Below are 71288 nucleotides of genomic sequence, written 5' to 3'. Positions count from 1 at the left end.
CCAGATAGACGACAGGGAGAAGTTCCGCTAGCGGTGTTATGCTTAGCGGAGACTGTCTTGGTTGCAAGATGAAAAGGGAGAAGTTCCGCTAGCGGTGTTGCGCGTAGCGGAGACTGTCGCTTGCAAGAGGAAAAGGGAGAAGTACCGCTAGCGGTGTTGTGCTTAGCGGAGGCTGTCTCGCTTGCAAGACGAAAATGGAGATGTTCCGCTAGCGGTGTTGCGCTTAGCGAAGACTGTCTCGCTTGCAAGACGAAAAGGGAGAAGTTCCGCTAGCGGTGTTGCTTTTAGCGGAGACTGTCTCACTTATAAGATGAAAAGGGAGAAGTTCCGCTAGTGGTTTTGCCCTTGGCGGAGACTAGGGCTGGGCGTCCGGACCCAAAAGACCGAGGACCCGACTCGAACAAAGGAAAAAAGCCCGATTCGGTTCGGTTTTAGAATAGAAATTTTCGGTTCGGTTCGGTCTCGGGTTCCATATTCATGTAATCGGTTCGGTCTCGGGTTCCATATTTTCAGGGCCCGAAAGCCCGAACCGACCCGAAAGTTTTCCTTACATAAGTTTTCCTTTCTATTTTCTTTGCAGGATGACTTGTAAAACGTTCCAATGTACAACCTAGAAAGGTTCCCTTGTAGTTTCCATTAGGATAGTTATATTCTTGTGATACTTTACAATTTATATATTACAACATAGTGACACACCTTATATTAGGTTGCCAGAAAGAGACCTATCTAGGGGCCCCGTGGCTGCTGGTGGCCTTTAATTTTGTAGCTAAATGAAATCTTTATCTTGATCACATGTAACATATACAATGATGTGGTGTTGGGCATTAGAAAAGGAAAAAAAAATGTTTCGTTTTTGTTTTTCGGTGGAAAACTGAAAATAAATGTTTGGGCCCAAAAAAGCCCGAAAACCGAACCGGCCCGAATGGGTTCGGTTTCTGTCGGTTTTTAGTTTACAAAAAGACCGAACCGGCCCGAACCGACATTTTTGGGTTCGGTCTCGGTCTCACTAATTTTCGGGCCCGGCTCGACCCGAGCCCAGCCCTAGCGGAGACTGTCGCTTTTCACGATTTGTTACCTGCCTTTTCGATTGTTGCTTTGGCTAAACGCTTAGTCTGACTGTGACTGGTTGGGAGTTGTTGGTCCTTCAAGAATTAAATCGCGTACTTGGTAAGTGTCTTCCTCTGATCTGTGCCCTAACTCAGCTTGTATGGGGCTAACTGTTTCTCTGTTTTTTTTTTTTAGATTCTCCTTCGGGCAACAAAGCGAGTCGCAACGCATTTGCCAAAGCTATGGACCGCGCAGAGTTGACCAATTTTTTGGAGGGCATGTACGCCGCTGGGCTGGCGGCCCAACACACTGTTGTCGACCCCCAAACACTGGCGATGAGCCAGTCGGAGGCTCCAGTGGTGCTGCCAATGCTGCACCACTCGCATCTTAGCCCTGCTGGTTCGCCTGTGGTTTAAGCGAAAGCTAGAGCCGATCGCGGGGTTGTCAGCGGGAACCAAGTCCCTGCTGCCCCTGCACAGCCGAAGAGAGAGCCCCCGCCACCCGACGTGGGGCCCAGAGGGAGCGCGGGATTTTGAGTCAGGAAACCGCTATTATCGCTAGGTTGGAGCCTCTAGTAGCCTCAAGGCCTGCCGCCGCTGGTACTACACGGTCAGTTTTGCAAAGGAAGCGGCGGCAGAACGACAATGAAGAAGAGGATGGGGTTGATGATGCGGAAACCATTGGGGCCCGTCAGAAGAAGAATATGAGGTAGGCCTCCCAGAGGGTGACCGTAGCGGTGTCTGGGGAAGCACCGCAAGGCGGGCTGGACTCATTCTCCGCCTACGTTGAGTTTCTGACCTATCTGGAGCAGGAATTCCTGTTCCACCTGTGTGAGCGGCTGGGCTTTGGCGGACTGGATGAGACGGTCCACCCACTGCTGTTCAACAATCGCCGTTCAGCTCGGCTTTAGGCCATTTGTCTGTCGGGCTACATGAGCTGTTCCTGGCAGTTTCAAAGCAGCCTTAGGCCGAGCGGCGACTGCGGGAGAAACTTGAAGGTCTTCAGGGGCAGTTGGCGGATGGCGAAGCCAGGCTGGTGGATTAGGAGCGGCGGCTGACCAAGGCGGAGTGTGATGCCTTGGATGCCCGTAGCAAGCTTAGCGTAGCCATAGAGCAAAATCTTGAGCGGAACGACAAGATTAACCGGCTCAAGCAGGATGTGGCTCTGCTGAAGGAGCAGGTGGTGGCTAACGGCAAGAAGGTCAACATCCTTTATAAGGATTTTGCCGCCAAGGCCACGGAGCTGAAAAGGTTGGAGGCTGAGGTGGCCCAGCTGAGTGCTGAGAAAGATCGCACTGAGGCTGCCACCGTAGAGGCGTTTAAGCATTCTGCAGAGTATCAGAGTACCATGATGGAGGCGGCGAAGCAGGGTACTGCTGCCAAGGTGGAGCTGCTGAAGTAAAAGGGCGCCATTGATTGGGTGAAGGCGTCTCAGCCTGCGAGCACACCAAGTCGGCTGCCCGTGCAGCCTGTATAAGCAGGAGGGCCTTCCGCTGATCCAGCTGGGGTGCGCTCTGGTAGCGGAAAGAGTGATCATGCCCTGGTAGATGACCTTCAGTGGACCCCGGTGCCCACTCAGTCTGAAGTGTCCCGGGCCAATGTTCTGGCGGCGCACACCCGCCCTGATGGGACCATCATGACACTGAGCCCCACTCCTCGTGGCTCGGACCAGACTAGTCGCCTGGCTACTGCGCAACTGCTGGTGGGCCAAGAGACCGCTGCTGACGATCCCAACAATCCTTGAAGACCGTCAGTCCCCTAGTTTTTTTTGTAATGTAATGCCGCTGAGGCCTTATTATTTTTATTGTAACTTGACAGTATTTTTGGGCAAGGAGTCCCGACCCTAGATATATTAAGTATTGCTATTTCTTCTGAAATTTTTCTGAGTGTGAGATTGTGTCTACTGATTGTGTTGTTTGAATGTTGGTGTACCACTAGAGTTTTGACTTGTACTTTTGCCAGTCAACAAAACATTAAAGGAATTAAAATTGTTCTAAGTGCACGATGTAGCGGACGTGGTCCGCTGAATGTTGTTTTCGTTGCCAGTGAATTCTTATGCTGGACTTGGTGACAATGGTTTGAATAATTCCTCGTTTCATTGATAGCTGATTGATCAACGTTTACAAAAGCGGGGTTGTACCAATTGGGTAGCTTCCCTTAGCTAAATATGGGACAAAAATTTAGCTAAATCAAGATGCCATTGGGTAGCGGCATAACTATTTGTAATAATACCGAAGGTGTTCGGTATTCCAAGGGTGGGTCATGGTGACGCCATCCTTGTCCATTAAGTAGAAGGTGCCAGGGTTGATGACCTCCACTATTTTGTATGGTCCTTCCCAAGTTGGGCGGAGTACCGTTGGAGGTGGAATGACTTCCTTCATGACCCAGTCTCCCAGTTGGAGGTTCCTGGCTTTGACTCTGGCGTTATAAAAATGAGATATTCGTTGCTTGTTTTGCAAGTTGTGTAGATGGGCTATGTGGCGTCTCTCTTTGAGCAGGTCTTTGGCGAGGTTGATGCCTTTGCCGTTGGTCTCGGGGCAATAGCCCTCGACTTTGGCGGTAGGTTGTGTGACCTCAATAGGTAGGACGGCCTCAGTGCCGAACATCATACAGAATGGTGTTTTGCCGGTGGCGGAAGTTGGGGTAGTTCTGATGGACCACAAAACTTCCGGGAGTTTTTCCACCCATAAGCCCTTGGCGTCGTCGAGCTTCTTTTTGAGCAGCCTCTTGATTAACTTGTTTACTACTTCGACTTGGCCGTTGGTTTGGGGGTGAGCGATGGATGCGAAGCTCATCTTAGTGCCCAGGTTGGTGGTGAAGGATATGAGTTCCTTGTTGTTGAACTATGTGCCATTGTCTGTGATGATTGTGTGAGGAACTCCGTAGCGGCAGTAGATGTTCTTCCAGAGGAAGTGGGTTACCTTGGCGGTAGTTATTGCCGTCACCGGTTCTGCCTCTATCCACTTGCTGTTGTAGTCAATGGCGACAATGATGTATTTGAATTGACCTTTGGCGGTTGGAAACTTGCCCAGTAGGTCGAGGCCCCAAGTGGATTGGATCCATGGATCGATAATGATATAGAGGGGCTCCGCTGGGGCATGGGGTAGGTCAGCGTATTGTTGACACTTGTGGCACGACCGTGAGACTTGTCTGGCGTCGTCACCTAGTGTGGGCCAAAAATATCCCTATCGCATTGTGCGATTTGCCAATGATCTGGCGCCCGAGTGGTTGATGCACTCTCCCGCGTGTATCATTGATAAAACAACCTTGCCTTCCTCAGGGGTTAGACGTCGAAGGTTGGGATGGGTGAACCCTTGGCGGTAAAGTTTGCCATTCTAGATGTTGTAGCGGGTTGCCCTCCGCTTAAGTTGCCTCGCTTCGACCTTGTCAGTTGGCAGCGTTCCATTAACCTTATACTCAATTATCTCGTCCATCCAGCTGGGATTGATCTCAATGTTGAAAATTTCTGCCAGAGTCCTGGTGATACTTGGCTCATTGAGGACCTCTACCCTTGTGTCCGCTGGACTCTGGTGTGGTTGAGCGGTTGGGAACCTTGCCAGGGAATTAGCCTTGGCGTTCTTCTCTCTGGGGATCTGTGTGATGGTGTGGAACTTGAACTTCCTGAAAAGCGTCTTGACGTATCCCAAGTATGCCGCCAACTGTTTGTCTTTGGCCTGGAAAGTATCGTTGACTTGGTTGACGACTAGCTGGGAGTCGCTGAATATGTTAACGCTGTCAGCCCCTGATTCTATGGCGAGGAGTAATCCTGCAATGAGCGCTTCATACTCCGCCATGCTGTTTGAGGCTGTGAAATTGAATTTTAATGTGTATTCCACGTCGAGTCCTCATGGCCCTATCAAGATAACTCCGGCACCGCAAGCTTTGGCACAAGCGGAGCCTTCTACGTGGAGGTTCCAGCCTGACTGATGCTGGGGGGCTGGTTCCTCAGCGATTATTATTTATGTGTTGGCCTCTGCGCTTGAGTTAGGTTCATCCTGCCGCTCGATGAGCTCAGCGATGAAATCTGCTACTGCCTGGCCTTTCATGTCAATCCTTAGCTTGTAGTTAATGTCGAACTCGCTGAGCTTAATGGCCCACTTGCTGAGGTGGCCAGAATGTTTAGGGTTTTGCATTACCTGCTTCAGCGGTTGATTGGTTAGGACATGAATTGTGTGGACCTGGAAGTACTGGCGGAGACAATGAGTGCGAGAGCGAGTTGCTCCAACGGGGATAGCTTGTCTCTTCCCCGTTCATGCCTCTGCTAGCATAGAAGACTGGGAGCTCCTCGTGGTTCTCTCGTCGTACAATGGCGCAGCTTACCGTCGTTGGTGATACCGCCAGATATATGTACAGTATTTCACCCTGAATAGGAATGGAGAGAAGTGGAACTGCCGCCAAGTATTCTTTCAGTCCCTGGAATGCCGCCTCACAATCTGGGGTCCAGTTGATTACTTTCTTGTGAGTCATTTTCAACAGCTTGAAAAATGGGAGGCATTTGTCGGTGAGTCTGGATATAAACCGAGAAAGGGCGGTCAGCTTTCCTTGTAGGCTCTGAACGTGCACCTTCCATTCAGGAGCCTTCAGGTTAAGGATGGCATGTACCTTGTCAGGGTTGGCCTCTATGCCCCGTTCACTGACTATGTAGCCCAGAAATTTGCTAGCGGTGACGCCAAAGAAACATTTTTCTGGGTTGAGACGCATACCATAAACCAGTAGAATGGCGAATATGACTCTGAGGTTTGCCACGTGTCCACTGGGCTTGATGCTTTTGACCAACATGTCGTCTACGTATACCTCTATGATTTTTCCGAGATGCTCAGCAAACATGGCATTCATCAACTACTGATAAGTTGCACCGGCGTTCTTCAAACCGAAGGGCATGACATTGTAACAGTATAAGCCCTTGTCGGTGGTGAAGGTAGTGCATTCCTGGTCGCCGGGGTGCATCTTGATCTGGTTATAGCAGAAGAAGGCTTCCATCATGCTGAGTAACTTGTGTCCAGTGGTTGCATCGACCAGTTGATCAATGCGGGGTAGCGGGAAGCTATCCTTGGGACATGCCTTGTTAAGAGCCTTGTAGTCTACGCACATTCGCCACTTTCCGCTAGGTTTCTTGACCATGACCAGGTTGGAGATCCACCAAGGATAATTGACCTGGTGGATAAATTCGATGCCCTGGAGCTTGGCGACCTCTTCCCCTATAGCACGATATCTTTCTTCATCGAAGACCCTCTGTCGCTGTTTCACAGGGTAGAAGGATGGTTTGATGCTCAAGTTGTGTGTGATGATCTCAGGGGAGATGCCGGCCATATCAGCGTAGGACCATGCAAAGACGGCGGCGTTGTCACGGAGAAATTGAGTGAGCTCCGCCGTTATCTCTGGGGCTAGCTGAGCGCCGATTTGGACTGTCTGCTCTAGATGTTCGGCGGAGATTCTGATAACCCTCAAAGATGTTTCTGGGTCTACAGGCTCTTTTCTTACGTATTTCTCCTCGTCCATCCCTGGGATCCTCAAAGATGTTGGCCGGTGGCATATGTTTTCCTACTGTTAGGATTTCATGGCAGCGTGTCGACCATGCTATAGTTGTTGAGTAACATTCTCATGCCAGCTGTTGGCTTTCTTTCACACATCCTATCCTGTTGGGTGTGGGAAACTTCATGAGAAGCATGTACCCGGCTATGATGCACTTGAGCTTGTTAAGAGCCGGTCGACCGATGATGGCGTTATATAAACTGAAGCAATCGACCACGATGAACTCCGTATGAATCTCCGCCGTACACGGACTAGCGCCGATAACTAGTCGCATGTAGTCAAAACCCAACGATAGTGTGACATCACCAGAGAAGCTGAGCAACGGCTCGTGGTCCTGGAGTAATTATCTGTTTCGCTGGAGCTGGTTGTAGCAGCCATTAAAGATGACATTTACAGCGAATCCGCTGTCAACAAGGACTCTCCCCACTAACGATTTTTCCAGTATGGCGTCGACCAAGAATGGATCGTCATGGGGCAGATGTACTCCGCGCTCTTTCTCTTCCGAGAAGGTGATAGGTTCCCAGCCAGATCTTGGGAGTTTAATGTATCTCTCATAGCGAATCTTGCAAACTTCTTTGGGGTGGTTAGCGTGTGCGTAGCGCTTTTGTGCCCTATGAGACATGTTGGTGATTGGAGCTCGGCCGTCGATGGTGTTGATTCGGCGCATGGGTTCGATGTTGGCAACCCCAAGTGGCGGTTGGCGCACTTTGAATTGTTCCAGCTTACCATCACGGTACAGAGTCTCAATAACTATTTTGAGAGCATTGCAATTGTTGGTGTTGTGACCGTTGTCCTCGTGGTATTTGCACTACTTGCCAGTGTTCATGGGCTTCCCCACCCTTGGGTATTTTCTTGGTGGTGGTGGCGGAATCTGGTCCTTGCACTGGTCGTATATCTCATCATATGAGGCTATGAGGACTATAAACACTGCATACCGCTGAGAAGACTCCGTTAGTTTGTTACGGTTATCCCCCTGGGATGAGCGGTTGCCTTTATTGTAATGTTGGTCCTTCTGCCGCTTGCTCTGGTAGTTGCCCTGTTGCCACTCTCTCTTCTTGTCAACTAGTGGCGTAGCAGAGGTTTTGTTAGCGGTTTCTTGTTGGCTGGAGGCAGATTGAACGGGTTTTGCTGGCGTTGGCGGAAGTGGCGGGGTCTCTCCATATGTAATGAACTTCGCCTGCGCGTGGAGGACGGCCTCGCTCATGACATGGTCATATGAGGCACTTGGATGATTATAGTTGAGATGATAGAGAAATGGTCCCCTTAGGAGCCCTTGCTTGAAGGCGGCCAAAGCCATTGTCTTGTCGAGGTCGCGGCACCTGGATGTCGCCGCTCTCCACTTGGTGACGAAGGCCTTTAGCATTTCGTCAGTGTTCTGCTTGATGTTGAATAGCTGACTTATGTTGTGATGTCCGGCAGCCAACATGATGAATCTTGACAAGAAAGAGTTTGATAATGCATGGAATGAGTCTATGGATCCTGGCGGACACTCGAAAAACCAGCTCATTGCCTCACTATCCAATGTTTCGCTGAACAAGTGGCAGAAGGTGGCGTCATCAAATCCCTTGTTGTTAGTGACCTTCTTGAAGGTGTCCATGTGAACGAAGGGGTCGGTCATGCCGTTGTAGTGTGGCATCTTTGGTGTCTTTACATATGCTGGTCTGACGGCTTGCAAGATCCTGGCGGTGAATGGTCCCGGTCTAGACTCAAAGAGCGGATTTGTTATTGGCGCTGGTGCTCCTGCCTCTGCCCGGATTAGCCTTTGCTCTAATCACTGCATTCTTTCTAGGATTAAGGCTGTTGTGTCACCAGCGGGCCTTGCCTAGAGATTCCGCTGAACCAGCTCCCCCCCTGGGGACAGGTGGATTGCCCTCGGTCCTGGCCCTAGCTGCAAAGCGGTTTGTGTGCGGCTGTGACTCCACTTCCTGTTCCATCATTAGGCGGGGCAGGGGAGGTGGGCCCGTTCCCAATAGCTCTGGTGGGTTCGACAGTACTTGCATTTGTATGTTTGGTACGGGTACCAATCCACCGGTATTGGGTCGACTACGTCTGGTGCTCCGCGATTGTTCCCTCTGCGCTGGGTTAGCATTTGCCTCCAGCGCCCTTTTCAGCTCGTCGAATTTTGACATCAGCGTGGCCACCTGCTTTTGGGCCTCAGCCTTCTCTCTGCGCTCTAGTTCGCGCTCTCTATTTACCTTGTGAAGGTCCGCCAATGCCAGCTCATATATAGCGGCGAGATCCCGGCCTGGTGGGTGACTGCTGCTCGGTCGTGCTTACGCTGCAGTCTGGGTCAGCGGAATCTAGGATGAGCCCTGGGGTTCCACGCTAGGGTTGACCGGAGTGTTGAATAGTGCTCGGTTAACGTTAGCCGCGGGATTGGCAGATTTATCCGCTTGCTCCTCAACGTTACCCCTGCTACCGTTAGTCATGGTGATTGTTGTGGTGGGATGGCTTTTTGTTGAAAGCTTCCCACAGACGGCGCCAATATTAATGTTTAAGATTTGGCGGTAGCCTAACCTTTATTAACGCTGGTCTAATGGGAGGACCGCTACTCAAATGATGTGATGAGTTCCGCTACCTGTCAAGTGAAATACAAAGGGGCGTCAGAGGGAGACCGCGTTGGGCGGTCTTCTCTTCTTCGATGCCTAAGTTAGTCAATGTTTTTATATTGACAGAGTAACAATGAGTGAGTAGTAAATGCGTAATTAATGAGGAGAGTGGAGAAAACCTTTTATAGATGGGGAAGAGGTTGATCTCTTCCATGTTTTCGATGTGGGACTGATATGCTTCAGTTCCCAGCTTTTGGAGTTTCTGATGCCATCCTAACGTGTCGCGTGGCAGCTCGTCGGCGGTTATCTGGGGGTGAGAGCCGGGGCTCAGGCGGTAGCCTGCTTGGCTGTGTTTCCGTGGGTCACCCTGCTGGCGGGAATTAGTACCACTGGCGGTAGCATGAGCGTGGCTCATTATAGCTAATTATACTTGACAAATGCTCATGTAAGTACGTGTAAGTACATAGAGCAAGAGCTTGAAGACGACAACAGTGGTTCAAATGGTAGAAAGTACCAAACCTCCTGGTTTCCCTCTCTTTTATGGCAACATCAATCAAATCCAAGCCGCCCGCTAAAAAACTACATCACACAACAGCCGTACACGTACCCCACGATCGCACTTATTCTCCGGATTAACCAATGTGACGCCTCGGTTATAAAATTGATAATTACTCACATTAATGGCGAAGATACAAGCGTGTTGAGGAGACGTTATCCCACACGCTAACCCAATGCATGATGGCCACGTGTCGGGCGCTGTCAAACGAAGCGTCTATCTGAAGTAACCGTAAAAAAAAGGCAACTGAGATAGTCTCCGCTAAGTGCAACACCGCTAGCGGAACTTCTCACTTTTCATCTTGCAAGCGAGACAGTCTCCGCTAAGCGCAACAGCGCTAGCGGAACTCCTCACTTTTCATCTTGCAAGCGAGACAGTCTCCTCTAAGCGCAACACCGCTAGCGGAACTTCCCGCTTTTCATCTTGCAAGCGAGACAGTCTCCTCTAAGCGCAACACCGCTAGCGGAACTTCTCACTTTTCATCTTGCAAGCGAGACAGTCTCCGCTAAGCCCAACAGCGCTAGCGGAACTCCTTACTTTTCATCTTGCAAGCGAGACAGTCTCCGCTAAGTGCAACACCGCTAGCGGAACTTCCTGCTTTTCATCTTGCAAGCGAGACAGTCTCCGCTAAGCGCAACACCGCTAGTAGAACTTCTCTGCATCTTACAAGTCTTCGCACGGCGCAACATTGCTAGCAGATTCCCATCTCGCAAGCATAAAGGTCCCCGCGACACTTCTCACCGCTTACTCTCAGCGGAGAAATTTCTACCAACGGCGGTTTCGAGGCAACGCCTCAAACAGACAACGACTGCCACGCAGCATTGCAGTCAAGCTATGCTCCTCCGGGACAAGGGGAATCATCAACAGTCTTCGACGGCCCTGATCAGGCACGTTGACCCCTTCTATTCGGGTCTCAAAGATTGGGCTCGCTACCCAAAACCCTCTGCTCAGCACAGATCCCCCTCATCAAACAATATGCCGCCCAAATGGAGGCCTATCTTAACGAGGGAGTGGGGGACTCCCTGGGGGGCCTAGCAGGGGCCCACCCGAAAGGGTATCAAGCGTTTGCTCAGAACAAATCCATGGTTGACAACACACTGACGCTAATTATGCTTTTGCAAGTCTAGCAGAAGCAACGCTTTAAACCGCTAGGCAACTCCCCAACCAAGATTGCCTTCCTTGACTGGGGACTTGGAGGACTTGTACTTACATGAGCATTTGCCAAGCATAATTAGCTATAATGAGCCACACTCATACTACCGCTAGCGGTACCAACAACTATCAACTGTGTGACCTACGGAAACACAGCCAACAAACTATCACCTGAGCCCCGTCTCACCCCCAGGTCACCGCTCACGCGCCGCGCCAGGATCACCTCGCTGAGGCATCAGAAGCTGAGAACTTAAGCAGATCAGTCCCACATCAAAAACAAGGAAGAGATTAGCCTCTTCCCCACCTATAAAAGGTTCATTCCTCTCTCCTCATTAATGACGCATTTGCTACTTACCTAATGTTATTCTATCAACATAAATACGTTGACTAACTTAGGCATCGGAGAAGAGAAGACCTCCCACCCCGGTCTCCCTCTGACGCCCATTGTATTTTACTTGACAGATAGCGGGAGCTCTAAAGACATCCCAAGTAGAGGTTCGCCCACCGCACTAGCGTTAACCGAGATTTGGGCTACCGCTCAATCTTAGACATTGACAGTGAACCTAGCTTAACCTGAAATTTACCCTCTCCAAAACCTCACCAGACCTAACGCAACCCAGAACCCGCCGGTAAATCTCACTCCCTGAATATGACCCCCTTCCCCCTCAACAAAACTCACACACACAAACGCCCCCAAAACAAACCCAGAAAGGCCAAGAGAGCTTACCTGTTCACTCCACTAATCGAAAACTGAGACAACGATGCCTACAATACGGAAATTCCGACCACCTCCCGAAAGTTCCAAGCTTTCTGCACACCAATGGCTCCAACTTCACCCAGTTCTTATCTCAATGTCCAACAAGAACACAAGAATAGTAACCATCTCCATATCTCCCCTGTGTCCTTATATAGGGGCCTCGAGAATGCAGGGACCGTTGGACGTGCAAGGACGACGACACCAGATCTCACCACGTGTCCGACATCCCTGAGCGTTACAGAAGTCATGCGCCGTCGCCTCAGCTCCTCACGAATACGCCATTATTACATGATCCGGACTTCAGTACATCGGGCTTCCTGTACACGAAAAACGAATGACATCACCACAAGTGTCACCAGGGCAAGACATATGCTCTAAATGACGCATGAAACCCTACCACCGATTAGCGATAGCGACATAACGCCAAATGCAAGCACAATCTACTCACCCCAGCCAAGACTCCTCTTAAGTGGGGACTTGGGGGACTGGGGGTAATGGTTGTATGGAAGCCACGTGGCGTAAACTCGTCTTACACTTCTGATACCTTCACCAAAGACAAACTCCCCACCCAAGAGAACTCTTGACCGAGGACTTGGGGGACTTGTTGGTATGCACATACCTCCCAGGCGTAAGTATCGGAAGCACAAGACTAGTATCGCCAATACATAGGCAAAGTAAGTTCCTAGCCGAGGGTCCGGATATCCCTCAGAGCGATATCGAGAACCCCGAGCATCCCACACTGAAAGAAACGGAACCAAGCTCCCACAAATCTATTACATTAGGGTCATCTCCAACAACCCAAAGAGATAACTGTTTACTATCACTTTCCATTATCATTATCTTATACAATACTGACTTTGGCATCTGAGCGTTAAAGGCCTACACACCCAGTCTTCCCTCTGACCTTCGTCTATTTTACAGATAAGCGAGACCGATAGCGATAGTAACGTACAAACCGATACATCCCGTGTTCAGCTGGATTGGTCCCCTCCCGAGACAACTGAAACAATCAATTTAAGATGTACCCTGGTAACCAGGAAGCCACAACATTCACCACAGACAAGGGTCTGTATTGCTACAATGTCATGCCCTTTAGTCTGAAGAATGCAGGAGCCACTTACCAACGCCTGATAAATGTAATTTTCACAGATCATTTGGGTAATATCATTAAAGCATACGTAGATGATATGCTCTTTAAAAGTATCAAGTCTAACAGACACGTAGCGAACCTATATAATATATTCGCTATTCTATTGGCATACGGGTTGCACCTCAACCCAGATAAATGCTTCTTTGGCGTCACCGCCAACAAGTTCTTAAGGTACATTGTCAGCGAGCGCGGCATTGAGGTTAACCCCTACAAGGTACAAGCAATCATGAATATGCAGTCCCCCTAAGAGAAGGTGGAGGTCCAATGCCTCCAAGGCAGACTGACGGCACTCTCTCACTTCATTTCAAAGCTCACCGGCCAATGCCTACCATTCTTCAAGGCCATGAAATGCTCACACAACAAGTATGTCGATTGGACACTAGATTACGATGAGGCATTCTAGGGCCTAAAGGAGTACTTGACGGCAATTCTTCTGTTATCCATACCAATCACAAAAGAGATATTGTACATATACATGGCTGTCTCTACATCAGCCATAAGCTGTTTCATTGTGCGTAGAGAAAAAGAAGAAGTGCTACTAGTATTTTACGCAGGTAGGGGGATGAATGGGGCAGAAACAAGATATACGCCACTTGAGCAATTGGCGATATCTCTAATTGTCGCCGCTAGACGATTACTCTAACACTTTCAAGCTCACACGATTCACGTCCTCATAAATCAGCCGTTAAAGTAGGTAATGCAAAACCCTAAACACTCAGTGTACCTAAGCAATGGGCGATAAAACTCAGAGAGTTCTGTATCGAATACAAGCCCAGAACAGTAATGAAGGGTCATGCGGTGGTTGAATTTATAGCGGAACTCACATAATGGCAAGATGAGGATACCCCCAACACAACAGCAGGCAACGGCCATCAGGAGCAAGGCCTATCAGAAGCCATCTAGATCAAACCACTGTTAAATTGGAATCTCCATGTTGATGGTTCAGCATGCACCAAGGCATGCGGAGCTAGAATTATCTTGACGGGGCCCGGAGCATTAAATGTCAAATATGCCTCCAAGTTCAATTTCAAAGTATCCAACAACATGGCGAAATATGCACTAATTGCCAGCCTACTATTGGCCATAGATTGTGGGGTAGACATCGTCAACGTATTTAGTGACTCACAATTGGTGGTCAACCAAGTTAATGTCACCTTCCAAGTCAAGGACAAGTTGTTACGTCTCGAACCTAAATTTAATGGTTTACTAGTCTTTTGGACGGTAAACGACAATTACTTTCACTTTTTACTCTGTTTCGATACTTTTAGTGGCCCTAAAAGTTGACTTTTTGTTCAGGTCAAAATTTGAGAAAGTTTCCTTCATGGAAGTTGTAGAGGACGTTAAATCGAGTCTGTGGACGTGTGGTACGTAAAAATTGGAGTTCGTATGTGAAAGCTATGAGTGAAATACGAAAGTTACTATTCATGATAAAAATTTAGTTAAATAAGGAAATTTACTGAGGTAGGTTTCCAAAACTAGAAACCCACCCCTTCCCTCTCTCTTCTCCCCCGACTTTTCTTCCTTCCCTTTCGAGTTCTTCCTCCTTCCTTGGATTCCACGTCTTCCGGCCACCAACCGGTGTGCAACCGGCCACCCACAGGAGCGCCTCCCTCCTCTCTGCACACTAGTGGCCTTATATTGTGGCGATTTGGCCGAGGAACCTTGGATCGAAGCAAAGTTCTTCATAGCTGCAGTTTGGGGTTTTCGTCGATTTCCGGCTATTCCGGCCATCTCCGGTCACCAAACCGGCGTCGAAGGTTCAGTTTTTGCCAAAGATCATTTCCCCTAAGGTCTTTCATTTCAATTTGCAATGTGGAGGTCGAATTAACGATTGCAATTTCTAGGGTTCTTGAGTTTTCTGGGTTTTTCTTCACCGGCAGGATTCGACTACTTCAAGGTAAAATTGGAATGTGTTGTAGTTGAGAAAATTGTTAGGTCTGTTGAGTTGGTGGTGCTGTCAAAATTTGGTGGCCATCGGAGGTAATGACCACCAGCGCGTAGAGGCGAGTAGGGTAGGTTTTTAATTCCTTTTTTAGCCCAATTAAATCCTATAAATGTTGTGGAGCTTGTATGTGAAGTTTGGTGGAAATTGAAGGAGGTTTGTATCGATTGTGTAATTCCGAGGTTTGGAATGTCGATCATTGAATTACGAGAATCCGACCGTCGGATTTCTCTCGGTTCTTCCCTAGAACCTTTAAACAAATGAGTTGGTATTAGGGGTGAAGTTGGATTAAATTGGAAAAGAAATTGGAAGTTTGATTAGGAGGATAAGTTATTAGAATCGTATTTAATTGCCGAACCGTTATTCATGAATTATAGTTATGTACAGGGCGACGTACCGAGCTATTGCTCGACAAAGAAACTCGTACGCGTGATCGCCTAAATAGTACTGTGAGTGGACTTTTGTTTTCAAAGAATGATGCATGCATTTATTTTTCTGAAATGATGATTGGTTTATTTAATTATTTATCGTTCTATTTATTAAGTATAATATTTGGCTTTGGACTATACTTTTGGGCATTGTTTTTCCATATGAGTTTCGGAATTTAATTTTATTATACTCGGATTTGGATTTAAGATTTATTTTTTCGGGAGTATGATTTGATTTTTCGGAAATTGATTAATCCATCTCGAGTATGAGTTGGGAAATGAATTTGTGAGTTATGTGATGATCGATGAAGATTTTTCCGAGGAGAATTCCAGAAATTTTTATTACATCTTATTTGGCGATTTTGAGATTTTTTTCTACCATATTATCGTACTTGAGGTTTTCAGAAGGATTCTCGCCTATTTGATTATGTTTTCGAGAATATTTTGGCGTGCGGGGTCACGTCACTCGAATATATGTATTTTCTCGTGAGCAATGTGGGGAAGCCTTATGGATTTGCTGGTTTTCGATTGTTTTTCCTCACCATACTCGGGTCATTTGATTAGGTCTGCTCCTTACTTACTTTGTGTTTGCGAGTGGCAGTTGAGGTAACTTATTCTCCTCCTCACGTGGGTAGCAGTCGAGGTTATTAGTTCTCCTCCTCACACAATCTATGTGTGAGTAGCAGTCGAGGGTAGGTAGAGCCTAAGGGGCTCCTTTACCCGTATGGTGACACCTCTTCCCCATATCCTTTTATTGGTTACTTGACTAGCGAGGCTAGTCCGATTCTTTTAGCCAGCGGGGACTGGTATGTTTTCACGAGACTCTGAGTTTTACACACATACATTTTATAAACGTTGCATGCATCGAAGTTTTACGAATTTAAATTCGTGGGAAAGTAATACAGCTTCTTTTCTTTAAAATTATTCATTTATTTGTTTATTTTTGTCCACTCACTTTAACATGTTTTTCAATTACTTTCCCCTGGGCCCTTCGGTTTCAAATGCCCAGTTTGCAGGCAAAATTAGTTGAGGTTGGGCGTACATTGGAGTTGAGGCATAGTCAATAGCATGGCTTCCGCGTTTTTCTTTGTTTTAGGTTTTCCTTGACTACCCTTGCTATTAGAATTGCTCTGATCACCTGAGAAAATTAATGTTATTTAAGTTGTGATTTGTGTTATGTGATTTTTGGGATGATGTTGATTTGGGGAGCAGGGTGGCTCCGGGAGCATAAGGATGAATTGATTTAGAAGTGTAAATGTTTTTCTACAGCTTTTGGGTAGCCTACTTTTAGGGGAAGTTCTGCCAAATTTTTGGTAGAATTTCTTCTAAGGTAGGCCCCGCAGGGCTACTTAGAATTTCGGGGTAAAATCCGGGGCAGGTCCTGTCACAAGTAGCTGGTGGAATACCTAGCATATGTCAAGCCCCTCCTAAATAAGTTCAGATTTCACAACATCACACAGATATCGAGTGAATAGAACACCAAGGCAGACTCTTTGGCAAGGCTAGCCATAGCCCAACCTCACCAAAGCCCAATAGACGTAAGAGTTGAGTGCCTCGACATGCCAAGCATCACAAAGACCTTGGCAGAGATATTCACAATTGACGTAAGCCCAAAGTGGATGGACGAAATCATTGAGTACAAGCGCAATGGTATGCTACCGGCTGACAAGGTCAAGGCCAGGCAACTTAAGTGACGAGCAACGCGTTACAACATCCAACACGATAAACTTTACTGCCAAGGATTCACGCACTCCAACTTAAGTTGCTTGAAGCCAGATGAGGGGAAAGAAGTGTTAAAAAGGATATATGCGGGTGAGTGCTGAAACCATTCAGGAGCCAGGTCATTAGCCAATCGCATTATGTGCCAGGGCTACTTCTGGCCCATATTGGGAGATGGGGCCAAAGTAATTTCAAAGTCATGCCACATGCACCAGCAGAATCCTGTCAATCATCATTGGCCCATGGGTCCACTCTACATGGGGCCTTGACTTAGTCGGTAAACTACCAACCACCAAGGGCCAGTTCAAATACATCATTGTAGCAATCGACTGTAACAACAAGTGGAACGAAGCTAAGCCCCTACCAACAATAACCATCACCAAGGTAACACATTTCCTATGGAAGAACATATACTGTGGTTACAGGGTACCAGACACCATCATCACCGATAACGGATCATAGTTCAATAACGATGCGTTATGCATCTACAACGCACCTACATAGCAATGGCCAAGTCGAGGCGGTAAACAAGACTATCAAGAAAATGCTAAAAAGGAAGCTTGACGACGCCAATGGCTTATGGGATGAGAAGCTCTAAGAAGTCTCATGGGCAATCCAGACGACGTCAACATCCACCAACGGCAAAACAATATTCTGCATGATGTTTGATACTGAAGCAGTCCTCCCAATCGAGGTCACTCAACCCGCAACTCGTGTCGAGGGATATGACGCCACAACCAATGATCCCGGTATCCTCCTCGACAAAGACCTGCTTGAAGAAAAACGCGACAAGGTGCACTTGCATAATAAGCAACGTGTCTCACGTTTCTATAACGCTTGCGTTAAGGCTCGAAACCTCTAATTAGGGGACTAGGGTAATAAAAGAAGTCATACCTCCTCCTACCGTCCTTCGCCTAACCTATGAGGGCCCTTTCCAAATTGTGGAGGTCGGCAACCCCAACACTTTCTACCTAAAATGCAAGGATGGCGTATCATCCACTCATCCTAGGAATACCGGGCACCTCTAATATTATTACTAGCAGCCCACGAGCATCTTCACTTAAGTAACTTTTTTTGCGAACTTAGCTAAGAGAAGCTACCCTACCCGTACCCACATTTTTGTAACGCTGGTTAACCAACCATCAATGAAACGAGGAATTATTCAAACCATTGTTCTCACCTGCACAACACTTCTTGGCCACGCCAAGCCATGACTAATGGGCAAGAACTTAACGTGCACACCTCAGAACAATTTTAATTCCCTTAATGTTTCACTTTCATTGACACTTAAAAATATTGTTTCTTAGCTTAAAACTATCCTAAGTGTAAAAGAGACACTTAGCGGACAAATAGCACAACTTAACTATAACATATAAGTTTTACTCAAGTTGGGACTACCCAACTAAAATTCAAGTTCAAAACAAGGAAGCTTGCCCGATGAAGCCAAAGCACAAATTAAAGAAGTTACAGAAAAAATAAGAAAGCACAACATCAAATTCCAATTTTGGCTACTGCTGCTACTGGGAATCATTTTGGCTTGGCTGATAGGAGAAGCTCCTCTAGACAGGAACCTTTTGTTGCTTGGGTGTCACAGTAGGAGTGTCGGGAGTTTTGTCAACCTTAGTGCTCGTGGAAACCATCTCATATGACGTTTGAAGTATCACGTCCTCCTCAAGTTAATAACCACCCTGCCCAGGTACCTATTCCTCATTTTTCTCCCCATCATCTGAAGAGTCAGAATCAGAGGACTCTTTTTCACTTGATAAGCCGCCACTTTCCACCACTGGACTTGGCGATGCCCTGTTAGCAACAATCTTCTCGATGTTTAGATAGCCTTGACTTTCAAGTTGAGCAAGTTTGGCTTGGGCTTTCTTACCATTCTCTCTCTTGATCGCCAAATCCCCCTACACTTGATGGCGCTCTTACTGCAGCCAGTCTTCCTTTGCCGAGCTGTAGCCAAGGAAAAGCTCTTGAGCCCCCTTGCAGAATGTGGCTCAATGAAATCTCCAACCTAGAAGGTGGCATTTGGCAAAGGGTCCGCTCAGCACCCCGACATTAAGATGCTCGCGCACCCAGAGAAGAAAGCTTTGCTGATAGATGAATCATTCTGAACAACGCTATGTAGCGCGTTGTTAGAAACAAAGTCTGTACCCGGAACTTGGCCAACAGAATCCACCGCTTGGAGCTCCCGAAACTTAGCTCTCTTTCAACGACTTTGAAATAAGTATATATGTGACAAAAATGAGTTGTATGCCAAGGTTAATTTGGGATTTCTCCCTGACAAGTGGGCCCCACTAGAACTGAGTCGGCATGCAATGATTTAACGACTCCATTTCATAGGGGCATAACAGAATGACTTATTAGATGAGAAATTATAGTGCGGAGATGTTTTTGATAAAATTGGAAGTTCAGAGACTGAATTGATTTTAAACCCAAATAATAGGGTAGTAATAAGTAGTTTTCTAATTACAGGTAAAAAAATGATCAAAGAATTTCACTCCTACTCTCATGGTGACTCGAACCTAGGACCTGGATCCTAGGTAGTTAGCCCATTAGATAAATATTAAATTAGAAACTTTTTTTTTTTTAAATAAAAAAGTTATATGAACATTTCTGTACTAACTACAAAGTTGTCGCCCAAGGAATATCGCTCCACTTTCAGAGGGATGCCCCTTCTATTGTCGCATTTGAGTATATGCTACTCTCAACTTCGAGTTAATCTGTTTCATGGCTTAACACCTGCTCCTTATGTTATAACAAGACCCAAACCGAATTTCACTCTGAAACCCTAAACAGGTCCTGCGGGGCCCACCTTAGAAGAAATTTCACTGAAAATTTGGCAGAACTTCCCATAAAAGTGGATTACCCAAAACCTGTAAAAACATTACAACACTCCTTAATAATCAAATCCATCCTCAACTCCTGGAGCCTACATACTCCCTGCAATTCATAAACAACTTCCTAACAAGTAATATAAGACAATTCTGAAACTCAAGTTTGAAAATCAAATTATTTTTCTCCGAACACAACTGAAAGACGGTCATCAAAGCAAATCTAGACAAATGAACAAGAATAAGGTACAAGTAGGTTAACATGTAACCTACTAAGAAGATGGAAGCAGTGATCACTATGCCTCGACTCCTACATAAGCTCGACCTCAACTACTCTGCAGATTGCGCACGAGAAACCAAAAAGCCCAGGGAAAATCATTGAGAAAAATCGTTAGAGTGAGTGGACAAAAATAAATAATTATAAACAAAATAAAATGAATATTTAATGCTTTCCAAAATTTATTCTCTTAAAAACCATGCATGTAGTAAAATCTCGTAGAAATACTCTTAATTAATCTCTGATACTGAAATCTCGAAATATACTGATAGCTCAAATCATACTGTAAATCTCATCTCAAATAAACTCATGTTAAATATTCATATAATCAAGTATCTCGAAATCATTTCATAAATCTTGTATATCTCAAATATATAATGATAACTCAAAATAGGAGATGACTAGAAGGAACTGCCGACTAGTCATCTCATGCCACCTGGAAGGTACTGCCGACCAGGAAAGCATCGGAGGGTACTGCCGACCGGATGAGGAAGTGATAGTTAGAGGGTACTACCGACTAACCATAGATAGTCAGAGGGTACTACCGAACCTCATGCTATCTGAAGGGTACTGCCGACCAGATGACGCATCGGAGGGTACTATCGTTTGGAATATTCTGAAGGGTACTGCCGACCAAAATATTGTCTGGAGGGTACTACCGACCAGACTATTACCTAGAGGGCACTGTCGACCAGGTAATGCATGCATGCGCTATCATATTTACCTCAATTAAATACTATAAACTCAAACTCATTAGTAAATCGTCAAAATCATAATTCGTGAAATCTCTATAATTCAACCTTAAATCAAAACTCTTTAACTCTCATAAGATTTGAATCATAAACAATCTGAAAGCAAAATTCTCAATAAATTGAGTTTCGGCAAAAGCTCCAATAATACTCATATCTCAAAGCAGATATATTATAAATAAATCGTAGAATTTATCTCAAGTCTCGACCATAACAATTTAGTACTCAAATCTCAACCAAGACATCAAAGACATAACTTAAATTTAGCAATACTCAATTATCATATTAAAATAAAATAATATGGTAAATCAATATTTAAAATTATATTATTGCATGCATATTTAATTTAAAAACAAATGTCCACTCATAGATTTACGACTACAACAACCGTCCAACGATTTCCTCCTGGAACTTAGTCTACACGTCGTCCTGAACAAATTGATATTATAAATAACTGTTTCTCTATAATCGGAATTAAATTGACGCTAATAAAATCAAAACCCTAAAACCGATAATTCATCAGAAGCTCGAAATCATGTCAGAACTAGCTCAAACTCCATAAATGACGTTGACTCAATAGTTATAACAACCTATCGAAAGTTAGGGTTGATCCAACGGTAAGATCTTCTTGAATCGGAATCCGAATTTTCAAAATTTCATAAATTCTCAACAATCCCAAGGTTCGTCGTATAACTACCAAACTACACCCACATGCTCGTAACGATGAGCTTAACCCAACAAACCAAAATAGAACACCGAGAACTAATGGACGCGCCCCCACGAGCCGCCTGTGTGTGACCCCACACGTTGCCTGTTCCAACCCGAATTGGGTCACCAAATTTCATCAACATGATCATCTCATCATTCTTAACAACTTTCTCAACTATGAAAATGCTCAATTTCAAGTCTAAGAGTCGAAATTTACCTCGAAAGCTAAAAAACCCTAGATTTTACTCCGATCATTGATTCTCCTTTCTCCAGCAAAATTGGAGCTATCCACAGGTTAGGTTTAAACCACGAAGAAGAGAGCTTCAAGGTGTGGGTGGTGGAGCGACCTAAGGTGGCCAGACAACTGAGAATTGGCCAGAAAATCGAAAACGTGTCGGCCGGAGTTTTTGCTCGCTGCACTTCCTACCGCCGGAATTGGGGTGCATCACTGCCACAGAGAGGAAGAGGGAGTCAAGGAGGTTTAAATGTATGTGGTTTCACAGCCTGAGGTGGCCGAAATCGGCACCGGCGAGGCCGAGAAGTTGGCGCCGATTTCCTCCCTCTCTCTTCTTTCGTAAAATAGAGGCGCCCCCCCCCCCCCCCCCCCCAAAAAAAAAATAGTAGTTTCCCCTTTAGGAAGCATGCAATTATATTTAAAAGAGCCTCCAAAAATTACAAAACTGCCACTGAATTTAAACCCTCATAACTTCTTCGTTACAATTTTGATTTTTACGCGCCACATGTCCACGAACTTGGTTTAACGTGCTCTATAACTTTCTAGAATGAAGTTTTCTCACAAACTGACCTAAACAAAAAGTCAACTCTTGAAACCCCTAAAAATCCGAAACGAAGGTAAAAAGTAAAAAGAATTATCGTTTACAGTCCAAATGACTAGTAAACAGGTAAATTTGGGTACGGGGTGTATAATATGTTATGTAAGAGAAAAGCTTATTTAGTACTACTTTCTGCATTCATGTATTGCTTGCTTTATCCTTACACCATTGTTGTTGGCTTAAGCATCTAGCGCTGACCGATTAACGATTGAGTGACTTATTTTTGCTTTATTTTGTACTTTACGAAAACAAATAAAGTTATATCTTTCTCGTGCTCAAAGCGATTGTATTCCTTGACATTTTGGTCCCTTTGTTAGACTTCGGCCGAAGATTCTTGAAATTTTGTTTTTTTAGAGTACAAATTAGCCCAAAATAGTTGTACACGCTTTTGGAAGCCCAAAAGCATACTTCACACAATCCAAACTTCATTGTATTTATAACCCACCATATGGTTCTCAACTTCTCATGTCTCGTTTACGAGCCCAAATTGATAGTGCAATTATGAACAATCATTTGCCAATGATAATGCTGTCCCAAAAGTTGTGCGCGGCACACGCTTTTGGGAGCCCCATAACATGCTTCAGGCAATCCAAACTTCATTGTCTCTATAACCTACCATATGATTCTTAGGGCAACTCCAACCATTGGTACCATTTGGGGGTGCTATTCTCATTTTAGCACCCCCTTGTTGCACTATTCATATATGACTCAATTCTCATCTTCAATCATGAGGTGCTATATGGGGGTGCTATTTTCACTATTCTTGATTAAAATATAATATGAGTATAATTTTGATGAATATTATATTAAAAATATGTTAATTTAATTAAATAAGGTAAAAAAAAAATTTAACATTTGATCATAATATTTAAAAATTATTCTTATTATTTAATGAATTAAAAAAAAGTTTTAATTTTTTTTTGTTGGCATATACGACAAACGTGTCAGCACATACGACAAAGAATCTAACTATTTAGAAGATATTTTGATGTTTTGTGTCGGCATATACGCCAAACAGCCGAATTTCGATGTGATTTCAGCGCCACGTGTCAATCTCTAATTGGCTATCCAAATTACGGTTGAGTCTTTGTCCGCCACGTGTCATATCTTATCTAATGATATGAACTCAAACCGTCCATAAATATGGGGTCATTGTCATCCTCATCTCTCACAAATTCACAAACACTTCTCATATCCAAATCACACATATCTTTCTTTCTTTTCCATTTTGATTTTGTCAAACCATTTCTGCAATGAATCGTTTGGCGCTACTTCATACATGCCGGACTTACTTTCTTCCAACGAGTGTGGTAACTAGAATGTGTTCTATCCATGCAACCGGCCGGTTTGTGAGCATTGTACTCCTCCGCCACACGACTCCACAATAAGTCCGACTTTTGATCTTTTCCGACGCAACCATCACCCCCAACGGTGATCCAAGCTTGGCAAAGAATAACTTCTTCATTGTGCCTCCAAGAATCCCCTCTTGGAGCCATTTTTTCCAAGATAAAAAAAAAAAAAAAGGAAGATATATTTAAGAACAAGAAGATGGGTTAATGAATGGAAAATTGTGAAGGAGATGGAGGATATTTGGTGTGAGGAAATAGAAAAGAATTTTGCAGGTATTTATAGAATTTTCTACAATTCACTGTTCCAATGGGTATATTTTTTTCCCTCAATTTTCTGGTAATTTTTTTGGAATAAAAAGGAAATAATAACCCTTCAATTAATAAGAGTCGTTGATCACTTTTTTCCAAAAAATCTCAGCCATCGGATTAAAAATAGATCCGTTTCAGTAAAAAAAAAAACAAATTAACCGAACATCTGACCGTCCATATTCAAAATGGACTGATCAGAGCCCTTCAGTTTGATGACCGTTGGGGGTTCCAAAGGTCGGCAGGGGACAAAACGCAGCTCTAGTGGGGCCCGTGAACCAGACTTCATCAGGCCTTTCTCTCTCTCCAGCGCATATGCGCGCGTGCTCTTTCTACCTTCCCCTGACGCGCGAATCTCCTTCAAGCCCAGCTCCAGGCGCGTCTCTTCATCTGTTGGGCTGAGAGAGCCCACTTGGTGGCCCTGTAGCTACAGTGACGAGTTCTGGTCTTGGAAAAGTCACATATTTGAGACTTGGGATGAGCCCAAGTCCTATAAATTTAGGACCAACACCCCCCAAAAACCATGGTTGGAGATGAGAAGTCCTATAATTCTCCCAAATCTGGTTTTGAATCTCATGGTTGGAGTTGCCCTTACGTCTCGTTTACGAGCCTAAATTGAAGTAGCAATGATGAACAATTATCTACCTGTAGATACCTCTACTAGCAAGGCTATTTGCTACATCACCAAGCGTAAGTAACACCCTCTTGGGGGGCCCAATCGAGACATACATCCCGTAGCCCGATGTCCAAGCTACGCCACGGTAGTCGGAAGCGGCCAATACCTTGCCAACATGCCTCAACAATATGGCTTTCTAGACTAGAATAATGATTTCTACATCTCACATCTAAGAAAATGTAAAGGAGAGGGGTTTCCTTACCTATAAAAGGGACCCCTCCTCCCACTTAAAATCCATCCCATTACATCTCATGTAATCCTGTTGGGCCGCAAGGCCCAGCACACATAGTTAAGCTTTCAAGTGGATGTAGTGGGCGGGAGATGAACCACTATACTTCTTGTGTGTGTGTCTCTCTCTCTCTTTTCTTTTTTTATTTATCGTTAATTGGACCCCTAGGTCACATACATTAACATTGGAGCCGTCTGTGGGAAGCCAACACAAAGGCTTCGTCACGTACCATGAACTTCGGTCATCGTCGATCAAGGTTGGTCAACGCCGACCAACTCTGGTCAAACACCAACTCAAGGTTGGTCAACGCTACACCACTCAAAAAAAAAAAAAACTATTGGCTGCTTATTTACTCTGGACACCCAGAAGTATACCGCCGGGCACCCATGAGTCTCTTGTTGGCATCAAGTGATCAAACTTCTCTGAGTCGTCATGCTCTATGGGGCCAAGTAGCCAACTATGATCATTGATCAAACTCCGTCATCGACCACTGCTCCGCCAAGCGTGAAGTAATCACAACAAGAGCAACTCCAATCGATCAGCCTGCTGCTTAAGAGTCAGCCAATCTCTGCTAGCCATCCGTCACTGGACATCCTCCGCTAGCCATCTACATCCAGTGGACAACCTCAGCTAGCCATCCACATCGGCTGGACATCCTCCGCTAGCTATCCACCGCGGCCACCTTCCGCTAGCCATCCACGACTAGACAACCTCCGTTGGCCACTCTCCACTGGACATCCACCGCTGGACATCCTTTGCTAGCCAACCTTCGCTAGCCATCCGTCGCTGGACATCCTCCGCCTGACAACCTCTGCCTCTGCCGAACAACCTCCGCTAGCCATCCACATCTAGTGGATAACCTCAGCTAGCCATCCACATCCGCTGGACATCCTTTGGCGGGCCAACATCCGCTGGCCATCCTCCGCTAGCCATCCACTTCTAGTGGACAACCTCAGCTAGCCATCCACATTCACTGGACATACACTGCTGGCTATCCTCCGCCCGACAACCTCCTCTAGACATCCACATCTAGTGGACAACTTCCGCTAGCCATCTATAACTGGCCACTCTCCGCTGGTCATTCACCGTTAGCCATCCATCACTGGCCAACCAAAGCAATGGGGCGTCATGCTTGGACAACTCCAACATGATTTGGGTACTTACATCAATTCCAACTCCAATCGCTCCAAATCGGCATAATATAAGTAACTATATCTTCCTTTACGCTATTTCAATATGAGCTAGTGTCATGCCAATGCCATGCTTTCACTACTTCTAAGCATGCCTACAATATATCTCACTTGATATGCATTTACATGCTTCTATGACTTTAAGCATGCGTACACTGTATCAAAGTTACTAGTACATATACCATGCTAGGTATGCCATGCTTTGTCACCAGGATCCTTAGGCATGTTTACAACAATGCAAAAATGTTATTAAGCAACTTTACTACAAGTACATGCTATACACATACGCCATGCTTCTATATAATTGCAACCCAATTAAATAAACATGTGACACTTGCTTAAACAAACTATGCCATGCTGATTTGTTGTTCATACAATTAACAAAATTTACATGAACACTATGTAAATATTTTGTCTAGCCTCTTGGCCACCATATTTTGTCAAACCCTCCCCACGGGAAAGAGACCTAAACGGGTCTAAAGACTCCACGAGTCTATGGTCCACAACCAACCGCCAAGCGGTAAGGCAACGCCTTATAATGACGATGACGCTACGCGACATTACAGTCAAGCTTTTCTCTTTCGGGAAAGAGTAAAGGGACCGGTTAACACAGCCTATGGCATCCATTGATCCGGCGGTTAACCCTCGACGCTTGGGTATCAAAGATTAGGTTCGCTGCCTAACGCCCACCGCCTCCGCGGTACCCCCAAGCTCAGGGCCTATGAGCTCTAACGCTCATGCCTTCGCCGCATCCTCGAGCTTCCGCGCTCACGAGCTCTAACGCTTATGCCTTCGCTGCAACCCCAAGCTCCGCACTTACGAGTTCTAACGCTCACGCCTTCACGGTACCCCCTAAACCCGACACACCTGAGCTTTCCGCTCACGCCTTCGCTACAACCCCGAGCTTCCGCTCACGCCTTCGCGGCACCCTCGAGCTTCTGGCTCACGAGCTCTAACGCTCATGCCTTTGCGGCAACCCCGAGCTTCCGCTCACGCCTTAGCGGAAACCCCGAGCTCTGCATTCACTAGCTCTAACGGTCACGCCTTCACAGCACCCCCTAAACCAGGCACACCCGAGCTTTCCTCTCAGCCCTTCGTGATAACCCCGAGCTTCTGCTCACGCCTTCGCGGCACCCCCGAGCTTCCCGCTCACGAGCTCTAACTCTCATGCTTTTGCGGCAACCCCGAGCTTCCGCTCACGCCTTCGCGGCAACCCCGAGCTTCCGCTCACGCCTTCCTGGCAACCTCGAGCTTTCTGTTCATGCCTTCCCGGTACCCCCGAGCTTCTCGCTCACTAGCTCTCCGCTCATGCCTTCCCGGCAACCCCGAGTTTTCCTCTCACGCCTTCCCAGCAACCCCAAGCTTTCAGCTCACGCCTTCCCGACACCCTCGAGCTTCCCGCTCACTCCTTCCCGGCACCCTCAGCTTCCCACTCACGCCTTCCCGGCACCCTCGAGCTTCCAGGTCATGAGCTTTAACGCTCACGCCTACCTAGCACCCCCGAGCTTCCCTCTCACGCCTTCCCGGCACCCCCGAGCTTCCCGCTCAAGCCTTCCCGGCACCCCCGAGCTTTCCGCTCACTCCTTCACGGCACCCCCGAGCTTCCCGCTCAAGCCTTCCCGGCACCCCCGAGCTTTCCGCTCACTCCTTCACGGCACCCCCGAGCTTCCCGCTCACGCCTTCCCAGCACTTCCGGCATTCCCAAGTCGTACACTCACATCCCCTCGACATAATACACGTTAATGGAACATTGAATTCTTCTACCATTTGTCATTTGCAACAAATTGAATTCTTTTCGCGTTCCATTAATACGAGCGAAAACCAAACAAACACAAGCGTTCGCATATTCGTCATTCACGAATTACAAACGCTTGCCTTCAGGGCTTTCATGCAACTTACACCAAGCGTAACCTCGTCAACTGGACCACGTTCGTTCTCTTGCAAGCACCACGTGCATCATATACAATCCTTATACTCATTCTTTGTATGCTCAAACAACCATATGCGTTCTCGAGCCTATACGTCATATATAATCATACTCGACGACATCCTCGTATATACATCAATATGTATCATGCACCTCGTACATTCACATATGCCAATGCATATCAATGCAACTCACATACGTTGCCCAATACAACAAGCATTCTACATATGCGCTCTTTTGTTTTTGTTGTGCAGGTTAACGAGTCCATTCTTGCTTAAGGAGTTCGGGGACTTGTAGGGGCTGGGCGCCGCCCGGACGTTACTCATGATTGATGACTTCATGTTTATAACTCCCCAACCAAGAAGCTCCTTTTACTTGGGGACTTCGGGGACTTGTAAATACTTCTACTAGCAAGGCTATTTGCTACATCACCAAGCATAAGTAACACTCTCTTGGGGGAGCCCACAAGCCATGGTGGGGCCCAATCGAGACATGCATCCCGTAGCCTGATGTCCACGCTACGCCACGGTAGTCGGAAGCGGCTAATACCTCGCCGGGAAGCCACCTTCCCGGCCTTGCCAACATGCCTCCACAATATGGCTTTCTATACTAGAATAGTGATTTCTACATCCCACATCTAAGAAAATGTAAAGGAGAGGGGTTCCCTTATCAATAAAAGAGACCCCTCCTCCCACTTAAAATCCATCCCATTACTTCTCATGTAATCTTGTGGCCCAACACACATAGTTAAGCTTTCAAGTGGACGTAGTCTTCCGCTAAGGCAGGAGACGAACCACTATATTTCTTCTCTCTCTCTCTCTCTCTCTCTCTCTCTCTCTCTCTATTTATCGTTAATTGGACCCCTCGGTCACATACATTAACACTACCGATAATAATGTTGTCTTAAAAACTTGTTCACTTTAATTATTTTTTTAATTGTGCTTTACGAAAATAGATAACAATCTATCATTTTTGTGTTCAAAGCGATGATGTGTTTGCCTCTTTGTGAGACCCAGGCCAAAAATACCAAAGATTTTCGCAGTGTAAATTCTCACAAAAGTAGTCGTGTGCTATAATATTGTAGCACACGCTTTCGGGATCCAAAGAGCATGCTCTACATATATAGAAGTTCATTGACCTTCTGACGAACTACGTAGTTCTCACATCTCAATTACAAATCCAATGAGCCTAAATGCGCTTGAGATCCCAAAAATATTCTTCACACAAACCAAAATTCATTCAAATTTTGACCCTTCACGTGATTCTCAGTTTCTCATATCTCGCACACGAGTCCCAACATAATCGAGCAAACTAAGGGCAGGTTGAATTCTATCAAAATAAAAAACGTAAATTTTTCTTCTTAATTTACGTGTGAAGTGTCATGGAAGTTTTGCTTCAATTCTGTGTCCAAGTCTCCGGTCAGTCTCTAGTTCTGTAGCAAAGTAGCAAACCTTCACATCTAGGGGAAAGTGTTTGCAACCTCCGTCCACGCGCGTCAAAAGCTTTCCAGAAACAAATGTCTTTCTCTGATTGGCTCTGGAAATTAAAAAAAGAAAAAACGAAGAAAAGAAAAATAGTCGTCTCCGATTGGTTAGTCTCGTCTCACAAATTTAGACGCGGCTTTCCTTTCCTCCAAAGCCCCCCCTCTCTTCTCTCACTTCTCTCTCTGCTCTCAACTTTTCTCTCTGATTTGACCGAGTTTCCCAACCCCCATGCTCACTCGTTGACTCGCCGGAGCACCCGATTCACCTGAACCCTAAGCTCCGCGATGAATAGCGCACCGCCGCGGAGAGGCCTCGAAGTCTACGATTTCGTCGACGAGGACGAGTTCCCGGACCCGGTCGTCAAATTTTCCGGCAAACTCAAAAACCCTAGCCGCGAGGACCATCGGAATTCGAAGGACGAGTTTCTCCAACCTGGTGAGTGTTCTCCTCGGTGTCGAATGCTACTGGTTTTGGCTGCATGTAATGATAGGGAGAGTAGTTTCTGGAAGATGAATCAAAGCTCAGTAATTCGTCTCAATTTTTGTGTTAATTCTTCAAATTATGAGGTTGATTTCAAATTTGGATTTTCATATGAAGCTTGTAATGCTGTTTAGGTGTTGTTGTCACTGTGTAGTGAGCCAAGATGGGAATGTGGGCAGTGGGTATCATTCAAAATTTCAATTTCTCTGTCAATAACTAATTGTTCATCTAGAACTCTTTGATTTATCTCAAGATTTTCTGTTGATTTCTTCTGTCAGTCTTTGTGTTCTGTAACACTTCTGTTCTAAGAAGTTGGGAAATTTTCGCATCAATGCTGTGAAATTTTGATAATTTGGCAATTGATTTTTGAAATAGCTGCATTTTTATTCAGTTAAGTGAGGGTATTCATGTTTTAGAAAAGGGTAAAGCTGGCAACTATTTGGCTGATTTTGTTTTTGGTTGAAATATTTGGCTAATTTGGATCTCTAGGTATTCTTATTTTGCATGGCAGCAGTTGGGTAGCAAGTCTAGCGCACTAGATCAAGTTTATTAACCAGTTGGCATGTAGTTGGCTACTTAGATTTCTCTCTGCTATACAAATATGCAGCATCTGGTAACCAATTTCAGAGTCTAGATCGATTAACGTTTTATGTAAGTCAACAAATCTGAGATGGTTCTAGTCCCCTACTTTAGATTAGTCGCTCACATTTTGTATGTTTGCTTGTGTCTCTCTCTGATTCATGTTGATGTGTTGTTGTTGGTGTTGTTTTTCTTCAAATTGGCTAAATCAAAGATGATTTTTATTCAGTCAGTACCACCTTTCAAACTATGTTAATTCATCTATATATGCTTCTAGGTTCGAAAGAAGCCAACGTTCAAGCCAAAGAAATCAGTAGCATACCTTGTGTAGAAGTTGATGAAGTTGACACTGACCACTGTTGTAAAAATGCTATTTCTCATTCTCCTCGGTATACAATTGAAGAGAGGCTTGCCATCGTAAATGATTTGAAACTCAGTGCTGCCACAGACTCCAGTCATGAACAATCTGATTTATGTAAGTCAACAAATCTGTGATGGTTCTAGTCTCTTACTTTAGAATACCCTTACTTTAGAATAGTTTCTTGCATTTTGTATGTTTGCTTGTGTCTCTCTCTGATTCATGTTGATATGTTGTTGTTGGTGTTGTTTTTCTTCAAATTGGCTAAATCAAAGATGATTTTTTATACAGTCAGTACCACCTTTCAAACTATGTTAATTCATCTAAATATGCTTCTAGGTTCGAAAGAAGCCAACGTTCAAGCCAAAGAAATCAGTAGCATACCTTGTGTAGGTGTTGATGAAGTTGACACTGACCACTGTTGTAAAAATGCTATTTCTCATTCTCCTCTGTATACAATTGAAGAGAGGCGTGCTATCATAAACGATTTGAAATTGGGTGCTGCCACAGACTCCAGTCATGAACAACAATCTGATTTATGTAAGTCAACAAATCTGTGATGGTTTTAGTCCCTTACTTTAGAATAGTCTCTCACATTTTGTATGTTTGCTTGTGTCTCTCTCTGATTCATGTTGATATGTTGTTGTTGGTGTTGTTTTTCTTCAAATTGGCTAAATCAAAGATGATTTTTTATACAGTCAGTACCACCTTTCAAACTATGTTAATTCATCTAAATATGCTTCTAGGTTCGAAAGAAGCCAACGTTCAAGCCAAAGAAATCAGTAGCATACCTTGTGTAGGTGTTGATGAAGTTGACACTGACCACTGTTGTAAAAATGCTATTTCTCATTCTCCTCTGTATACAATTGAAGAGAGGCGTGCTATCATAAACGATTTGAAATTGGGTGCTGCCACAGACTCCAGTCATGAACAACAATCTGATTTATGTAAGTCAACAAATCTGTGATGGTTTTAGTCCCTTACTTTAGAATAGTCTCTCACATTTTGTATGTTTGCTTGTGTCTCTCTCTGATTCATGTTGATATGTTGTTGTTGGTGTTGTTTTTCTTCAAATTGGCTAAATCAAAGATGATTTTTTATACAGTCAGTACCACCTTTCAAACTATGTTAATTCATCTATATATGCTTCTAGGTTCGAAAGAAGCCAACGTTCAAGCCAAAGAAATCAGTAGCATACCCTGTGTAGATGTTGATGAAGTTGACACTGACCACTGTTGTAAAAATGCTATTTCTCATTCTACTCGGTATACAATTGAAGAGAGGCTTGCTATCATAAATGATTTGAAATTGAGTGCTGCCACAGACTCCAGTCATGAACAACAATCTGATTTGGACAAAGTCAGTAACATACTTTATGCAGGGGTTGATGCAATGGACCATGATCATTGCAGTGATAGTGCTAGTTTAGATTCCCGCCCGGGCACAATGGAAGAGGATCCGGCTACAAAAAAGGATTATTTGGAATTGGATGCTGCTACACAATCCAAATTTTTGAGTCATGAACAACAGTCTGAATTAGATGACAATGGACGCAGAAAGTTTCTTTCTGAAACAGAGACTGGCGGTTCAGATGTTCCCTCACCTTCCCCCCAGACAAGCCAGTTAGACTGTGACCTTACAGTGTCCCCTTCCAGTGTACTTTAACTGACATATATTTGCTCTTAAGTACATCTGCAGTGCAGAAATTAACAATCAAATCTAATGTTATATAACTTGGATTTTGTGCAGAACGACCCAGTTGATGTTATTTCAGATGCTGATGAAAGCACAAGTGAGTCTCCATCAAGTCCCCTATCCCCAATTGAAGAGGATGACGGTATTTTCTGGTTAATTGGAAGATTGTTGATGCTTATCTTAGTATTGGCTTTACTTAGTCATTTTGTTGTACACCCTGATAATCCTACTACTATATTTTGTTCACTGACAGGTTCTTTGGGTACTTATGAATTGGGTCATTGCTCAGGCAATTTTGAAATGGTATTCTTTTATCTTTCCCATCCCTTCCAATGAATGTGAGATTGATCTTCTACATAACTGTATTGTGATCAGAACAAAGATAAAGAAATAGTGGTTTGTTGCATAATGAATAGTGTAGGGTGTGGTTTATAGCAAGTATTTTTGTTTTCTATGTTAAAATTGTACTCAGAAAAGAAATGGTAGTGTAAGAGTGAATTTTTCTTTTTCTTGAAAAGATAACAGGTATATATTAGAAAAACACAAAAGCGTAGAAACCAAAGGACGATATATAACATAATACTTGCTGTAACAGAGCAAATAATGAAGCTGAGATTGACTGAGATGTTCCTTACCTTTTTGGAATTCTAACTTGATACTGGTTTTTAGAGCTGGCAAATCTTCTGTGCATTCACTGCCTTACCTTTTCATTTATCTATTGTTTCATTTTCTTAATTTAGATAATTCTGGGAGCTACTATATCCCATTTCTTACTTGCCAGTGCCTGTTGATGAAATTTAATTTCTAAGTTTTTAGATGCGGAGTGTTAGTGGTCTGGTGTTCTTAGACTTGTTTGCTAGTACCACACAAGTTAGATGGTCTCAAATTTTCTCAAGTCTTATTGTTCTTTTCAATTACCATGCTCTCATAGTTAATCAAAGTGTCTATTCCATCAGGAAGTGGAATACATGTTTTTCAGGAAGTGAAACCAATGTTGTCTAGTATTTAAAAAATACAGAATTTTCTTTTTGATGTGCAAACAAATATGCTTGTCTTCACAATAAGATTTAAATATATTTTTATTCACTGCTAGAAGACCTTCAATCGTGACATTTATTCATTTGCACACTTTGCAGGATAACATAAATATGACGGTTGTTCTTTATCCGGATTATGTTGTATATGGGGATAGTTATTGTACAGGAGCCCAGCAGTTAACCTTCTCTCACAGTTGCATCAAAATCAGTGGTTTAGCACTGTCTGAAAACGACAAAACTTTGAATTTTGAATGGGGAGTTGATGATCTTGTCAATGTTGAGTGTCAGTGGGTTCAAAATGTGAGTCCTGATACTATCCTATTGGGTTTTACCATTTTTACAAATGCATGGTACTGAGTGTATACAGTTTATTATGTGGTCTACATTCAGGCTGAGTTTGTCATGATAAAACTCCATGTACTATCAAAGGATGCAGATGGAGATGATGGTGCACTTGGTATTTCAGGTCAGCGCACTTATACAAGCTATCCGTTGTTTTCTTTGGTCACTGCATAATGTTGCCTGGGTGGGGGTTTTCTCTTCACTACTTGATCATCTTTATTGAGTCCAATGTGATCTGACTCCTTGTCCGTTTCCCTGTAACTCGATTTTTGCTTTTTCAATAAAAAGCTGTTTCTTCTCAAAAAAAAAAAAAAAAAAAATAAAGTCCAATGTGATCTGACTGATCTCCCTATGAAGTTTTGGTCAATTTCAAATCGGGTTCTGGGCAAACTCTCACTTTTCCTTTCATGACAATTTTAGATATGTAAAGAGGACACTGAGACGTATATAAACTCATAAGATGAATAGACTATCTGCAGTCATACTATTTGTTTGACTAAAATATATTATATTAGCTAAGAGTCATAAGAATGAAATCAATGAAAGGTGATTTTCCATCCAAGTATCGATGAGGCATCTTTCACTTGTATATGTAATTTTTAGCGAGTAGTATGTGTCATATGAGGTGATTTGCTTCTTTCTCTTGAAGAAAGAAAAAAAGTAACAGAACAGGTTTAAATTTTGGAGCTGATTGTGCTTCTGTTTCTTTGCTACCGATATTTCTCCTAGGCATTGAGGAGTTGAAAATTGGAGTTGTTGAACCCAACTGGTCACAGCAACAAGAAAGAATAGCATGTTTGAATGATAAATATTTGGATATATTGGAACCGGTGCAAATGTAAGTGTCTTTAAACTGCGTTTGTGAATATAGTATTCCCCTGTGTTCCTCATGTACCTATTTTCTTGATGTTCTATAGTTGGTCAATAAGCTACGTAAAGTTGTGGCCAGATCTGTTAATATCTTTGTTCCCCCTTTTTAAAATTTTTTATTTATTTTATTTATTTTTTATGTCAAGTTTACATGTAGGGATGGAATGATCTTTGTATCAGACTTTTAAATCAGAGCAATTCTAATTGTTTCTAACTAGTAGAAAGGCAATTTTGGGAGAATCTTGTCAGACAGCTGCAGCAATTGATGTATGCTGTATGCAAGTAGATAGACTCTAAATTATGTATTTTGAAGTTGGTTACTCTCAGTTGTTTTTTCGTCCTTAATTTATCTTACTGTAGTATTTCGGTGCATGGTCTAAAATTCATCCTTTTCCATCTTTTGGTACAAGAAGCATGGAAGCGGACAATTCACTTGGCCAGAGGCATCATTTTCCAAAGTGAGTTGAAGCAATCCCTTTTCATTTCTGTGAAACCATACATTTACAACTTATCTTACTTCTGCTTGTGACTATTTATATAATGTTTTGTTCCTTTATTTTTCTTTACTTTTTCTGATATATATATATATATATATATATGTATATTTATGTATAAAGTTCTGTCTGTATTTATGAGTTATTTAGTCCCTTTATGGTTCTTAATATTATTCCTTTTCTCTTATATGTTGAGGAATTTGGTGGTCTTAAATTTGTAGTTTAATGAGGCATGTTTAATTTATCCTACATTCTTGGATTTGTTTTGTAGATATGAAGGAAACTTTGTTGTGAGCTTTAGGAAAAGATTGCCATTTTAATCACTTGTTTGCTTTAAACTATAGAAGAAATGGAAAAGAATTAACTTGTGTTGTCCCTAATCCTTTTACTGGTTGTGAAACTTGAGTAATTCTAGAGGCCAGAGCCAGGTGGAAACTGTTCATATTATGTTGTAAATGCCTGGTATATGAGAACACTTGTTTGGTTGTTAAATAACTTTTATCGCTTTAGTGTTTTTTCTCTTTTCGTTAGCTCGTCCTACTTTATGATACATACTGACAAAATTTGAGATGTTATACAGTTTCGACGAGGATTTTGAAACTGTTGTATATCCGGAGGGGGATCCTGATGCCGTTTCCATCAGTAAGAGAGATGTTGATCTCTTACAGCCAGAGATATTTATTAACGATACATTGATCGACTTCTATATCAAGTAAGCTTGCCCATGCACATGAATGATTTTATTTGCTCTACATTAACCCCAATATCCATTTTCCTTTCTGTGATCCTACCATTTAATGGATTTTCATCTTGTGACTCTGACATGACTGAATTGAAAATTTTCCTTTTTTGTTTGTTTGTTTTGTGTCTTTTTAGAAGTGCTTTATTGTAACCTAGCTTCTTTTTCTTAGATAGGAAAATGCTCACCCAACTATTAGAATCTTTATCTTTCAAGTGTCTAGTGTTACCTATAGATGCAACAATATTTGTTTTTTTCTTTTCTTTCTACATCAAGTAAATGAGTGGTATGAGCAAAAGGGAATTAAAAGATGATAAGAGAGTACTGTTACAAGTGGTTTGAGTTGTGACTGTATCGACTTTATAGCTACCCTACTGCCTATATGTGCAGCATTAAATCAGTTAGAGAAAATTAAACTTCTTCAGTCCTACTTTGACGTAAGACTTCACTTTTATCAAATTATTTCTAGATTCTGAAGCTCTTTAGTGTTTACTAGTGCTAGTGGACTGATGGGGTCCACCTTGAGTATTTGTAGTTGGACCTGCCCCCACAATGAGATTAGGCAGTAGCAGAAGAGTTGGTTTCCTTTCCTTCTCAATATCAATTTGGACTTGGGACCCTGGTGTGTTTGAAATTTAGGTTAGGATCCTGGTATTTTCGGATCCACTTTCAGTCCTGCAGTGGTGTTCTTAGTAGATTATGTGGTCTTTTAGTTTTCTGCACTCTGCTTTTCTTTTACAAGGAGATCCTGCACAATAAGTATGCTAGCAACTGCAATGTTACCATAGGAAAGATCGTATGGTTAGGCCACTTAGTGTGGTGGTGGGTTCTTCTGTGTTATTGCCATTCTTTGAACGAAAGTTGAAATTATGGTTGTCTTATCTGAAAATGAAAAAAAAAAAGAAAAAAAAAAGGTACTAAAATCTAGTACTGCTTTTAATGGTTCCATCTATTTCCTGGACTTAACTCCGAGTTAATTAACCCCCTATACGCTTGTAAATTATACTAAAAGAGTAAAACTTATACCAATGAACCCAAAATACTCTGATAAAACTCCATCAGGAGTGCCATGAAAGAAAAGGCCAAAAGGGTTTTGTGGTAAAAAAAAGATGGAGGAGTTGAAATCTTTGATTGCTTTTTGACCTTGGTGTTTCTAACATTATTGATATGTTTTCTTTCTCTTTTGTTTTTTGTAATTATTGTTATTATATATATATATATTATTTTTACTTTGATAAGAAATGAGCTGAATTTGTTAAGTTAGTAGAATAAATGGGACTGGGTGGGGTAAAAAGGCAGGAATTATGTGCTTTAGGGTCTGACCCTCATCTAGGGCAATCTAGCCCATCCGGAACCTTGGGACATTCCATTTCCAAAAGTAATGGGTTTTTAAGCCCTCATCCAATTTACAATCATATGTCCAGCATTGGTGATCCATGAACCTTTGCTCGTAATTTTTCTTTTGGCAAAAATATTTCTCTCGTTGTCATCAGTTCTGTCAATTTATTTCCAATATAAAAGTTCCTTCTTAACCAATTGATAGGTATTTGGAAAATCGGATTCAACCCGAGGAAAAGCACAGGTTCTACTTTTTCAATAGTTTTTTCTTTCGAAAGCTGGCTGACCTGGACAAGGATCCATCCAGTGTTCCTGGTGGCAGGGCTGCTTTCCAACGTGTTCGGAAATGGACAAGGAAAGTGGATTTGTTTGAAAAGGATTACATCTTCATCCCTGTAAACTTCAAGTAAGATCACATGTTGGAACCGCCTCTTTTGTAAGCTCAATTAATTCATGTGCTGATATGTGGTTTTTGTTTGATGGCAGTCTACACTGGACTCTAATTGTTATATGTCATCCTGGTGAAGTGCCTAGATATAAGGGTAAGATATCTGTGAATCGACCTATGCACATAGATTCTACATTAGTCTTCCCATCATTTATGTGCTTTTGTCATGTTTCAGTTGGAGACTCAGGCAAGTCAGTTAAGGTACCTTGTATATTGCACTTGGATTCTCTCAAAGGAAGTCATACAGGTCTCAAAAATCATGTTCAAAGGTATCTTTTCATTTCTTGTTGTTATTGTATTGATTATTCAAATTTGAGAGGTGAATAATGTGCTTTGGTTCGGTGGTATAAGTTCGTGTGACAGTGGTCTGGTATTTAGATCCTATCAATCATGTGGCTGGGAAAAAATAAAAGAAATTTGCTTGACAAAAATAGGTTATGAAAGATAGTTTTTATTGTTAATTTAATTACTGATCTCCTTTGATCAATGCAATAATTGCAATTACCTTTTCATTATAAATGTCTGACCCCAGAGGCCAGGATTGTAGGTTTTTGTATGATTTAGATTTTGGTTTGATCTGTGGTGTTCCTTTTGGTCAGACAAGTCTGTCCTATATAGAAAAGATGATTTTGAATGCTTACCCTTCTTGGTTGAGACACTATAGTGTGTGTGTTGCTCTTTCAGTATAAACAATAGATATTAAAAGTTATCCAGGCCCAAAGGCTTTTCGGATCAGTCCAATACCCCGGAGGCCAAGATTGTAGGTTTTTCGTATGAGTTAGATTTTGGTTTGATATTTGGTGTTCCTTTTGGTTAAACAAGTCTGTCCTATATAGAAAAGATGATTTTGAATGCATACCCTTCTTGGTTGAGACACTATAGTGTGTGTGTTGCTCTTTCAGTATAAACTAAGAGGTATTAAAAAGTTATCCAGGCCCAGAGGCTTTTCAGATCAGTCCAATAGGTCATGGTGCCCTAAGGTGAAAGTTTTCGGTTCAAATTTTCTTGAATAGTAAGATATGTATGAACAGGTTGAATACAGTTGAACAATGAAACTTATTTGCTTATACAGTTGTATGGAAGAGGTTGGATACATAGTATGTTCAAAACACCAAAAAAAAAATATATATATTGAAATTGCAATCTATCACAAGGTAGACTTGCATTGTGTAGTTGCTGGTGCTGTGCTTTGCTTTTCTGGCCTTAAATTCTTTTAATATATCCTGCACTTTTTGTTTCTGTATGGATCTCATGACATCAACTTTGTAAAATTATTCATTGTGAACCATTTTTTTTAAATATTTTAGTCTTCCTCCTTTTATTGCAACTTTGAAATTAAATCTTCTAAACTGTGATACCAATGCTTGATAATGAAATTGTAGTTATTTGTGGGAAGAGTGGAAAGAAAAGAAAAAGGAGACATCGGAAGAAATCTCATCAAACTTTCACAACCTGCGGTTTCTCTCACTGGAGGTATGGATCAGTCTTATCTAACATCTAGAAAGGAAAAAACAAATCAATTGCCTAAAACTCTGTTTGAGGGTGAAGGATTGATTGTAGACTATAACAAGTCATATGATCTCTGTATTCTATTGTTTACGTTGTTTCTGTTCTAGTATATGTCCAACTATAATTTCTTGTTAAGAAAACCTTGGTGTTCAAAGTTTGATGACGTGTGTGGTTACTGTGACTAACTTATATTCTTTTCCTCTTATTTTGGGAATTCATGCAGCATCGCGAAATTCTGTTATGCAAGTTTATCTAGATTGGGGGTGACAAAAATGCGGTGACTCTGTAGTTTCTAATGCTCACAAAAGTTTTTATGGTTAGATTAAGGAGCTATTCCTAGTTTGAATTAGGGGACCTTTTAACTTTAGATTTAATTGAGCAAATGATGAGTGCCAGTGTTACAAACTCATTTTAAGAGACCTTTCCCAGAAGTCTAAATGATTTAATACTTGATACTTAAATGCCACAACTTTTGTCTTATAAAAAAGGTGCTACTAATTGTGAAGGAAACTTCTTCCTTTTCATTTTCTGTCAAAAAGATATCTGTAAACATATTACACACCTGTCAGGTTGAATTTTCAAAAACCAAACCTTTGGTTAAACAAAAGGAAGGCTTAAGAACTAGAATTTGATATAGTAAGGGTATATTTTAACACAGAAATAAAACTAAAAAGAAATCAAATAGGAATTAATATTTTCTTTTTCTGCACCAACTCCCACACTTTGATGAACTCCCACTATCACTCAGGATGTCTTCTTTTTATTTTTAAAATGAATGAATGCATCAAGTTATTTTGTTATTCTCCATGAGCTTTGCTTCAATGTTTATGATCAAGAAGATGGAGTGCAATAATGTTTAGCAAATATCCTATTATTTTCTAATGATATATATATATATATATATATATATTTATATTTATATGGATATTTAGAACCAGATAGATATTTTTAACCATAAGTTGTGATCACAAAGTCGTTCTTGATGTTTTATTTTTTTCATTTATAATCTTCTATCATCTTGCTTTATAATTCATCAAATAGATCTTTGCTCTCTTTTTAAATTTGCACGAGATAATTATGTTTATGAAAAGTTACGATTTATCCTCATTTTTCTTGTGTTCTATGATATACAGAAATGTTAAATGATTTCAGTTTTTGCTGATGGTAAAATATTCAAACTTTTGATAGTGGCTTACTTTCTTTTCAGCTACCACAACAGGAAAATACATATGATTGTGGCCTGTTTTTGCTTCACTATCTAGAGCTGTTTTTGGAAGAAGCTCCTGCTATCTTCAATCCATTCGACATAAACAAGTTCTCCACCTTTGTAAGTGGTCCACTTTGTTTTCAGTCTCTCATTGTTTGTTATATTATTTTGCGCCTGGACTTCCTACTTTCCAAGTAATATTTGAACCGGAAATTTTAAATATTATCAAAAAAAGAACCTGATATACAAGTTTTAGCTTGTTCTCTGCCACTGTTACAATTCATTTAAGTGTAGAGGGTGATGATTATAAACTCTTGCCAATTTCGAGTTGAAATCATTTCTTCTTTATGTATATGCTTATACGTTTATATTGCATAAATACCTCCTATAGATGTGTGTTAAGTTTCAAACACCAAGCACTTCAATAGGGAAACATGATATCTCAAGTCATTTTATGAATATAGTCAAAATTGACAGAAGTCATTGGAAGAAAATTGATGGCTAAAGAGGCAAAGGATTAGGAAATTTAAGTAAATGGTGTTGTTCTGTTTGATCCAGCTACCTATATGTTTCCTATTAAAGTTTTTGATGCGAAGTGTTCTAATACTTCTGCATACCTGGTTTGTTTGTGTATATGATTTTCAAGTTCTACCATTTATGCCGTCTTTTCACCTTTACCTTGGTTCCTCCCCACTCTCATGCTCATAATGAAATGAAAAGTTAGCAGGGTACTTTGACCATGTTTTCTGTGGCTTGAAATCCTCTACCTTACTTTCCATAATTTCTTGTACTTTTAAACTTCTAATATGACCTGTAAGAAGTTTACGTGATTGTTCACTTTCTTTATGTTCTGTATTTTAACTAATACAAAACCGCAATTCTCTTACCAGCTTAATGCAAATTGGTTTCTTCCTTCCGAGGCTTCTCTCAAGCGCACTCTTATCCAGAGATTAATTTTTGATCTCATTGAAAATCGTTATCGGGAAGTCTGTTTGCCAGCTTGCAGTGATGGAGATCAGTCTAAATATCAGGGATGTAATCAGCTTGAAATAGGTGCAAAGTTTCTTTCTGGAAGATCCAGTCCTGCTATAGCTTGCCAAGAAAATATATCAACTTCTCAAGCAGACCACGGAATCGAAATGACTCTGTTACCCACATCTTCTCTTAGGAGTTCTGAGTGTGTTAGTGATGCAGGCCTGGTTCTCAGGGAATTTTTTCAGTCAGGAGAAACTGCAGGTTCACTATTTGGACAATATCAATCCTTCGAACAGAAATCGCCTTTTTACCATCCTAATGGAGCTACACCACCAGTAGAGGTACTTTATTCTTCTTCTATTGGGAACAATTCCTTGTGTGATAACTGGAATTGAAAGCTAGAACATGATTAATTGTGGCTTACATGTGATATTACATAAATTCACTGAAGGTACTTGCTATTCATTTATTTCATAACAGGAAGAAACCCAAACTGGAGAGCAGTTTGCCTATTTGGCTACGGGAGACACTGGCTTTCAAGAGATGTCTACAATCACATCTCAAACTTGTGGTATTCAATGCTCTTCGAAATCTTATGGAGTTGAGACTTCGTATAACTTGGGGGTGTCTGAACAGGCACCAAATGGAAACATTGATGCATCCCCTGACCGATCAGTTTGTGCCTCTGATCTTTCTGAAGGCATAGAGATCATTGAAAATGGTTCAGTTAGAGAAGATTTAGGTCCAGGCCAGAAAGAAGAAATGGATGTACAAAATTATCCATCATTGGACAGTGTCACGTGTGTGGTAGATGGCCTTGTTTCTGGTTTGGGTGAGGTGCAGAGCGGATCCTTGATTGAAGAAGGTTCTCAGGATCATGAAGGGGTGCATGACGCACTTGAAAATGGAGGTCCAAGTCGGAAAGAAGAAAGGGATGTACAGACCCATTCATCAACAGAAGATGTCTTGTGTCTAGCAGATGGCCTTGTATCTGGTTCAGGCAATATGCAGAGCACTTCTGTTACTGAAGAAAGTTCTCTGGACCAAAAAAAGGTGCATGTTGGAAATGAAAATAGTGCTTCACTTCCCTTATCCCAAGAAATTTCTGATATACCCGTTCTTGAAGACGTTGACATGGTAGGCAATGGTACAATCTCATGTGATAATGGTTTGGTGGGCGAGTCACAGGAGCCAGAGTCTGAAGAGCAACGAGCTGCAAAAAGAATGAGGCTTACACCTCCAGTTGAAGGGGAAAAATGTCTCACATGAAACCTTCATGAGGATTCAAATTTACTGATTTACTGAGGCCATAGATGACTCGTTTTCTATCTCACGTAGTTGTTTGTGCATAAGTATGTGGTAGATTATTTTGAATGCTGTGAATAGTCAGGTCAGGTGGTGGCACCAAGGGTGTTAGTATTGTCACCTGGGAAAGGGAGGAAATTGAATAGGAAGAATATGTTTTCATGTGTTAGCCACAAACCAACATTTCCTTGGATCGAATGAGGCCACAATCCAAGTATGAAATTTAACCATTTTTGTTTGTCTCATAGTATGGGCCCCTTCTCAGATAAACATAATTTATTTTGGATTTTATGCTCAAGTCCATTTAGGAGGATACTATGTAGAACTGACTTACTTAATATCAGAATTATAATTATGTGTAAAATCTGGCCAAATAAAGGTTATTTTCTAAACAGAAAACAGAAGTTGAAAACTTAAAAGTGGGAGTTTCTTCTCACGCATATTGTCCGCTTCTATTTTCCACAGCTTCACCGCTTTTGGTATTTCTGGTTTTCAGTTGGAAGAAATTTGCAGATAAAGAATGGATGATCCACTGTGTCCTTGTTGCAGAAAAGAGGCCCTAGCTAGAAATGCTATATGCTATTCTCTGTAAATAGTTCATGGCAGTGCTAAATTTGCTATCTGTTTATCAACACACACAAAGAATACAACGCTAATTGCTTCTCAGTGCATTGCAGACTTCCTCTCATCCTCTGCATTGCAGATCTTTGTTTTCACCGAAGTTACATGTCTTTAAGAAGGCTGAGAACATTTTCCCTTCACTAAAATACCATTAGTCTCTTCCTTGTCTTTGATTTCATTTTCATCAACAACTCTCTCCCTGTGCCTATCCACCTGCCTTGAGTATTATGAGCCAATATGACCTTTGTTCAAAACCTCAAACAACATCGTTCATGGGAATGATGGCCTATCTTCATTAGCAATGATTGACAAACTCTACAAAATCATTCTACCATAAGACAGTGTCAGACAGGCTATGCATGCAGACTCCTTGATCATGTACAGCTCATTTCCAGGCTCAAGTGTTGCCTTAGATGAGTTCGACAGAGCCTTTTGTGGTATCAAGTCTTTCGCTAGAATAGTTTGGCACTCTAGTTTCATTAACATCAGTGCCAATCCTATCTCGTCAGTGAAGTTATTGAAATCTCTCATCATTGATTATCTACAATTCTTCAAGAACACCACTAGTTTTGCAGTGGCCAGTACCAAATGGTAACATATGAATGTGGCTTGACTTCCTATGTGGAATTTACAAGAGCCGCACGTTGATGTCATTATAAACATAATCTCCTCAAACACTTGCACTGACTTGGCTAATGTTTGGATAGGAGGAAAACCATGTTTTTGTGGGCAAGTCTTCTCTTTCTTATCATATTGCCTTGAGACAGGTTGTTCCCAAGAAAGTTTCACTTGCTAGTAGTGGAATATCTCCTGATCAGCAGCATGTTATAACTTGTTGGCAGCTCAGTTCAACTTTGGCTTATAGCCTCAAAACCTACTAGGCAGTGAAAATTTTTAATAAAACGTTGTTTTAACAGCCATCGCTGCAGCTTCTTTCTTCATTTTGATACTTGGTATGGCCATATCTTTGTTCAACATTTTAGATTTGTAATTACTAATTACTACAGTTATGTGTTTTGTATCACTATTGATGTTGATAGACTGGCCTGGCCAAAACGATTTGTTTACAAAGAATTAGTTTCGGCCACCAATGGCTTTGCAAATGATCCAAGGCTAGGCCAAGATCTAGGTAGGTATAAAGAGAATCTTTGCAGCATCTGATCACCACTAAAAAATCCTTCGCCAGTGAAGTTAAATTCATAAGCTGCCTCATTCATAAAAATGGAATGCAGATTATTGGATGGTGTCATAGGCAAGGTAAGTGCTTACTTGTTTATGCATACATGCCCAAGAGCAGCCTTGACACACGTCTCTTTGGCTGCAGAGAAGCTCTGAAATGGGATTCGATTGAGGTATAGAATAACTTTAGGCTTGACCTCAGCGCAACGATTTCAACACTAAGCTTGGTGATTTTGGAATTGGTAATCTTGTGGATTCCCCGTTCAAGACATGTATTTCTTCGGCCGGGAATTTGTGAATCAAGGAAAGGTTGCCAAAGCATCTGACATATTTAGCTCAGAGTTGTAGCCTTGAAAATTATATGTGGAAGGAGGACTTACGAGGATGGAGAATATCATGTGCCACTGTTTAGGTGGGTTTGACAAGTGTACCTTGCAGGAAATCTTCTGGAAGTAGCTGATGAGAGATTGGATAAGAATTTTGAATCAAATAAGATACAATGCTTGTTCAATGCTCTGGCAATGGTGGTTCAATAGCTTCCACTTCAATGGTGTGGTTCAATAGCTTTAATAGCCACTACTGGCTCGACCTCAACAAGAAGCTGTTTCAGCCTCTCTGGTATTCTTGACTTTTAGCTTCAATACTAGTTAGCCTCAAGCTACATCCATGAACGCACACACATCATCAGAACCTTTTAATAAGTGTTTTTTTTTTTTTTTTTTAAATTATTATTATTACTATTTTATAATTTCTTCTTCACCTCCGAGGTTTGAGAGCTTAAATTATCAAATCCTTGATCTATGTGTGATTTGTTGTACTTTTGTTTGAAATTTGATCATTACCTGAACTTCTCAATGAATTGCATAGTCACTAGATTCTGAATGCCCCTGCTTCCTAGTCCATGCGAAAACTCATAATAAGTGCTTGAAGATTGTTCTAAAATTTACCATGTATTAGGTTTCTAACAATTGTCAAGCAAAAATTGTCATATCAAAGATTATAAACATTAAAGAATATCATCCAAAAAGTATGATTTGAAGCTGACTTTAGACGAGTACTGCATAACACTTCTGTTTTTCTTAGATTCACACCTAGGCGTGGTGAGCTTTTGCTTTGGGGGTGAAATAAAAAGATTCAGACAAATCCTTACACATTAAGACTAACAGAATGGTAATTGGTGATTGCATATAGTTTTTCTCCACATCATTTTCCTCAGGAAAAAAAATATATATATATATATATATTATATATATATATAGCAATCAAATGAAAGTCAAATTAATACAAAGGGGAAACCTACATTATATTCATACTTTTCTGATTTAAGTATTTGGTTGGAAGAGTGCTGCAACCCAAAATTTACAGATAAAGAATGGATGATCAACTCTGTATCCATATGTGTTGCAGAGACGAGCCCCTAGCCAGTACGTAGTCGAGTTTTCTGATATATTCCATTCATTTCTTCCCTTGGTGCAATTGTGGGCTATACATCTATGGCACTTGTAAACAGAAAAAGGAGCTGTGAAGTGTGAAGTGAAGCATTGAGCGTTTGGCAAACTTAAAAAGAAAACTCTTCAGTTAACTTTTAAGTCAAGCGATTTACTCAGTCTAAGATCCAAAGGTGAAGGTGTGATATATAAACTAGTGAGAAGTTAGAACTCAGCAGAAAGAAAACAGAGTTGGAATTTATAACCCTCAACTTGTTACAAGTAGGGCACTAACTATTCAATTTGTTTGAGGGATCACAGGTCATTAATAGAAAGATAATAACAGAGAGTGTAAAATGAATAAAGAATCAACTTTTATTGATATATATATAACAAAATTACAAGATGAATTGGTTTGAGAAGCGACCAAACCAATAAATTTAGATACAAGAAACACTGAAACACCTCCTAGCTACAATTGGGTTACACTAAAATCCTAAAAGTGGTGGGACAAGTCTCCAACCAGTTCAATCACTAAAAATGTTGATGGAACAACTTGGGAATTGCCTCTCGAAAAGTCAAAAAATGGCTCTATTCATCAGTTGGATCATCATTGGCCACCCATTGATCAATATAAGCCATGAACATGTTAATACAATCCTCCTCCTCCTCCTCCTAGTGAAGCTGGTCATCATCAATTGCTAGGTTATTAGTATTGATCGGATAAATATTTTCTATGATTTTAGTGTCATTTTGCCTACATTTTACTTAGTTATTCCTTTAACAATGTCATTTCTAACTTATTTTGTTGTATCTACGTACAATTGAGCTTCAAACGCAGGAAGTGAGCTAAGAAGAGCTGGAAATGAAAGAAATGAAGGCAAGACAGGAATGTGGCGCAGAAATGGGGAAGAAATGGAAAAATAAAGCTTTCCTAATCCTATCAGGAAAATAAATCCCAATTGAAGTAGGAATCCTAACTCAACTAGGAAAGAGCTCGGAAAAATGCTACTCGGAAATGAAGAAACGACAGAGTCCCAGTTGGACTAATAAACCTGATCACACTAGCAGTCCTGGTACTACTAGGAGACCTAGTGAGGCTAGGAGATGTTGTGGCTTCAAGATGACTCAAGATTGTTCAAGAATATTCTAGAATGCACAAGAAATTTCAGCAATTGAAGAATGAGCTTTGAAATTGTCCAATTGAGAAGTCCGGCCCAAAGATTGAAGCATGTGACTTACACATGAGTTTCTAGACCGTTCTTGACGTCGTGGGAGAATCCTAAATCAATATTTATTGATTTTTGCCGTGGAAAATAATAGAAGAATCAAGAAGATTTCAGCAAGAGCAAATATGGAGAGTTTGGGACAAAATCTACTTTTTGTGCAATCAGGAAAAGAAAATAAAATCATTTTAGGTTTCCTGGTTGTATTCTACATGCATGAAGGCCGAATGATGCAAACAAAGAGAATTCTTAGGGAAGCCAAGCCTATGCCGTGCACTATATAAGGAGGGGATGTGTTGCCGTGAAAATCATTATCAAACCCAGAATCAAAATCGAAAATCCTCCCCTTTTTCTCTCAAAGTTTTGGCCTCTCCAATTGTTCAAGACTTTGAAGCCGTGAAGCAAATTCATCCTCCATCAACCATCCTTGCCGCGAGCCTCCTTGTCGTCCACCACCTTTGAAGATCTTCTTGCATCCTTGAAGCTTCTTTAAAAGTGTAACCATGAACCTTCTTTAAAAGTGTAACCATGAACCTTCTTTAAAAGTGTAACCATGAACCTTAAAACTTTGTTGTTTTCGGTTTTATTGTTTTGTAACTTAAAAATCAGATTATGCAACGTTCTATGTTTTTGGTTTTATTGGATGATGCGATTCTTTGTTAGATTCAAGTGTATGTGTTGATGTTTAGTTTCCAATAACCTTGAAGCATGAAAACGTTTTAGGATTTTCAGATTAGTAATTTGCAATTTCTTTATATGTTCTTGAATGTTTGTTGATTTTGTTCTCCAATCCCACCTTTCATGTTTTCGATTTATTTGATGGCCAACTTAGGTTTCGAATTGCATGATTGAATCCATAATAAGATGCTAGCGTTCTAGGTCTTGTTAATTAAAGTGGAAAACCTATAATTCCTTAGGTAAATCAACAAAGAGAATTGCATGCTTGATTAGCATTCTAACTTGTGTGTTTTTCTTAAATCAATCAAACTTTCTAAGTGTCTAATGCATTGAACATGTTTGTTAATGGATTGATCACTCACTAGCATTACATGTTTAATAGGGTTAACTATGGTGCGTTCATCTAGTTAATTTAACTAAGAAAAGTAAAAAGAACTTTGTATGCGTTCATCATTGTTCTTGATTGATATAAGAAAATAAAAATTGATACAATTAGTATTGGTTTTTTTATTGAAAAAAAAAATCCTTAATTTAACTAAGGAAAGTAAAAAGAACTTTGTATGCGTTCATCATTGTTCTTAATTTAACTAAGTATATGTTTTGATTCGTAAATTATAATTTGTCATCTTGTTTTTGTGTTAAAGGTTGTTAACTCCAACATACATCTTGACCATCCATTATATCTTTGATTCATGGTTGATTGATCAATGTAATTAGTTAATTAGTTTAGTAAATAAAACAATTTCGAAATCCCCTTGATTATCTTGTAATTTCAGTAAATTTTGTATACTTGTAATTAATATTCTTTTCATTGACGTTTAAATGACAGGAGCACCCTTAATCCCCAGATAGAACGATCCATACTTGCTATATACTAATATTTTGAGAACTCACTTTGAGCTCGTCAAGTATCATCACCAAAAGCCATGAGAGTACAAGTCTTTTCCTCTGCCACCTAAAACGTCTGATCAAGCAGTAACTCATCCACAGAGAAGATTAACTCCAAATCAGTAAAATCCAACTGCTGATCATCAATCAGTAACTCTTCCAGAGAGAACATTTCGGATTGAATTTGACGAGCCCTTTTTTTCTTCTTTTCAAGATTCACTTTTTGCTTTTTTGAAGATTTCATCTCTCTCACACTGACAGCCCCAGTGCGCACCACCCTCATCCTTGTTGATCTCACTACTCTCGCCAATTAATGGAAAGAAACCGATTTTGGAAGAAAAATTGCACTATCTTAGGGTTGGGTGGTCCTCTAAATTTGCAATTTCAGAGGATAACAATTAGGGTTTCGGCAGGCTTACAGGACCGAAAGGATGGAAAGTGAGAGAGACTTCTGAGAATCAAAGCAATTTCAAGGCGAAATTGTAGAGAGGACAATTAGGGTTTGGTGGGAATCTAGAGAGCAAAACGATAAATAGAGCAAAAGAGAGAGAGAGATTGTGGCATTGGGTAGTAACCGGAAAGGTGTGCTTTATTATATAGACACACGCCTTAGGGCATTGGTTCCTCGTAAACTCAACCGCGTTGCAATGGTAACAAAGACTTTGGGCGTTCTAACTCAAGGCTCAAAACCCACGACTTGTAGGACTTCCTAAAAGGAGAGGGATTAACATACATAATTAGTGACACAATTTTTTTATTTTTTAAAAAAGGAAATAGGAAAGTTTCCTATTCTGGTTTTTTTTTTTTTTGCCAATATGGAAAGTTTCATTCCAAGACCTAATATGGGATGAAATTAAAAACATTACTCTGTTTTCTTTGCAATTGAGAATGTTAGTGCTTAGGGAGCTTATATTCATACATCCCAAATTGATATTTAGAACTCCCATTCTAAACTTTGACATGTAATTTTTTTTTTTTTTTTGAATCGCTCATCCTTACCTCTAATCCACACAACTTTTTTAACATTCTTTTTTACGAGCAACTTCAGGCGGAGAGAAAACCTGAAGAGGAACAATTGAGAATGAACCCAATAATTCCCAAGTTCTCCCACTACCATTGAACCAAACAATTGGATGAAAACCTTTGTATAAAGTCAAAACCATGCAGAACTCTTGTATCATGGATCATGTTCCCTTCCAACACCGTTACTGTATGTGCTGGAGTTTTGTTCACCAATAGTGTTGTTTATGTCACAGTGGAAGAAGGGAGGGAGAGCAATAAGAGGGAGGAGAACATTGAGGCATTACAAGACGTTGTTACGGCGTGGCTGAACTAATTTTTTTTTTTTAATGATACAATTGGAATAAAAATCTTTCAAAAATTATTAGAAGTCCAACTATCAATTTAAGAGGTATGAATAGAAGTTTTCTAATGCTTATTCTAAAAAAAAAATGTTAATGCTAAAGTGAATGATTTTCAAACTCTTGCTCGAAATTGGAATTATACTGTTTTTTGTAATCTATTTCAACGTATACAGGATCTTCATACTAGCTTCAACATATTCAATTGTCAACTTCTTTTTCTTCTACTAACTTCAATTAAGAATGCATGTTAACGAAAGAAAAAAAGTCTTATCGTAAGAACGCGCCTCACGCGCGGAGACCAAAACAGAGAGTTCGATTCGAGCGCGTTCTCTCCCGGCCGAACGCCGGCGGGCCCCCTGCCGCTGCGTTCCGGTCCGGGAGGGGAGGAGGATGGAGGCTAGCGGCGAGGCTCTATGGCGGGGATCTGGCTCAGGGATGGAGGTTGGCAGCTTCTACTGGGATCGAGGCGGAGCTTCGTCTCTTCGTCGTTCGGGGGTGGGAGCTGGCACGGATTTCCGGCGTCGTGTTATCTGCCGGCGGGGCTTGATCTGCCAGATGCTGCAGGTGTCTGGGCCAAGGATGGTTTCTTGGCGGTGGTTGGGTCTCGGAGTAAGATCTCGGATCTGGGTTTGGGGTTGGAGGTGGATCTGCAAGTGTGTTTCTGTGTTGTTTCTGGGGCAGTTGGAGTGGCTCTGGGACACAGACGGCCGGCGGCGAACCGTGGAGGCTCTGCGGCAACTGGGGGCTGGGGGACGGTCGCTGAGATCTCGATCTAGTCGGTTCTGGATCGGTTTTCAGGCACCAATCAGGTTGAAGAAAGGCCTGCACAGTGTCGTGGTGATGCGGCGGTGCAGGGTTGCTGCGCGGCGGCGACGTGCTACTTGGGGGCGATCTGGTGCCGGCGCTGGCAGATCGATGCTCGCTTGGTGGGCGTCTGCATTGGGCGTATGGGAGAGATGGTGGATGGGCCGGGCTTCGGCTGTTTGGTTTTGCTGCTGTTTTTTATTTCATGCTTATTTGTTTGTTCTTCTTTCAGTTGTTGCTTTGTCGGTACTAACCTCCAACCGTGTTCCGGTTGGAGGCAGTGGCCTGAGTGCCAGTGGCCTATGTGCCAGTCTTTGCACCTTGTGTGCCTTCTCTGCTCTAGGTTGGCGGCGAGTTCCTTGCACTTGCAAATGGTCGCTGCCTCTTAGTAACAGAGGGAATTTAAGTGTCACCGGATGTAGTGTCCGGTGGCATCATAATGGGAAAGCTGTGCATATGGTAGTTATGCTTTGCTGTAGCCGGGTTGCAGACCAAGTTATCTTTCCGTTGTGTCACCGCTGCGTTACTGCAGTTAAAGCAAATAGAGTCGCCAGTTGTGCGCTCTTTGCTAGTTGGTGCTTTGTTGAGTACAAGCATTTAGTAGAAAATCAGGATAGTATTTCAGGAGGTTCTACTTATTATAATCAGGGGTTTAGGCTCAATGTCCCCCCCTTGTATTCGACAGTTTCTTTAATTAAGGCTATCAAGGCTTGAGGGCTGCCGCACCGCCCTTTTCTCAAAAAAAAAAAAAAGAATGCATGTTAACTACTGAACTAGAATCTCTTTTCAAAGATGGAGAGATATTTTGGGCTGAAAGGGCTAAAACAAAATGACTTTAATTGAGAGATAAGAATACTAAATACTTTCATACTCAAGCTTGTATCATAAGAAAGAAAAATCAGATTCTTAAGCTTAAAGATGATAATGGTCCTTGGACTAAAATCATATAGCTGGAATTCTTAACAAATCCTCTGAGAAATGCTTTTCACATTCTAGTGTGCCTAACAAAGAGGCTCTTAAAATTTTCCTTTCTTGTATGGATCCTTGCATAACTTATGATAGTAATTTTTTTTTGGGCTAAGTACTATTTAGTACTCTGTGGTATGGATCCAACATCGATTCAGTCACTCGACTTTCAATTTTATCAAAAACACCGCTACAATATCATTTTCTCATCCAATAGGTCATTCCGTCAGGATTTCGTCAATTTCAGACGTTAACTGCTAATGTGACATTCCAACTCAGGGGACCCACATGGAAGTCAAATTTTCAAAGTGCCTTGGCCAACTGAAATGGAAAAATATAAAATAAATTCAACATTTTGCGGTTAGGGAGACTTAAACCCAATTTGGATGGATCATGTGTATCATAATCTGTGACAATGGGCCCCAATAAAGAGTATTGAGTTCAGGAAAGTGGTTCATGGACTTTAAAACCCTCCATTTCTATTTTCGTTTCGTTTTTTGACCGTCTCTGTTCTCTTATTCCTAATATATTTTTTTATTGAACAAAGTAACAGATGAAGTTTTAAACCCTAATCTTAAAAATGTTCACCCTCCTTGAATCGCTGCTTTGACACCAAGCCAGGAATGGCGCCGTATCAGGTAATTCTAAATTTCACCGAATCCCCTGTTAAAGTTGAAAGTTGAAACTGATTGTTCATCTTCCAATTCCACAACCCATTTATATAAGTTCTCAGTCTGTAGTACTTATTACCATTGTGGGAATGGAGGGTAGATTATAGCCTGTAAGTAATATAAGTAATATAAATCATATATCTGTTTGTTTGTACCAAGTTTGTGGTTTTTGTAAGAGTAGGCTTATTTGGTAATGTTTCTTCTGCAGTAGTGTTCTGTTAGAAGATACTGCAGTTCTGTTTTTACTTGTGCAAATGCTACAAGAATTGGGTTCTGTATAGCACACAACATAATCTCTTTAGCTGGTAAGTTTTCTCGACTTTTATCTTACCTTTCATACATCTACAGTTTATAGCTAGCTTGAATGAAAGACTTGAGAGTTCACACTTAGGATGACAATCAGTAAAAGAATTGGAACGATGAATGCATTTCTGCAACTGCAAAGCTAACTGGCTTTCCTTCCTTTTTTAAAAAAGAAAAAAGGGAATAATAATTTGGCAGTTTGAGAATTCAGTATGTCAATCAGTTGACGTTGTACTCCACATGGAGGGGTCTTGTCCCTCAACTGCTCAAATCCAAATGAACCAACACCTGAAGAGCCAAAGGAGTTGTGCTAATTATTGGTAATATATTCTGACATTCCTCTAAAGTTATCAAAATCTTGCTTGTAATTTTGGAAACAAAATCTCGTTTTAGGCCGAGGTATGAATTCCTAAGGTTTCTGGTTTTCTACTTATTTTTGAATCATCCATGGTTGCAAATTGATCTAGGAATTAACCTGGCATTGGAAGAATCACCAATGCAACAAATGTGTACACAAAATACTTCATTAGTGTAGACTTTGATACTCGGTTCATATCATGCTAAGACTTCTAGTAACAGTCCTGCATGTTAAACTTTTAGCACATTATCAAGCCCTTGAAAATCACTCCTTTCGTCATTCTTTGTGGCAATTTTCTGCTCGTCTCCATGCCTTTAAATGTCTTCCTTTGGTTCAGTTAAATGGAGTAGCATGGATATTGTCTTGTGAGTCATAATTGGTTTTTCTTGATCTATACAACCAACATCCAGGCTTATTTTGGATATTCTCCCTTTGCCCTTCCCTCATCACATTTTTAGTGGGTGGAATATAATGAACCCCGAAGCCTCTACCAGTAGTTATCAAAACCTTGTAATCTCGCTTTCCACATACGAAAGGGGAAAAGTTCAGCTGTATAACATCTTCAGTCCGGCATAGAAGTGAGACTTCACTTTTGTTAAAATATTTTTATTTAAAGTACTTTCTCTTGTAGCAGTGCAAAAGAGAGTAGCAGTGGTGGGCCATTTCTTTTTAGAACAGCAGGGACTGGGTTGGGATAAATGCAGGAATCAGCCTGAAAAATTTTAGTTCTGGCAAGCCCAGCCCTATAAAGGCTCTGGTCTAGGTCCTGCTCTACAACCTTGGCATTGCTAGGCTTAATCTAACCCTCATCTGGGCAACCATCCCAAAGTAATGACTTTAGGGTTTGGAGTCCTTGGCCATTGCAGAATTGTACATCCAGCAGCATTGGTCTAGTTATGTTCTTAAATGTAAACTTGTTGTAGCTATGTGATCCATTGTTTTTGTATTTTTCTTTTTTTACGTTTGACAAAAATTATAATTTTTGTTGTGATCATAAGTTCTGTCCATTTATTTCCATTTTAAAAGTTCCTCTTTATCCAATTGATGTGTATTTAAGGAAGAGGATTCAAACCTCAGGACAAGCATAGGTTCTACTTATCCAATAGTCTCTTCCTCCAAAAGCTGGCTTACATGTATGAAGAGTTCAATGAGGTCTCTTCAGCAGGCTGGTTTTGGCATGCAACAGATCCATGGCACTGAAGGCTTGGGACATCCTTTTGGTGATGCGATTTCCATGAAACTGGAGGACTGAGTCAATTGGAATATTGAGCTGCTAAGCACATCACAGGGCTAACACTAATCCTGATTTTGTGACCATAGAGGCTAGAGCTTTACGAGTAATGCCTGGTAAAACTATGTACTTTCGCCGAACATGTTTGTGTTGATATAGAATTGCATATATCAGTTAACGTCTTGGGCTTACGATAGGAATATGATGCTTCCTGATATCCAAATTATTCAAATTACTTGGGCCTCATGTATATAATTTTTCCTCGTATTAGGGACTCTGGCTGCTAAATATGAAGAGCTCGGGGGTGAAGTGAAATGGATGGGAAAGGCTGATAAGGTGATATAGTCACATTGGTCTGGTACCCTTGTCAACTCGATTATATATGTTGATATTTAATTACCTCAATAAGTATTGCATTTGCACAGACTCACAGCCTTTTTCTAGGTTTACCTCCAAGTATCTAAATGTGCTCGCTCAAGATACAGAGACTTTCTATAGTATTTATCTTTGCTAGTAATATTGTATTCATCAGTGTACATTTTCTTCAATCGGTGTCCTTCCCTGACTAGTGAAGTTTGCACCTTTTTACATATCATCTACATATTAGCTATGGCCTATGTTGGTGTAGACCCTGCTGATTCTATTGCAGTGAGTGACTCTCTTCATCATGACATCAAGGGCGCTAATGTAGCTGCAATGAAATCAATTTTAACCACTGGTGGGATCCATGCCACTGAACGAGGGATTGGTAGTTTTGCAGATATAGCAGATTATCATCCGTGCAAGCTCTTGCTTCCAAATTTGATGCTTACCCATTATATGTGTTGCCTGCGTTTGCATGGTAGAATCTCATTGTAAGCATTCAAGTTTCTTGTCACTCTGTAGTTGTCTTGGGATCCTTCAGTCACTTCATCAACTGTGTAAATTAATTGATGATCCAATGTTTGTTTGTTGTGAAGTTGAGAACTCTAAAGATTAGTGATAATACGATGTTTGTTTGTTGTGAAGTTGATGTGGTTGTCAGTACTATGATGTTATGAAACTAAAATTTGTTTTCAGAATGAAAATAACTCGTTAAATTGTATTGCACATTATCGTTAGTCTTCCCATAAACTCAAAACCCACACACAAGACTCACCAAATAACACAGGAGAAAGAGTACTCACTTCGTACACAATACACATAACCACCAGATAACTGGCTACCCGGGAATAGCACCAAACTCAGAACCATAACTACAACACATTAACAGATGCAGTAAAAGCAGTACAATGCATACAGCATAAAAGGCATTTGCATAGAGGAAAAGAGCAACAACGCAAACCAAAAGGAATAGTCACACATGACAGATGATGCATATCGGATACAAGGTTATTATCTAATCAAGGGCACCATAAATAACGGACAGCAAAAAGGAGCTAAAAAGTTTAAGGCCAACAACTAACGGAGGTTCAATGCTATACAAGAATTCAACTTTGCCATTCCCCAAACCTTGGTCTGCTGCAGTCAACAAGGGCTGCACTATGATCTGGAGAGTTTGCTTACAGAAGTGCACTATGATCTCTCCTCTCTGCTTTTTCGGCCCTTAATTCTTCCTCCAAACGTCTGATGTCTGCTTTACTGGCCCTGAATTCTTCCTTCAAACGTTCAATAAGGCTATCATCATGGAGTTCCCGTGCATTAAACTCAATATGTTCAGCTTCTTCAGAGGAGTTTGTGACAGGTTGTTTCTGAGTTTTTTCCGAGCTACAAGTAGACTCAGTGGTATTGAAAGCCTACAAGAAGATTTGATTTCAGTTATCAAAGTTGCATTTAAAAATTTTTAAAGGACGCAGTTAGGAAATACATTTCCCTTACCTCTTTACTAGAATGTGACTTTTGTACATCCAGATGCATATTGGAATCTACTACTAGTATGCCAGAAGAAGAAACCTTCAACTTGATCGAGCACCAATTTACCTCTACAGTTTCCAAGGTTGGGACCTTCACAGTGCAATTTCTTGAGCAAAAGCGTTCCAAACTTGTTAAATCACTGAGTTCCAAATGTTGCAACTTGCTGAAAACAATCTCACAATTACTGTCATCTTCCCCAATTCCTTCACTTGCCAATATTTGTTTCATACTTTTACATTCATCAACTTTCAGTTTTTTTAGTTGCCTTAAACCTCGAGCTACCGAATAAGTTGTCAAATATTGCAATCGCCAGCAAAATGTTACTTCTAAAATTGTTAGATTCTGGAAGGATAATGAAGACAACTCTAGATTATTCAATCTACAAAACTTCACCTCTAGAATTTCCAACCGTGGAGAATTTTGGCCAGCAGGTTTGGTTTTCTTCCAGAGACGCATGTCCATTCCATGCAGCCTCAACGTTCTTAAATGTGGGAGGGACCCATCTCTGTGTCTATTACTGATTCCAGCGAAAACAGCTTTCTCACAGCACACTGCTGAGATGGGTCGACCGTACCAAATATCCATGGGGACAAGGGTCAAATCTTCCAGTTTGGGGAATGAATTCTGAAATATTATCAGCACGCATGATATGTTAGTATGAGCACGTCAGACAGACATACATTGAATAGGTCATAGGTGGCATGTACATATAGGTTACTTACGTACCTCGTTAATTAGAATAGAAGATTGTTTAGTCGGAGTGAGCAGTTTAGCTGCAGGTGTATCCAAACTGCGCAAGTCATGTGTTTTCTGAAGGCCTGCAAATTCGGCTGCAAAAATATCCACTTTCGGACAATCAAGCAACACTAATGTCTTGAGTAGTGGCCAACTGAAAGCAAGCATCCTTGGATAGAATCTCTTAAGTTGGAATAGACTTTTAAATTCCAAACTTATTAGGTTTGGGAAGACAAACTGATCTTCCAGTCCCCCTCCCTGGGAAATTATTTCCTCCACTCCACATTCCTCCACTGTCAAATTTTGTAGCCGCTGATTAAAAACATCGGCTATCAATGAGCCTGGAAAAATGTATTTAAGACTATTGCAGTGTTGAACTGTAACGTCCCGGAGTCCGCAAAAAGAGTCTGGAGCAAGTTGGGTGTGCCAAATTGTTTTAAGCTTAGGTAGGCCAATGATGGTCAATCTCTCTAACTTTGGGAACCCTACCTGCATGTACATCCATTTTGTGGAAACGTTAAGAAACATATATTAGTTGCTTTCTTAAGTGAGTATGTTGGGAATACAAGATGAAAGAAGTAGAAACATATATTAGTTCACCTTTTTGTCAAAGAGAAGGCATGGTACAACTGTCTCAATGTTCTGATCCCTGTTCCTTTCTTCTACTTCTTTGGAGCTTGCAATACTGTTACTCAAGGGATTACAGATAAATGTCTCCAATTTAGTACACTGCTCTAAATGCAATCCCTCCAAAGATGCAAATTCAACATAACTTCCAGAGCAGAATCTATCGAGAAAAGGAAGATCATTTAGCTTCAATTGTTCTAACTTAGGAAACATGTTATCCTTGTTCTCTTCACTGTATACTTCGGTCAATACTACTTCCATGATTTGAAATTCAGATATCTCAAGATGTTTGAGTTGTACAAGACTTCTTGCCATGGATGATAAGAAACGTAAACCATCACATCGGTGAACCACCAAGCTTTTCAAGTTAGGCAAACCCATCTGTAGTACACAATTCACTATTTAAGAAATGACCATATATTTGTTTATTGTGAAAGAGTATGGTTCGCCTATTTTATGACAAAAAGAGGGTATTGTACAACTGTTTTGTATCAGCAAACACAACATATAACTCTAACGGACTACTAGCTAGAAAATTTTAGCATTATTGAACTACGTTTGCAAAATAATAATAATAGCAATGATGATGATGATGAAGATGATGATGATGATGATAAAATCAATTCTGCTAGATGTTAAAATATGGCATACATGCAATTATTACTACCCAAAACAAATTCAAATTTCAATTATTTAATTTGAGAAGTCTTGAGTTCAATTCTCTTAATTAAATTATTCAACGATATTATAATTTTCATCAAACCCTTTTTAAAAGGAGTATTGTATACTTAAGCCAACGATAGAATTAAAGACAGTCCATATAATAACGATTGATTAAAAGAAGAAAAACTAAAGAGGGTGCAGGAATATTAACTCTATGCATATATGGAGAAAAATAGATCTAAAGATCGATCATGCATGGGAATTACCTTTTCGTCATAGAGGAAGTATTGTACAGTATTCAACGTGTTGTTCCCTTCGGAGTCCTTCTCTTCAATTTCTTTGTAGATTCTAGTATTTTTACCACTCATAGCAATATTATCAGAAATGAATGCGCCCAGTTTGGTACAGCCTTGTATATCCAACTTTTCTAAGGACAAAAGTTGAATATAACTTCCTGAGCAAAATCTGGTGAGGTTTGGAAGTTTATTTAGCTTCAATTCTTCCAGCTTAGGAAACATGTTCTCCATATTTTCTTGACAGTATTCACTTGTTGATGAAACAATCTCTTCTATGATTTCACATGTGGATATCTCGAGATGTTTGAGTTCCACGAGACTTTTGGCCATAGAAATTGTGAACAAGAAGCTTAGACGATCACGCTCATGTACTGTCAAGGTTGTTAACTTCGGGAAAACATCCTGCATGTTGTACATCAATTGCTATTAGACGAAGATGTATTTAGCTGCAAATTAAAGGTACCATTTCAAGTGGAAGGAAAATGAATGTCGAGATATACAGAATTTCAAACTAGAGGAGGCTGAAACTACTCACTAACTTTATTTTATAAATTGTACATCAAACCCTTATTACAAAGAGTATCGTATATTTAACTCAACAAGGGATTAATGACAATTTGTGCAATAAAGTTATTAAATTAAAAGAATATAAAATTAATTAAAGAGGGTGGCTGAGTAACAACTTCATGTATATATTGACATAAATGAAAAGTATAGTAATGAAAGATTGAGAGAAATGGATGACATATAATTAAATAATGTATGTTAATCACCTTTAGGTCAAAGAGGAAGTATTGTATATTAATCAACTCGCTCGTAATATCAAGGTTCTCTTCCGAGTGAGTCTTTTCAATTTCGTTCGTATTTCTATTCATAGCAGCATTATATTCCCCAAGTTTAATCCAACCTTCTGTGTCCAATTTTTCTATGCTTCCTGAACAAAATCTGGTGATGTTTGGCAATTCATTTAACTTCAAATCTTCCCGCTTATAAAACATGTAATCCATAATTTCTTGGCCGTATTATCTTGTTGATGATAGACGCTCTTCCATAATTTCACATGTGGATATCTCGAGATGCTTGAGTTCCGCAAGACTTTCAGGCATAGAAAATGAGAACAAAAAGCTTGGGCGATCACATCTATGTACTCTCAAGGTCCTTAAATTAGGGAATAAAACCTGCACGTAGTACATTAATGGGTATTAGGGGAAGATGAATTTAGTTCCCATGCACTTGTCAAGGGGAAACAAATTAAACCTCAAGATATATCTAATAAAGAAATAAGACTTGTCTAGCTGGTTTTAGTTTTGATTCCAATATTCATATTGAATGGTTTACTCATGCTCCAGATTTTATACTGGATGCCCTTATATACGATTGTAATCATATTTAGTTAATAAAGTTGTTTCTCTTTCAAAAAAAAAAAAGTAATAAGGCAGAGACTAATTAAAAGAGATAGGAGTCAATGTCAATTCAAACCCAGTATCTAATTCTATCCATTGGTTTTACAGTATCGTACCCAAATTTTCAACATACAGCAGTAACAGATTTTATTTATCGCCACATACACGAAGATAATTGATAGATATGCACTACCAATAAGTTAATGTTAATTATCAACATTTGGGGTTTCTATTCATTATATATCCAGTTTTTTTTTTCTATGTAAATGTCCTTTTGTAGCCAGTGACTAGCCACACTAGACAGAATGAATATTAGTTTTTTTTAATAATTAATGATATTTTTTCAAGAGTACAATGAATAAAAATGGACTGAAAAGAAAATGATAATCTGGCAATCTCTTTCTCATTTTCTGTGCATATGTGCAAAAGAATGACCATTTGTTATATGTAGTGAGTCTATAGAGAAATAAACATTGATGAGATGATAAGGTAAATCAAAATGAAACCAGAGAACGTACCTCCTTGTTTATAATATGATTAAAATCACTGTTGCTTTGGAGTTGCAGATGTTTCAGATGCCCAAAATCTTCTGTGTTCAGTGAATGGACAATGGTATTCATTCCCTCCGCATATAAGGACAAGTCTTCTGTTCTTTTCACAAGAAATTTTAGGCCTTCATCCAATTCTTCAATGCTAGCAGTAGTGAGCTTCACTTTTAGTGCGTTGAGGGTCGTCTCAGTCATACGTTTCTCCCACATATATGCATCCCCAATAATTATATTGAATCTTTCTAACTTGTGGGAGAACAAGTTTGCTGGAAGAATGTCAGCATTAGGAATATGTACTTCTAATGCAGATAGCTGAGACAAATGCTTCAGCTCTGAAAGGTTTGCATTACTTCTTTCACCTTCAACCTCCCACTTGTTAAAGCTATTTCTCATTCTCAACTCTTCCAGTCTCCCTAAGCTTGAAATAACACCAGGTGAAATCACTTCAAGATTAGAGCAATCAGATAAATCCAACAACCTAAGATGAGTCAATTTCCCTACTTCTCCAGGCAATTGTTTGATATTGGATTCTGAAAAAGAAAGAATTTCCAAGTTACTTAGCTCCCCAATTAAAGCGACGTCTCCCAATATGCACTTATCTAAACATAGGGCATCCAGATTTTTCAGGGACTGAAAAGATGGAGGAAGTGATGGAATAGTCATACATCGCAAACTCAAGACTTTGAGGTTGTTCATCTTTTCAAAAAATCTAGGTGGGATTTTCTGCAAGCCATCATCTAGATCACCTTGCAAAAGAAACATTTTCAGAGCTGGGCAGTGCATAACTTCAGGAAGACTTGGGATATTGTTGCTAGAGGGGAAAGACATGATTGTGCACTTCTCTAAGAAATACTGATCTGTCCATTCTTTCAACTCATGGAGGTGACCGTCTTCCGCTAATGATAAGATGTGTTGATCTCTTAACGCAATCTGCTTCGCAACATCACGTACACGGTCAAGCATTCTTACATATCTATTATCGCTGCTATCAGTCAGTAGACAAAAATCTTTAAGCTTTTTGATCCGTGAATGCAACACATCTCTTGCTTTTTCCACTTTGAAGTCTTTTCCAAAGAAACCCAAACCCATACCATACCTCAACAAGTCTTCGAAGCTAATATATTTTCCCCTCATAGTAATCCCACATAGCAAGAACAATGGCTTAAGTTCCTTATCATTCAACTGATTATAACTCTGTTCTATATCAGATACTGCCTCCTGCACGAGGAGCCCATCAGGGGAAATCGTCAACTTGATTGGGCAGAGTTCTACCATTAAGGTCCTCGAGGATGGGACTTTGACAATGCAATTTCTGGAAGAGCAAAATCCTCGTAGACTTGGTAGATCTGAAAGTTTTAACTGTTCCAAGCGGCTGAAAGTAATCTCATTTGGTGCTGCATCATCTCCAACTATGTTACTTCCCACTATTACTACAATTCTTTCACAACTCCTCACTTCCATTGTTGCGAGTTGCACGAACTTTTTAGCCACTGAATATGTCATTAGATATTCCAATCCCTCGCAACCAATTACTTTCAAAGTTTTTATATTCCTGAAAGATACTGAGGATGACTCTAGATTCTTTAACCTGGAACACCGCTCCACCTCAAGAATTTCCAAGTTTAGAAAGAGCGGGTCCCCAATCACACATATTTCTTCGGAAGAACCCCCAATCACTTCACTAGGTGGAAAAATATTTATTAGATTGTAGCACTCGGAAACCTCAACTTGTCTGAGTCTGTGAAACGAGTCTCTCCCAGAAAGTTGGATGTGCCATATTGTCTCTAACTTCCTTGCCTGATTGATTTTCAGTCTCTCCAAGCCAGGAAATCCTACCTGCATATTATGAACCTTGTTAACAAACAACTTTTGTTTTCCCTGATTTGGGCGTGACATTTTGAAAATTTACAGTAAAGATTGACAAGCTAGACTGCTAGAGTATAGAGAGATCATGCACACAAGTAAATTACCTTTTCGTTAAAGAGGCAGTACCGTACAACAGTTTCACTCTTTAGATCAAGGTTCTCTTCCGCATCCCACTGTTCAATTTCTTTGCATGTAATAAATGCCCCCATATTAGAACATTTCACTATTTCCAAATTCTTCAAGGCCTGAAATTCAATATAACTTGCTGTGCAGAACCTAGCGAGATTTGGAAGATCACAGAGCTTCAAATCTTCCAGCTTATTAAACATGTTATCCATATTTTCTTCACCACATTCCCCTGTTGATACAATTTCTTCTATGGAGTGACATGTGGATATTTCAAGATGCTTGAGCTCCACCAGACTTTTAGCCATAGAAAATGAGAACAAGAATCTTAGATGATCACAGCTACTTACGCTCAAGGTTGTTAAATTGGGGAACACAACCTGAATGTAGTACACAATTCATACACATTGTTACATGCCTATGTAAATAATCCAAATACAGGGTTATAATTAACTTCATGTAGCTTTGGTAGTACAATGTCCAAAATGACACAAATCATGAACCTTCTAATCATCTGTAGATGACTAGAGAAAAATTAAATTATTTGCTCATATGTCTTACTTTTCAAGCTCAGCCAAATATAAACACCACAATGACACTATTCTCATCATAAAGAAAAAAAAAGAAAAAAGGAAGAAGAAGAAGAAAACAATTAAGGATTGGTAAGGTATATCAATGTTATTACTGACCTTATATACATATTATCAAACCTTGTGAGATTTAATGTGGAGCCAATTTCCATTTACATGAAGAAACTGAAATTATTTTCATTATAAGAAATTATATTTCTAGTGACACCACCAAGAAATGTTATCAACAGCTGGTATACTAGAATGCCTATAGACACACACACACACCTACATAGTTCTAGTAAAACTTCAGTTTCTTCTCAAAAATAGAAGATTGGCCTATCATTGAATACATCAAAATAAAGCCAAAGGAAATTACCTTCCTATTGATGATATGGGTGAACTCAACATTGTTTTGGAGATGCAGATGTATCAGTTGCTGAAAATCTTCAACATGTAATTGGCGGATAATTCTATTAACACTCTCAGTTCCATCCAAAGACAAATCTTCAGATCTGTTCAACAATATTTTTATACCTTGGTCCAATTCACTGCTGGGATCGAGCTTCAGTTTTAGTGTGTTGAGGGTCGTCTCCGCCATAGTCTTCTCCCGACTAAATCTGCTAATCCAAACATTGCCAATATATATTTGGTGTCTTACTAAGTTACTAGAGAACTAGTTTGATGGAAGAATATTAGCATCTCGAATATATATCTCCAATGCAGTTAGTTGAGACAAGTCTTTCAACTCTATAAGACTAGCATTACTTCCTCCCCTTTCAGCCTCCCATTTGAGAAATATGTTTCTCATTGATAAGTCTTCTAGCCTTTCCAACCTTGAAATAACATCTGGTGAAATCACCTCAAGTTTGGCACAATCACTCAAATCCAACCATCTCAGTCGAATCAACTGCCCTATTTCTTTAGGTGGCTGCTTAATGTTGGACCGCGCAAAACTAAGAATCTCTGAGTTGCCTAGATATCCAACTAGAGCTACATCTTCCAACAAGCATTCTTCTAAACACAACGTCTGAACATTTTTCAAGAATTGAAGAGATGGAGGTAGTGACAGCATACGCACTTTAGTGAAACCCAGCACTTTCAATTTCTCCATTTCAATAAAAAAGTTGGAAGGAATTTCCATCGATGCAACACTTTTTCTGTACAAATAAAACATTTCTAGTTTCTGGCATTCCCCAGATAATTGAGAAAGCATGGGAATATTGCTGGATTTTAAAGACATCTTACTGCACCTTTTAAAGAAATCTTTATCAGGCCATTCTTTTAGTTCACATCCATATCCAACTGATAAGACATGTTGATCTCTGGATGCAATCCATGTAGCAACCTCACATACGAGATCTGGCATTCTAACACACATATTGATATCACTGTCCAGTAACAAGCAAGAATCTTTAAGCTTTTCAACGAGTGTAACCAATGCATCTCGTGCTTCTTCTATTGTATCGACATTTCTAATCAAACCCAAACCCAAAGCATACCTCAACAAGTCTACCAAATAAATATGGTTCCGAACTACAATAATCCCACAAAGCAAGAACAAAGGCTTAAGCTCTTTATAGTCCAATTGATTGTAACTCCACTCCAGAGCCAAGTATGCTTTTTCCGTCAATTCTTTGTTGTCAAAGCCTCCAAGTCGTCTCAAGGTGTCTTTCCATGCATGCAACTTGTTTTGGTCTTTTAGAGCACTTGCAACTGTAACAATCAAGACAGGCAAACCTCCACATTTTTTGGCTACTTCAATCGCTACGCTTCGTATGCGGCTATCTTTGACAACATCACCAACCATCTTCTCAAATAAGCTCCATGCTTCCTCTTCATTTAAAATATCAAGTGGAATATTTGTTTGTGTACGCATATCCAATGATAACTCCTTTCGGCTTCTACTTGTCAGCACTACTTTAAGGTCCACCAGACGGGGAAGTCCAATAGCCAGCAGATCAATTTTTTCCCAAACATCATCTAAAACTACAAGAGTCCTCTTGTCTTTTATCCTATCACCTAGAATGGACGCTCTTTCAGCTAGAGTATGATTTTCATCGATGCTCATACCTAACTTCATGGCAATTTCTTTTTGGATTTTTGCAAGGTCTGGGTTCTCTTTCACATCTCTCACCATCACCACATCATCAAATAAGTTATCATCTATAGCTTGCCTAAGAACATGTTCTACAAGTGTGGTCTTCCCTACCCCACCTATCCCCCACACCAGAATCATTTCTGTATCAGCATTTCTCAGTTCATCCATGACTCTCATGACAATTGAACTCCTTGAATCAAATGTACTGTAGTGCCCGGTAGATAAGAGGCATACCTCTTGTGGATGAACATCATATTCAAAGTTGGAGAACTTGTTTTTTCCATAAAGCTCATCAATCTCCTCCACCAATTTCGTTGATGTCTTGCTTAGCTGATAACGCAGCACCAAATGAGGACAAAAACCATGAAGACACTCGGTATGTGCATGCCCGCTGTCTTCCAGGAATGTCTCTGCCTCTGTGATGATTGCATCCACTCTTGTCTTCCAGTTCCGAACAGCAGTCTCAATTCTTAAACCTCCTCTCTCAAATTGATCAACCTTATGTTGAACCTCATCCCTGGCAACACCTAAGTCCTCCAATTTGATCTGCAGCTTTTGATGGTTGCTTTTGTAGTGAGCTAGATAACCCACTTGGCGGCAAATTGGTTCAACTGTGAACTCGGCAAGTTTTCCGGCAATTGCAGCAAGAATCTCCATTTCTGTTCGAGTATTTATAAATACACACCCGCATATATCAATAGATATGGTTTATACGAGGACAAGACAAACGTGCATGTTTGCTGCTTATAATGAATAATCGAAACTACTACTAGCTAGAGCAAATAAAAGTAAACAAGAAAACTGAAGAACGTACGTACCTTATCCGGTAACAGTTATTTATGAATGAAGCTAACCAGCTTCTTCAAATCCTTCATCCTTCCCTAGGAACACCGGATTAGGAATGCGAATACAATCTGTCCATAGATGAGAATAAACTTGCATGTAAAAAAAGAGAGTATGCACATATATTATAAGCAGTTAATAACTCATGAGCAGAATAACAAAAACCAGGAAATCGAGAGGCAATACTTGTTTCTCAGAGAAGTAGATTATCCAAATGCAGAGCAACAATACTGTGAAGCTTGAATGCTTGAGAGAAGGATTGAGTGTTAGCCTGTTGACTTAGCAGTAGCGTCGGCGGCATGATTCACGAGTGCTGGACAACATTATTTATGCGGGCCAGCGTCTTATCAATTTGAGTGGAAGATAGGCCCCCCAATTTTGACGGGTCGTTTGCTTTAGTCAGTTTAGTGCTGTATTTGTATGTCTCCCTTCAACTCCAGGACATCAATAATTAGGTTGATGGGCCATTTGCTTTAGTGCTGATGGGCCAGCGTTCTTCATCATGCTCGTTCAGCTTCGACTATATATAATTAGGCTTTTCTAAAGTGCCAAAAACCAAAAACCCACATGGTCCAGTTCAGTTGGCAAGTTGACTGTGCTCCTTAAGCAAGTTGAGGGACTTGAGGCAGAGGTCTCAAGTTCGAGCCTTGTGTATGGAAAAGACTATGCGGGGAGGGCAAGCCCACCTATTTGGTGTACTCGATGCCCGGAGGGGGGGTGTCGTTGTGTCTTTGGCGCGGCACTGTGCTGGACTTCGGGTAAAAAAGGCCATTGCGTGCCTCCTTGTGGTCCTTCCCATTACCTCCTTTTTAAGAAAAAAAAAAAATTTAGGAACCCTCTCACGTGGTCAGATACTAAGCAAGCATGATTGGTTGACAACATTATTTATGAGGGCCAGAGTCTTGGTTAGAAAAAATTGGTGTGGGGGAGATAGTCCAAGCATTGTAGGCCCAGTGTCACGGGCCGAACTTTGCAATGCGCAAAGCGGACCGTGCGGCACTTGCTAGCAAGCAAGTCAGCCAAGTGAGTACATTGCAAGGAACAATGAAAGCCACACGATATTAAAATAGTGCTAGTGACAAGCAAGAACACAATTATATGAATGTTGGGCAACCACGAAGAACAATGAATAATCGAAAGGAAAGATCATAGAGCAATCTCACGGGGCACAGATGATTGAATAATTCCTCTTTTATTGATGGTAAGACGGTAAGAGAGACAAAAGTACATGTGCTTACCTATACTAGTTCCGTAGTCCAAACTATGCCGATTAGGAACCCCTCCCTATAGAGCATATCGGCCTTACATGAACCTGGCAGGAGGAAACATAAAAAAAGGCCGAGGAGACTAAATGCTAAATAAAATAAATTACATAATTTGTAAATTACTAAAACATCCCTAGCACGCAAGCAAACCAACCAAAGACTTGACTAATGACCCTGGACAAGGTTGCTTGCGGCATTACAAGTGCGGCCCCTAACATCCTCCCCCACTTAAGCTGTCGGCGCTCTCGACGACGGCCTTGGTCTTGAAGTCTTCAATCTTCTGCTGGAACTTCATCTTCAGGACTTCAGCATTCTCCCAACTGGTTTCTTCATCTCCAAGACCCTTCCACTGGACCAGGAACTGCTGGCATGGGCGCCTTGACACTCGGGTCACTCTCTCTGCTAGGATCTCCTCCACTTCTTTTGGCTTGGGTGGTCTGATGGCGACGTGCTCTCGAACAGGCTGGTTGCGTGCTTGATCTTCACGGTCTGGCTGGTGCGGCTTGAGGTTGCTGACGTGGAAGACGGGGTGAACTCTCATCCAGGCGGGAATATCGACTTTGTAGGAGCATTTCCCCACTTTAGAAATGATAGGGAGCGGTCCTTCATACTTCTTGAATAGTCGCTTGTCTCTGGAGCGCAGGAACCTGAGTTGTTCTGGGAGCAGCTTGACAAAGACCATGTCCCCTGCTTGAAACTCCCTGGGCTTGCGGCCTTGATCTGCCCACTTCTTCATTCTCCCTGCCGCTTTCTTTAGGTAGGCTTGAGGGATCTCGGCATTGGTCTTCCACTCTTTTGTGAAGTTGAAAGCACGCGGATTTTCCCCTTTGTAGACTTCTTGCACAGTATGAGGCAAGAGAGGCTGTTAGCCAGTGACAATTTCAAAAGCACTCTTGTTGGTGGATGAGCTCTTCTTCGAGTTGAAACAAAATTGTGCAACATCGAGCAATTGTGCCCAATTCTGTTGATTGGCATGAACGAAATGGCGCAATTATTCCTCCAACATCCCGTTGAACCTTTCTGTTTGCCCATCAGTCTGTGGGTGATAACTTGAACATATGTTGAGCTCAGACCCGAGCAACTTGAATAGCTCGGTCCAGAATGTTCCCATGAACCTAGTGTCTCGATCGCTGACAATGTTCTGAGGCACACCCCAATACTTTACCACATGCTTGAAGAAGAGGCTTGCTGTGTCTTCCGCCGAACAATACTTTGGGGTTGGCACAAAGGTGGCATACTTCGAAAACCTGTCAACCACCACCAGGATGCCTGATAAGTCTCCCACCTTCGGGAGGTTAGTAATAAAGTCAAGGGAGACACTCTCCCACGGGCAAGTCGGAATAGACAGTGGTTCCAACAGCCATGGAGTCTTTTGGCGCTCAATCTTGTCTTGCTGGCATGTTAAGCAAGTCTTGGTGTATTCAGTGACATCGTCTCGCATCTGGGGCCAATAGTAACCCTGCTTGAGGAGTGCGTGGGTCCTCTGCCATCCAGGGTGACCTGCCCACAGGGTATCGTGACACTCCCTCATGAGCATTCTTCGCAGTCCGTCAGCTCGCGGAACAAACACTTGTCCTCCTTTGGCCATCAATATGCCATCCTCCATCCAAAACCAACGGCTCTTCCTTTCCTTCACCATTTTCATGAGGGATTGCGCCACGGAATCCTTCTCCAGACTCTCCTTGATACGTTGCTTGATGTCTGTGGCAATGATGCTGCTCGACAAAGCGGCCAACACCTTGAGGGTGGCAAGGTCAGCCTTGCGACTTAGAGCATCAGCAACTTGGTTTGTGTGCCTAGCCTTGTGTTCGAAATGGAAGTCGAACTCAGCGAGAAACTCTTGCCATCGAGCTTGCTTTGGAGTTAACTTCAGCTAGGTCAGAAAGTGGCTGACGGCAGAATTGTCTGTCTTCACAAAGAACTTTGACCCCAACAAATAGTGTTGCCACGTCCTCAAATAGTGAACTACGGTTAGCAACTCCTTCTCTTGAGCCACGTACCTCATCTCAGCTTCCAAGAGTTTTTGACTTTCATGCGCAATAGGATGCCCCCGTTGCAGCAGGACTCCCCCTAAGGCGTAGTCAGAAGCATCTGTCTGGACTTCAAATGGTTGATTCAGGTCGGGTAAGACAAGGACCGGATCTTCCATCACGGCCTTTTTCAAATCTTGAAAGGCCTTCTCACAATTACTACTCCAGTCCCATGTCACTCCCTTCTTCAATAGTTCAGTTAAGGGGGTCGTCTTCTTTGAGTAGTTCTCAATGAAACGTCCGTAGTAATTAGCCAGCCCAAGAAAAGAACTTAGCGCTTTCACATTCTTGGGGTTTCGCCACTCCTTTATAGCTTCTACTTTCTCCATATCCATCCTGATTTGACCCCTTTCAATAATGTGACCTAGAAACTTGATGGTCACTTGCGCGAAGGAGCACTTTTCACGCTTGACATACAACTGATTGTCCCGCAACTGTTGGAACACCAACTTTAGGTGCTCTACGTGTTCTTCTAGGGTAGAGCTGTACACCACTATGTCATCCAGATAGACTACCACGAACTTATCTAAGTACTCATGGAAGACTTGGTTCATCAAAGTGCAGAATGTGGCTGGCGCATTGGTCAACCCGAACTGCATCACCAGGAACTCAAAGGCGCCACAACGGGTGACGCACGTTGTCTTAGGTTCATCTCCTTCTGCAATGCGAACTTGATAGTACCCCGAGCGGAGGTCTAGCTTTGTGAAATACTTGGCACCACTGAGTTGGTCAAACAGATCTGCAATTAGAGGGATCAGGTACTTGTTGCGCACAGTGACTTTGTTGAGAGCCCGATAGTCCACACACAGTCTCCAACTTCCATCGTGCTTATTTTGAAACAGCACGGGCGCACCAAAGGGGGCTTTAGATGGCCTAATGAATCCCGCCTTGAGCAGGTCTTCGAGCTGCTTTCGAAGTTCCGCCAGTTCTGGGGAAGCCATTCTGTAAGGTACCTTTGCAGGTGGTTTGGCCCCTAGAAACAGTTCGATCTCATGGTCCACACTCCTCCTTGGAGGTAATTATATCTCCAGTTTTTTTTTTACATATATATATATATATATATATTTTACATATATATATATATAGATTTAATTTCGGGGGCCCGTGAAAGTTGGGGGCCATAGGCACAGGCCTGCTGGGCTTATATCCATGGCCGGCCCTGACACAACAGATGCCTAGTGTTAGAGGCCGCACTTGTAATGCCACAAGCAACATTGTTTAGGGTCATTAGTTAAGTCTTTGGTTGGTTGCGTGTGTGTTAGGGTGTTTTGGTAATTTATAATTTATATATTTTATTTTTATTTAGCATTTAGTCTCTTCGGGAAAATGGATGTTTCCTCCTGACTTGGTCATTTAAGCTCGTTATGCTCTTTAGGGAGAGGTTCCTAGTCGACATAGTTTGGACTACAGAACTAGTAGAGGCAAGCACATGTACTTTTGCCTCCTTTGACCTCTTACTATTAATAAGAGATGAATTATTAGTTATCTATGTCCTGAGAGATTGTTTCTTGATTTTTCCTTTTGATTATTATTTGTTCATCGTGGTTGCCCAATATTTTGACAATTGTGTTCTTACTCGCTGCTAGCACCATTTTAATCACATGTGACTTTCATTGTTTCTTGTAAGGTACTCACTTGGCTGACTTGCCTACCAACAAGTGCCGCGCAGTCCTCTTTGCACATCTGAGCAGTCCTTTTTGTTCATTAAGAGCAATTTCACCCGTTGAGTCACCGGGTCATCCACTATTTACTGCTTTTTAGTGTTTATTTTCACTCTCTGGGTCACTGGCATAGTTTTCAAACTGACCTGGGTCACCAGATCACCCAGGTCAGTTTGGAGG

The 71288-nt window shown here is 41.3% G+C and overlaps 4 protein-coding genes across 7 annotated transcripts; 1 reads left to right on the top strand and 3 right to left on the bottom strand.

Annotated features, from left to right (window-relative positions):
* Positions 1 to 29514: 29514 nt before the first annotated feature.
* LOC112175761 (probable ubiquitin-like-specific protease 2B) lies at positions 29515 to 43055 on the top strand. Of its 4 annotated transcripts, none has more exons than XM_024313498.2 (19): positions 29515 to 29825; positions 30727 to 30924; positions 31147 to 31347; positions 31554 to 31754; positions 31961 to 32463; positions 32557 to 32599; positions 32756 to 32805; positions 33639 to 33839; positions 33930 to 34005; positions 34611 to 34719; positions 35162 to 35209; positions 35826 to 35957; positions 37528 to 37728; positions 37809 to 37864; positions 37946 to 38039; positions 39153 to 39243; positions 40487 to 40606; positions 41377 to 41802; positions 41942 to 43055. In XM_024313498.2, the coding sequence occupies exons 1-19, from the start codon at positions 29675 to 29677 to the stop codon at positions 42728 to 42730; spliced, it is 3690 nt and encodes a 1229-aa protein (XP_024169266.1). In that variant the 5' UTR covers positions 29515 to 29674; the 3' UTR covers positions 42731 to 43055. The 4 variants fall into 4 exon arrangements, with proteins under 4 accessions (XP_024169266.1, XP_024169264.1, XP_024169267.1 ...); XM_024313496.2 differs by having other exon boundaries at positions 32557 to 32644; XM_024313497.2 differs by having other exon boundaries at positions 29516 to 29825; positions 32557 to 32644; positions 35165 to 35209.
* A 12569-nt stretch (positions 43056 to 55624) lies between these two features.
* LOC112180753 lies at positions 55625 to 59740 on the bottom strand. Its single transcript, XM_024319320.2, has 6 exons — positions 59470 to 59740; positions 58667 to 59098; positions 57711 to 58118; positions 57102 to 57599; positions 56340 to 56999; positions 55625 to 56257 (listed from the first exon to the last, which is right to left on the bottom strand). Exons 1-6 carry the CDS (start codon positions 59701 to 59703, stop codon positions 56024 to 56026), a joined length of 2466 nt encoding a protein of 821 aa, XP_024175088.1. The 5' UTR covers positions 59704 to 59740; the 3' UTR covers positions 55625 to 56023.
* LOC112180752 (probable disease resistance protein At4g27220) lies at positions 59681 to 63830 on the bottom strand. Its single transcript, XM_024319319.2, has 4 exons — positions 63588 to 63830; positions 62618 to 63019; positions 60618 to 62483; positions 59681 to 59874 (listed from the first exon to the last, which is right to left on the bottom strand). The coding sequence occupies exons 1-4, from the start codon at positions 63807 to 63809 to the stop codon at positions 59719 to 59721; spliced, it is 2646 nt and encodes an 881-aa protein (XP_024175087.1). The 5' UTR covers positions 63810 to 63830; the 3' UTR covers positions 59681 to 59718.
* A 17-nt stretch (positions 63831 to 63847) lies between these two features.
* LOC112180754 (disease resistance protein At4g27190) lies at positions 63848 to 66512 on the bottom strand. Its single transcript, XM_024319322.2, has 3 exons — positions 66339 to 66512; positions 66128 to 66223; positions 63848 to 65968 (listed from the first exon to the last, which is right to left on the bottom strand). Exon 3 carries the CDS (start codon positions 65964 to 65966, stop codon positions 63885 to 63887), a length of 2082 nt encoding a protein of 693 aa, XP_024175090.1. The 5' UTR covers positions 65967 to 65968; positions 66128 to 66223; positions 66339 to 66512; the 3' UTR covers positions 63848 to 63884.
* Between the last annotated feature and the right edge of the window lie 4776 nt (positions 66513 to 71288).

Source organism: Rosa chinensis, chromosome 7, assembly GCF_002994745.2.
Source record: "Rosa chinensis cultivar Old Blush chromosome 7, RchiOBHm-V2, whole genome shotgun sequence".
Lineage (NCBI taxonomy): Eukaryota > Viridiplantae > Streptophyta > Magnoliopsida > Rosales > Rosaceae > Rosa > Rosa chinensis.
The sequence above is the reverse complement of the archived record's forward strand: the minus strand, read 5'-3'. Positions and strand labels throughout refer to the sequence as shown.

Excerpts from the sequence above, each read along its gene's own strand:
- LOC112180753 (XM_024319320.2), bottom strand. The coding sequence starts at position 59,703 with ATGGATTACATGTTTTATAAGCGGGAAGATTTGAAGTTAAATGAATTG. Across the intron at positions 59,099-59,469 it reads ACTTCCTCTTTGACCTAAAG|GATGTTTTCCCGAAGTTAAC; the intron begins GTGATTAACATA and ends TACAACATGCAG. Across the intron at positions 57,600-57,710 it reads GCCTTCTCTTTGACAAAAAG|GTAGGGTTCCCAAAGTTAGA; the intron begins GTGAACTAATAT and ends ATGTACATGCAG.
- LOC112180752 (XM_024319319.2), bottom strand. The coding sequence starts at position 63,809 with ATGGCGGAGACGACCCTCAACACACTAAAACTGAAGCTCGATCCCAGC. Across the intron at positions 62,484-62,617 it reads ACTGCCTCTTTAACGAAAAG|GTAGGATTTCCTGGCTTGGA; the intron begins GTAATTTACTTG and ends CATAATATGCAG. Across the intron at positions 59,875-60,617 it reads ATCATATTATAAACAAGGAG|GTTTTATTCCCTAATTTAAG; the intron begins GTACGTTCTCTG and ends TACTACGTGCAG.
- LOC112180754 (XM_024319322.2), bottom strand. The coding sequence starts at position 65,966 with ATGGAGATTCTTGCTGCAATTGCCGGAAAACTTGCCGAGTTCACAGTT.
- LOC112175761 (XM_024313496.2), top strand. The coding sequence starts at position 29,675 with ATGAATAGCGCACCGCCGCGGAGAGGCCTCGAAGTCTACGATTTCGTC. Across the intron at positions 30,925-31,146 it reads TCATGAACAATCTGATTTAT|GTTCGAAAGAAGCCAACGTT; the intron begins GTAAGTCAACAA and ends ATATGCTTCTAG. Across the intron at positions 31,755-31,960 it reads TGAACAACAATCTGATTTAT|GTTCGAAAGAAGCCAACGTT; the intron begins GTAAGTCAACAA and ends ATATGCTTCTAG.